Source organism: Chiloscyllium plagiosum, unplaced genomic scaffold (assembly GCF_037043375.1).
Source record: "Chiloscyllium plagiosum isolate Xiang-an unplaced genomic scaffold, Cpla_swu_hap1 HiC_scaffold_30, whole genome shotgun sequence".
NCBI lineage: Eukaryota > Metazoa > Chordata > Chondrichthyes > Orectolobiformes > Hemiscylliidae > Chiloscyllium > Chiloscyllium plagiosum.
Genome location: NW_028270168.1, coordinates 36,332,896 through 36,383,379, shown reverse-complemented (window position 1 = coordinate 36,383,379; position 50,484 = coordinate 36,332,896). Strand labels below are relative to the sequence as shown.

The 50,484-nt window shown below is 42.9% G+C and overlaps 1 protein-coding gene across 1 annotated transcript; it reads left to right on the top strand.

The window, feature by feature from the left end:
* The first annotated feature begins 11,439 nt into the window (after positions 1-11,439).
* On the top strand, positions 11,440-21,191 carry LOC122563721 (gap junction beta-3 protein-like). The gene is made up of 2 exons (XM_043717858.2): positions 11,440-11,689; positions 16,792-21,191. Exon 2 carries the CDS (start codon positions 16,820-16,822, stop codon positions 17,582-17,584), a length of 765 nt encoding a protein of 254 aa, XP_043573793.1. The 5' UTR covers positions 11,440-11,689; positions 16,792-16,819; the 3' UTR covers positions 17,585-21,191.
* The last annotated feature ends 29,293 nt before the right edge of the window (positions 21,192-50,484 follow it).

Sequence of the window (50,484 nt, the reverse complement as noted above, 5' to 3'; positions counted from 1 at the left end):
CTTAAAACATAAAAATAAAACACGCACTGAAGTGGTCCAATTGTGTTCAAGAAGTGAACTTAAAAATATTAATAAATTAATGTTCTCAAGAAGTGAAATACACTTGAGAATTGGAAGGATTTTAAAATTCAGCCAAGGATGAACATTAAATTAATGAAGAAAGAAAAAAAAAATGTATGTTTGAGAGTAAACTAGCAAGAGATTTTAAAGCTGAAAAAAAAAGTTAGATAAAAGGAAAGGTTAGTGAAAGTGTGGGTTCCATAACATCAGAGACAAGAGAGATGATAAAATGGAATTGGAAATGGCAGAGACATGAAACAAATACTTTGCATTTGTCTTGACAGTAGAATGCACGATGAGAAGTATGAGAAGAGCAGGGAACCAAGAGGCTAGTGAGATTGGGGAACTGAAAGAAATTTAAATCAATAAAGAAATAGCACTGGAGGTAGAATTAAAAGCCAAGAAGTCTCAAAGGTATGAAAGACTACACCGTAAGGTTTTAAATGAGGTGGAGACAAAATTTGGATTTACATTGATTTTGACCTTCCCAGATTTCTTAGATTCCAGAACTGACTGAATGAATTGGAAATCAGCAAACGTGACCCTAGTATACAAGAAAGAAAGGAGAGTGAGATATGTGCCTACAGACCAGGCTGCCTGATCAGCATGAGGGAGAATGCTAAAATCAATTTAAAAAAGGGTGCATTTAAAAATCATAAATTAATTAAGCAGAGTCAACATACATACATTAAAAAAGGATGATAATAGTACAATTGTAATACCACTGAGATTTTAATAAAGTGGCTCAAACTAAAATCCTGGGGCAAAGGTTCAAATCCTACCTTGGCAGTTGGTGAAGTTTAAATTTAACTAAATGAAAGGTGCGACAGAAAGATAGTTTTCCTAAAGGTCCATCTGGTTTACTAGAATTTAAAAAGCTCAGTTGACTGAATTTGGGGCTGAGAACACTGTCCTACAAAGGAGACATTGAGTAGACTAGCCCAATATTCATTGGAGTTAAAAATTACAGAGCTGGAAAAGCACAGCCAGTCAGGCAGCATCCAAGGGGCTGGAGAGTCGATGTTTCAAGCAAAAGCTCTTCATCAGGAATGGGGAGGCAAGGGGCCTGAGAGATAAGGGCGGGGGGGTCTGGGGAGAAGGTAGCTGGGAATAGATAGGTAGATGAAGGTGGGGTGATGGTGATAGGTCAGAGTGGAGGGTGGAGCGGATAGGTGGGAAGGTAGATGGACAGCTAGGACAGTTCAAGAGGGCAGTGCTGAGTTAGAGGGTTGGATCGGGGATGGGGGGGGCGGGGGGAAAGAGGAGATGAGGAAACTGGTGAAATTGACTTTAATTCCATGTGGTTGGAGTTTCCCAAGGCAGAAGATGAGGTGTTCTTCCTCCAGTCATCAGGTGACAAGGATTTGGTGGTGGAAGAGGTCCAGGACTTGCAGGTCCTTGGCTGAGTAGGAGTGGAAGTTGAAGTCACCAGATTCGACATCTCCCCAATGCCACCTTATTCCAGATCCAACCCTAGGCACTGCCCCTTTTGAACTGAACTGTCCTACCTGTCCATCTTCCTTCCCACTTATCCACTCCACCCTATCACCATCAGCCCCCACTTTCATCCAGCTATCGTATTCTTAGCTACCTTCCCCCCAGTCCCACACCCTTCCTTTCCCTTTTATCACTTAGGCCCCTTGGGTTCCCTTTCCCCATATTCCTGAAGAAGAGCTTATGCTCAAAATGTCAATTCTCCTGCTCCTCAGGAGCCGCTTGACTGGCTGTGCTTTTCCAGCACCACACTATTTGACTCTGATCTCCAGCATCTGCAGTCCTCACTTTCTCCAAATATTCGCTGGAGTTTAGAATTGATCTGATAATATTTTTGAAGGGCTTGATAAGTGAGATGCTGAGAGATTGCTTCCCATCTAGAAGATTAATATTTGACCTGTTGAATAATGGATTTGGCTCAAAGCACCAAATGATCTACTCCTGTCCTCTGTCTAATGTTTGTATATAACTTTAGCAGGATCAGCATAGAAGGCAGTTTTGTGGTAACAGCAAAAATCAGGTTTCAGTCAACACTTTACCAATGTCTATGATTGCAGAAAGAGTAACACACTATTAGCTGTGGGCTGTGACACAGCAAACCTCTTGCTCCCAGCCAGCCTTCACATATGTTATGATAATGCAATAAAAACAAAAGAAACTAACATGATATAGCACAGTTAACCACCTCAGCAATGTCATCAAATTTCTCATAGTGAAGTAATGTTGCTGGGTTTTTATGTAGAAAATACAGCAGTTTGTACAGAACAAAGTCTCATAGATACTAGTGAGAAAATAACTAGTTAATCTACTTTACTGATGTTGCTGAAAGGTAAAAGGTGGGCAGAACCTCCCTGCTATTCTTTAGTGAGTGCAATAGGATCGCTTACATAACCAAAGAGCACTTACAGTTTTGTGCCTCACCCAATAAACAGCATAATAACTCCTTTCGTACTGCACTGATATGTCAGTACATTTCGGGTTAAGCCTTTTCATTTTCTAGCCTCTAATTCTGGAGTCTTCCACCAATGTGAACAGTGAACACCACTATCAAATATCCTCCACTCTTTCTACTTAATTGAACTTTCTCATCCATGGACTGCACCCCTCTCTGGATATCACTTACATCACACAATGAGCGGTTAGATCCAGAAAGTGTTGCAAGTTGTTAATTTAAGAGTTGAGTGGGAATATGTGGAAGTTCAGTTATGATGGAATAGACAGTGAGAACAATGAGAAAAGGATCATGGAAGTTTGGGAAGTTGGGGCATCTCGATTACCGGGTTCAGTCGTGACTCACTCTGCCAAGGAAGGACAATAATGCCTTCCATACTCAAGCAATGATAAATGTGCAATGGAAAGTGGGTAGTGCTTTTCTTCTGTTTCAGCACACCGACTCTATTTATGAGCAACATGAGGCCCTGCAAGAGGCAATTCTCTTAAATCAGATGCATGCACAGTACATAATGAAGGAATCTCTCACCGTAGTGCCCTGCATGTGAAAGATATGGGGTGATGGTGGTGGTGTAGTGGTATTATCAGTGGACCATTAATCCAGGGACCCACATAATATTCTGAGGACCAAGTTCAAATCCTGCCATGGCAGATGGTGGAATTTGAATTCAATAGAAAAAAAAACTGGAATTAAATGTCTTAACGATGACCATGTCGATTGTCGGAAAAACCCATCTGGTTCACTAATGTCCTTTAGGGAGGGAAGCTGCCATCCTTATCTTGTCTGACTTACATTGGCTCCAGACCCACAGCAATGTGGTTGACTCTTGACTACTTTCTGGGTAATTTGGGATCGGGGCAATAAATGCTGGTCAGCCAGTTACACTCACACCCCATGAATTAATTAAAAAAGCAAACTGAAATACAAATCCTGCTCACAAGCAGTTTTGTTTCTGTAACTGTTCATTACAGATTGATCACAGAGATCTCTGTGAAGCAGGAGCAATCTCAGACAACCCTAGAAGTGGCACTAGGAGGCCACCATTAACAAAGACACTCCAAGATCTCAGAGGCTACAGAAAAACACAGCATTGATTTTCTCTCACCTTGAACTGTAAGTATTCACTAATATGTTGCCTTACTTAGGTGGTGTAGGAGTTCTGGGATGTGGAGACAAATGAACAATAATCCTAATGCACTTACAATCTCCTATTGTAAAAGAAAATGAAGATTCTGATGAAGAATCACCAGACTCAAGAACTCAGTTTCCTTCCCATAGATGGATCCAGACCTGTTGAGTTTCATCAGCAATTCCTGTGCTTGTACAATTTCCTACTATATTTGCACAGCATGGCTTGTGGGGCACTCATTGGAATGAGATCAAAAGTCCATCCGCAGGCATAATTGGCCTTTCTTATTGGAATCCTCCATGTCCCATCAAATGAAGGACTGTGCTAAACTGTCATTTGTGTATTGGCAAATACTGACAGCTCACATTACTAAGGAACTGTTCAATTTCTGGTACTCCCCATACTGGTTCATTGGAACCATGACCAATGGATCCAGCCTCAGTAGGGATCTTTGTCAGTGACCATGAAAAGGCACAGAGAAATGGAGGGGGCACAGATGTGTCAGCAAGTAGAGGACATGCACCAATCTCACAGCGCCAGGGACTCCAGTTCAATTCCAGCCTCAGGCGATTGTCTGTGTAGAGTTTGCTCATTCTCCCAGTGTCTACATGGGTTTCTTCCAGGTGCTCCGGTTTCCTCCCACAGTCCAAAGATGTGTAGGTCAGGTGAATTGGCCATGCTGAATTGTCCATAGTATTTAGGGATATGTAGACTAGGTGCATTAGTCAGGGGAAATGTAGATGCCTAGGGGAAATGTAGAGTAATAGGATAGGGGAATGAGTCTGGGTGGGATAGTCTTCGGTGGGTCGGTGTGGACTTGTTGGGCCTAAGGACTTTTTTCCACACTGTAGGGATTCAGTGATTCTATGATTCTATGAATCTCTGGTCACAGCCAAACAATCCCCACAAGAAGATGTCTTAGCTGAGGATCTCCTCACCACACAGGTGTACAGGAGTTTGCAATTCTCAAAGCCATGCCTACCACATGAGTGAGGCACATTGACACCACACACTGCAGATGTCCTGGGTCATTGTCCCAGAATATGCCTAATGTTGGAGCAGGACCTGTAACCTGAAGGGGTGGGAGGTCATCCTTTCCCAGTAGCCATCAAGGTGACAGCTACATTAGCCTCTTGTGGAACTGGCTACTTCCAAGGATCCACAAGAGTTTGTGCAGGATCTTTCAATCCTCAACCCATGTATACATTCAGGCTGTTATTGATGTAATTTCTGCCAGATCACTTTGCTTCATCTCATTTGCCCAGGAAGAGGTCAGTGCCAGCCCTGACAGTAGGTTGGACTGATATAGCTGTACACACATGGTGTTGAGAGTGCCATAAAACACAGGTAGCTATTAAAAGCAAAAAGGATTCCAGTCCATCAATATACAAGACAAGACATGTGTTAATATGATACTAAATCTCAGAGGTACACTGGGAGATGCCATGATGAGAGAACCCATTTGAGAACTCTCAAATTCATGATTGGTTTCAAGGATTGGATGCCTTACAAGGACATGGAGTGCTTCAGTACCTGACTCAATGAACTCCAAGGGGAAACTGGAATGCATGTGGTCAACTTGAAGCCTTAACCTTCATCTGAGTGATATGCCTTAAAAAGAATGGACAACGTGCAGCCTATACCAAGATTGACATTGATGCAAGTGCAAATATCATCTCTTTGCACATTTTGCATGAGCTACACTCACAAAATATAGTGCAGTCCACACAATAATCTAATTATTGGCAACGCAGCTGGCAATGCAGGTCGATAGAGTGGTCAAGAAGGTATACGCATGCTTTCCTTCATTGGAAGGCATATTGAGTACAAGGGTTGGCAAGTCAACTTACAGTTGCATAAGAGTTTGGTTCAGCCACATTTGGAATACTGCTACTTTACTAAAAGGATGTGGATGCTTTGGAGAGGGTGCAGAGGAGGTTCACCAGGGTGTTGCCTTGTATGGAGGCCACTAATTATGGAGAGAGGTTGAGTAGATTAGGATTATTTTTATTAGAAAGATGGAGGTTGAGGGGGGGACCTGATTGAGGTTTACAAAACCACGAGAGCTGCAGACAGGGTGGATGGCAAGAAGCTTTTTCCTAGAGTGGGGGATGCAATTTACTAGGGGTCATGAACTCAAGGTGAGACAGGAAAAGTTTTGGGGAGATATGCATGGAAAGTTCTTTACGCAGAGGGTGGTGGGTGCCTGGAATGCATTGCCAGTGGAGGTGGTAGAGGCAGGCATGATAGCATCATTTAAGACATATCTAGACAGATACACGAATGGGCAGCGAGCAGAGGGATACAGATCCTTCGAAAATAGGTGACAGGTTTAGATAGAGGATCTGGATTGGCGCAGGCTTGGCGGGTGGAAGGGCCTGTTCCTATGCTATAACTTCCTTTGTCTTTATTTACAATGGGTCTGACATGCTATGAATCCATATTATCCACCTTAAATTCAGCAAGGCTCCTCAGTCAGTCAATGGAGCCTTTTACCTTATTGATACAGCAGGACAGTGAAGATTCCAGACCACAGCATCAAGTCTATCCATGGCCTGACCAACGTCTACCAGGACAAGTTTGATTCTATTAGCAACCTTAAAAGCAAACTAATATTATCTGTAAAAATGATTCCTAGCCCAAGATTGACCTTCCTCAATTTCAGCATTGGCATTCAGAATGAGGTCAAACTGGAACTGGATTCCATGGTACAAAACAACATCATAGACAAAGCTGAGCATCTCACTGAGTTGTATTTCCATTATCTCTTGTTTTTTTTTTAAATGACACTATATGTATTTGTTTAGATCCAGGGTGATTGAACATTTTGGTGCAATGTTGTCCCTGCAAAATCTCTACCCTGGAGGAACATAATCCTCAAGCTCTCAAGTATTTTTCAAAGCTCAACACCAAGAATGCATATTGATTATACATCTTGCCCAGAGTCACAGGAACTGATAACTTTTAAAATAACCTTAAGTAAATATTGTTTTCACATTTCCATTTGGAATATTTATTAACCAGAATGTACTCCAAGGACCTACAGATTATGACATGGAGAATCTGACAGGTTGGGTCTCTGTTACAAATTACACAATATCTCTCAGGAAAAATAAACATTCGCATGATACAAGCCTTCACCAGCTCATGGCAGCAAAGTAAGGAAGCATGGTCTTGTTATCAACAGTATCAAAAGGCAAGTCAAATTAGCTAGTTCTTCGGATCAATCCACTTTTAAACTGGTATTCAACCTGATTCTATCAAAACAGAAAACATGCAGAAGATGTCTGCACTGTAAGACATAGATGCTTTACATAGGTGCCATCAACTTTTTAACTCCATATATTCTGAATTTTGTAACTAAAATCCTCCTTTTGGTCTTACCAGCAATGATACACCATATATGCAGCAGGAAAATCACCCACACATTTGTTAGTTATTCTATTATCCAGTAAATGTCTACTTCAGTATTATAATCCCTCTGGGCTTTCATTTTAGAAACGGATGCATTCCAAAATGACCCTGGAGCATGTGTTTTACAGGGTGAACAGACTATTTGGTTCCAAAATCCTTAGAATTCTTCAGGCAAACTACTCCAACAGTTTGCACTAGTCTTTAGAACAACGATTCCTCACGCATCTATTTCACAATCATTTCATCAATCATAACAACCACAAAGCATTCAAAATGATCTGTCAAAAATCCCTTGAAAATGCACCTCCAGGACTATAATATCCAGTTATGAAGATCCAAGGAATGACTTTGAACTACTAATAGAAACCAGGCTGACAGATGACTAATTCCTAATGATCTTAGCTGACTTCCAAATCCCACTAAGAATGAAGACATTCCTTTGGACCCGCAAGGGGATGTTATCGAATAAGAGTTAAAAAAAAAAATAGAATCCATAATCAGTATCATTCATTCTGGTCATAACAATTCGGAGCAAATTCAGTAAGCTACATCTGAGGATATCCAGGTGCAATCGCTTCAGATGATCATTATCAGTAGGTAGCCTGAACACATTCAGCAGGTCCCTGAGCAAGCATGTTCTGAGATGAACTTTGACTCTCCAGGAATGTTATTTTCAAAGGCAAATATGTGATTTTTTCCACAAGCTGCTCATCAAGAGATATACATGATCATTTGTACTTCGGTCACGTAGGTGCAGATAAAGCCAAGAGATTGGCATGTGAATTCATCTATTGTCTTGCATCAGTTAAGACATGCATCAACTTGATTAAATCCATCAGCATCAACAATCTAGTGAACCATATGTCCATGTGATATTCCTTCTAAGTCATGAAGCATTGATGTTTTCCATGTCTAAAGACATGACCACATTCTGGGAACCAGGCGAAAGCAAGGACTGCAGATGCTGGAGATTAGAGTCAAGATTAGAGTGGTGCTGGAAAAGCACAGCAGGTCAGGCAGCATCTGAGAAGCAGGGAGATCGACATTTCGGGCAGGAGCCCTTCATCAGGAATTATTCTGGGAACTGACTATTTCACCAACTTCTCTTCTATGAGATAAATGACAGATACCACTCGTGCAACAGTTTTTAACACATTCACTATCATAATCAGTATGTTTGATGTTCTTCAGCACTTTATATCAGACAACTGTCACCAGCTTATGCAAGAAATTGGATGTTCAATGTATTACCTCTTATTTTCCCTGTCCCCAGTCAAACAATCTCACAGAATGCACTGTTCATGTGATAAAATTCATGATCATTACATGGAAAGAAAATTACCAAGATTTTCAGATATCTATGTTAAATCTACATGCCACTCCTCTAGCAGCAACTTTCTTAAATGGAGGACAGATGGATGTAGTTCTTCTGTTACACAATGCATTGTTAGAAAGGAAGGAGAAGAAGTGGTACACAAGTACGATCAGCATGCTACAGACTTGTGTCACAACCTGAGCCAGGCCAAAGCATCAGTGTATGAAATCTTTGCATGAATATATGGATTAGTGGAAAGTTGGTATAAGAAGTGTTTAACTCAGGTCATATGACAATGTCACAAATAATATGCATTGGAAATTTGAGACAACTTGTATTAGGCACCTCAAAACACTGGAGAAATTATACCTTCACTAAATCCACCAAATCTGTTGATAAATAAAGCAGTCCACCAGAGGTATCATCTCCCCAAGCCATTTTGCTCAGCATCACGCACTGAAATCTCAAAGTCAGTTTCATTTGACGTGTTTTCCATATGCCTGACACCACACTCCTGAAGCAACTGTTCTGCTGTGAAGGAAGAATCTCAGGAAACCAGTAGAAAGGTTTTGGTGATATCCTCAAGGCATTCCTGAGAGCATCCTTAAAGAAGTCAAACACATCTGTCACTCCTGGGGAGACCCACCAAACTGGAGCAGGCTCATTCAGAAGGCACTAAACAATGGAAGTCATGATTTGGACTGGGGTATTTAAAGTTAGAGATCACACAATCACCTGATGAAGGAACAGCACTCTGAAAGCTAGTGCTTCCAAACAATGAAAACACTCTGTCAGAAGTGAGCTAAGGGAAAAATCAAGATGTTGACCTGAGTCCACAAAACCTCCATGCTATCTACCTACCCAATCCTTCAAAGACCACCTCTGTCTGTAGGGGCAGGATTACAGATCACACATTGGACTTATCAAGCATCTCAGAACCCAACAAACCAAAGTGAAAAAAAATCAAGTCACCCACAATCCTAAGGGAGCACCTAAGAGACATACAACAGCACCATCAGCAGGAACGCAACAACATCACAACACCACATTTTACTTAAAGAATATTGCATCTGTATAGCATCTTTCACATCATCAGGGTACTTGATAAAGCTTCTATCCGATGTAAGATTTTAAAAAAACATAGCTGCATTTTGAATGTGTCTGCCAACATCTATCCATGAGCATAAATGAAATAAATAACCAGTCTTATTGATGGAGTTGGTTGCACAGATAGGGGGAGTGGTGATTATCAAGAAGAATGCCCCAGCTTGCCACTGAAAGGTATTTTTAATATTCACTTGAGAATTACAGATTATTTTGTAATTGAAAAATAGACCACCTGCCAATGCAGAGCCCCATCGATACTGCGCTGTGGACAGAGATTACTGTACTTGTTCAATTCCCTGAAGTGTTGATCAAGTCCTCAACCCACTGACTCAGAATTGAAACTGCTTTCCATGAAGTAAATTGCTTACTCATTTTTGACTCTCCTTGTTCTTTTTTCCATATGAGTAGTTTGCTGATTTTACTTCCTCAAAGTTTTCAGGAGTAATTTTCAGTGGAGATATTAACTAATCAACCCATTCAGAGATGTAATTATACATCACTGGAGTAGGTGAGACCTGAACCCAAACCCTGGCCTCCTGGTCCGTGATAGGGACACTACCAAAGTTTAGTATGGCGTTCATCCACAGATTCAATCAATAAGCACATCGACCTGGACCCAATATACCAGCCACTGCAGTGGACAGCTGGAACGGACAACCGGAAGCGGCAGATACAAATCACTATAAATGCCGGAGGAAACATCACAGAAGCGCTTCACAGAAGGCTCCCAAGCACTGAGGATGTCACCTAGACAGGGGATGAAACGTCTGCAACACAAATTCCCACCTCGGCGAACAGAACCACAACAGGGACACTGCCAGTTCAGGGTGAAGTTATGTTCTCAACGAGCTGTTCAGAGATGTCATTGCACAATCTCTCAGGCCTCCTAGTTCAGTGGAAGGGATACTAGCGTTGCACAAAAGCCACCATAAAATCAATCCATTCAGAAAGGTTATGACACATAAGCAGAGGGGACTGGAACCTTCTTGCTCAGAGATCGGGACAGTACCACTGCACAACCTGAGCCCTAACAGTGAAGCATTTACATTGTGGCACAGGCACTACTGGGATTTGAACTCAGAATTGCCCCTTTTTAACCAAGCAGATACTTTAACCAACTGAGCCACACCAGTCCCAGCTCAGAGTGAGGAGATATTTTCCAATCAATCTGTCCAGATGGGACTTAAATTCAAGCTCCCAATTCAGAGGTAGGGATGCTACCACTGCTCCATAAGAATTCTCAAGTTCAGTGATCTTTATAAATTAAAATGAATGTCGTTTCTGGACCTTGTTAATTAATTGCACCAGGTAGACTAGATGTTTCCAGAGTTTTGAAGCTCAGTAAGTCAGACTCAACATTGACCACCAAACATCCAATAAATTGTGAAGTGGTTGCTCCCCATTATTTAGCGCCACTGTTTGATATATGAACATTGCGGAAAGTCTTTGTTCCAAAGTTTAACCTTTCCTGATTCCAATTAGTAAAATACACCCTGTTGACCACCAATACAGCAGTTGATAAGTGTGGTACTGGAAAGGCACAGCAGGTCAGGCAGCATCTGTGGAGAGAAGTCAGAGATAATGTTTCAGGTGAAGTGACCCAGCCTCAGAACTCAATTGTCAGTCTTATCACAATGACGTTTATTTAATGAAGAAAATGAAAGTGTCAAACTGGGGTTGAAGATGTTCTGAAGGTAGACTTGCTTCACTTTTGACTGAAGTAAAGAATGCTTTCTTTAACATCCAGAACATACTGAGAGTGAGTGTTTCAAACTATCGCAGGCTGTGAATGGTTAAAAATAAATTGTGAAATGCACTTAAACAGTGCCTTAAAAAATGTACAATTACAACGCAGCAAGGTTTAGAAACTTTCCGCTAACCACTTCTGTTATTTGCAGCAAAATAAGAAGTCTTCAAATCCACTGGCAAATGGCAGTTTTCCAAATAAAACAGGAAAGCTTTTCTAAGCGTTGTGGATTGTTATCCGTGGGGAGACATTACATTACAGGCTAATAACACCTTGCCTGTAAACCTGTAACGTAACAAAAAAATCTCCTATTTACTGCCGTGTCATATAGAAAATTACATCAGGACACACCCTAGAATAATGAGAAGTGCAAAACTGAAACCCAGCCAATAGATTGTCCGCGAGCGACCGGAGACACTTCAGTTCTCAATAGTTTCTGGGGCTTGGAAGTTGTAACTGCCGAATTCGCCGGTGAGTATTCCTCTGAACACACTGTCTACTTTTGAGATCTCTTTGTCCAAATCAGACGTGGAACAAGATAGAAAGAACTAGCCTGTCTTTTGAGACTGGTCTTTGTCTGAGCTAACGTTGTAAACTCTTTTAAAATCGTATCTTCACATGACAAAGTTACAGAAACAGTTCAGGGAAGATCCGGTCTCAATCTTTGATCAGCATTTTAAACAGTCTCCAGTCTGAGAGCCCCCCCCAGTGCCGGGAAATGAGGGTGAACTCTGGGCACTGGTATGTTTACTTATATTTAATCTGAAGTATCTCCAGAACAGAAAGAAAGGTGTATCACTTGGGGGATTTAAGTCTTTCCTTGTCGAAATCTATTCAGTTAAGGGATGCTGCGTTTTAATTAAAACAGGCACAGTCAATCAGCGCACCTGAAATACTGCTGAATTGTTTCCAAAGACTACGCCAATTAAATTTAATCAGATTCACTCCAACAATAAATCTGGCAGTCTGATTTATGTACGTTAATCCGTACTTTATGGGAACTGTCTTGTGATTTGAAGTTGTGCCTGTCAATAATTAAGGAGCATAAAACTCCTGCTTACCCTCTTTCTATGTTTCTAAAGCTTGCTGTTGTTACATTTTGTGCCTATAAGTCATTGAATTGTATTTTAAGGGTTTCCACAAACAGAAAGTCCACCAGTTTAAATCATTACTTTTAAAAATGTTTGATGGTATAATGACGATAGGCCGCTGCGCCATTATTTATTGTTTAATTGTATTTTAGTTTGAAAATATAAAATACTCAGAGGAAGCTCTCCAGCCCGAAACCTGAATCCTTCAGATGTTAGTATGAGAGTACAATTTTACAAGTTGCTTTGAATCAACTAAAATATACCCAGATGCTTGGCACTGCACCTTTAATTGATGAAAGGCACTGAGTTAAGCTTTTCTGAGGGGATTTTGTCTCTCCCTCTCTTTTTACAGTTCCAGATCGCACGCCATCACGGCTGAAAAACAATTTGTCTCCCAGAACCTCTGGCAATCTTAATTTAAAGCTGGCTGGTGCATCTGTTGTCCCTTCCTCTGAATCAACAGTGAATTGAAAGGCTGTAGTTCAGATTTGGCCAAGGAGAGAGAGCTGTGTTGAACATAATTTGCATTTGTTGGATTGAGAGATTTAACACAGCTGTTGGTTTTCGCAATAGTGCTCAATGATCATCCCTCTGTCGGCAATTAAAACTCTTGCTGAACTGTTGCTAATATGTGGATGAATCTCCCTTTCTCTCTCTTCCTATCGACTTTTAGGCCTTCATTAAGGTTAGTTTATTTCAATATTAATTTCCCTACCTAACATTGCTGAACACTGTCAATACCTCCCCAAGTCTTTAACAGCTTTATATCTGGGAAAGGGTGCTGGTTGTTAAACCATAATAAATATAACATTTCAGGAAGTTCACATCGTTAGTCACTTCACACAGCTACCACTTCATATTATAGGGCATTATGTAGCATAATTCCTGTTTCAGTCCCATGAGCTCTCTATGTCATTCTTCCACAATTGCAGCAGTTGCCCATTGACCTGCAGTGAGGGTGAAATTGGTTAGAATCTGTAAAAGGTCAGCTAAGCTGGAAATGATGTGGAGGTGCTGGTGTGGACTAGAGTGGACAAAATCCGAAGTCGCATTACACCAGGTTAGAGTGCAACAGGTTTATTTAAAATCACAAACTTTAGGAGGTCACTTCACCTGACAAAGGAACAGTGCCCCAAAAGATTGTGATGTTAAATAAATCTGCAAACTGATGTTGTGAGACTTCTGACTAAGCTAGAAAGCAATGGCTTCAAGGTTAACTTCAGGAACTTCACCAGCACATTGCTGAGAGAACGTTTTACTAACAAATCTGCTATTTCTTTGGGTAAGTCCAGAAAAATATCCATCTTCTCAAGTGAATGTAAATGACTCCATTTCAAAGAGAGCTGTCCCACAGTGTTCTGGCCAATATTTGTTCCTCACCCATAATGGATAACAGATTGTCTTCCCATTACTGGCCACCCTTTTGTCTGTGGAAGTTTTCTGTCTGCAAGTTGGATGTTGCATTTCCTACCTTATAAATATGACAGTATTTCAAAGTACGTAAGTGGCAGTAAGTACTCAAAACCTACTGAGTTTTTGAAGTTAAAAATCACACAACACCAGGTTATAGTCCAAAAGGTTTATTTGGAAGTACTAGCTTTTGGAGCACTGCTCTTTCTTCAGGTAGCTGTGAAACAGGATCATAAGACGCAGAATTTATTGCAAAAGATCACAGTGTCATGCCTGCCACTGATACGATATATCAAAGCTTTTTACTATCAATTGAGCATTTTTGAAACAGCATACAGCAATCTGACATAAAGACCAATGTAATAGTGACCAGATTATGTGTTTCAGTGTTGATGGAATGATAATTATTGGTCAGAAAAAGTTCTTCCAAACAGTTCCTACAATCTTTTGTCTCCATCTATAAGAATCAGTAAAGCTGCAATGGTAAATGTCATTAAGAAGCAAGGTTTCCCCCCACCCCGGTCAAATCCAGAATTTTCACCATTAGTCTAACCTACTTTTGGATAGAAGGCAAAATGCATTGGCATCAACATGGCAGCCCAATTTAAATGGCAAGGACTGCATTAGAATCTGAATCAGAGAAAATTAGCCCTGTAAGTGAGGAAGCTGGTGAGTAAGGCCGTAACTCATGTCTTGTCATTTAGTGCTGCACCCCAGAGCTTCAGTGTATTGTAGTGCACCATCACCACTCATCCTCGGTACTATAGTTGTTTGGTAAGTGTTAAAGACACACAGCCAATAGCTATATGCTCTCAGCATTCCAATCGCCACCCAATAGGATTATTGACCTTTACAAGACCTGGCCAACCCTGTTTACATATATCACCAAAACACAAAATAATTTGTTTTAGGAACGTCTAAACGAGATCAGTCCATTCAGCTCATCAGTCCTGTACTGCCATTCAATTAGATCATGGCTTGTCTGTATCTTATCAACATCTTCCCACGTCAGTTTTGTAACTCCTTGTCAGATGGCCAAAAAACAGCTTGCAGTTTCTGTTTTGAAATTTTGAATTGATCAAAACTTTTACATTCCCAAATCAGGAAAAAGCCCCACATTCCATTACCTGTGCGAACATGCTCTGACTGTGTCCCTGATGCCCAACCCTCACACCAGAAGGAATACATTTTCTCTACGTGACCCTTGTAACTTTTTAATCTTCATATAGATTATACCAATTGCATCACCACTTAATCTTCTATATTCAGGAAATATAAATTTAACAAGTTGGCCTTGTAATTTAATGCTTTTTATCCAACATATCCTTCTGCAGTGCTTAGAATGGATTGATTTGATTAGATTAGTTTAGATTAGATTACTTACAGTGTAGAAACAGGCCCTTCGGCCCAACAAGTCCACACTGACCCTCCGAAGAGCAACCCACCCAGACCCATTCCCCTACATCTAACACTATGGGCAATTTAGCATGGCCAATTCACCTAACCTGCACGTCTTTGGATTGTGGGAGGAAACTGGAGCACCCGGAGGAAACCCACGCAGACACAGGGAGAATGTGCAAACTCCACACAGATTGTACTGCTCCAAATGGATAAACCAATACTTTGTATAACTCGCATAAATTTTTTCACTTTTTCAATCCAGTTTCAATGTTCCATTGCCTTTTCTTTTATCGTTGTCCACTAATCCTTAATGGTTTTAGCACTTGGACTTATGTTCCTCTTTTCCATACTTACATTTTTTTCATCATTTAGAAAATAGCCCAGTCTACTTTTGTGAATCTAAAATGGATGCCCACACGCTTTCCCACATTGAATTCCATCTGCCATCATTTTGCCTATTTTCTTAATCTAGTCAGGTTATTTTGCAACTTTGTGCTCCCACCATCATTACTTATTGTGCCTTCTAAGTTGGCGTCACCAGCAAACTTGGACATATTTCTTCTGCCCTTTTGTAATATTTTGGGCTATGACAGAATTTTTCCCTTTCTAAACATGATGTCAGAAAGAGGAAGAAACTTCTACATTCCCAAGCTGGGTCAACAAAAAGTTAGCAAGAAGTTTTGGAGATCTTGTTCAAAGCCAAGCAGTTGTTAAGCTTGCTACTAACATTTCACAGTCTTCTTTTCATCACCCGTTTTCGCTAATCTTCCTGACTATCCTGTTTCCGGGTGGCATTTTCCTTTACCGCACTGACCTTGTTCAAGTAGCACCTCTTTTCCGGGAAATATATAATTTTAAAATCAAGTCCCAAACTTTTAAAAATCCATTATCAGTTTTCACTTATTATGTGGGAGTGACGTACCAAAATATAATGTTATTAAAACTCGTGTAAATCTGCAATATTTTTGATAATGCTAAGGATTCTTACCGAATTATTTCACTATGTATTTAATTATTATAAAGTTTTAAATCATATCATTGTTTAATTGGCTTTCCACACTAAACACAATTCCACCTTCATAAATCTATGCTTAAGGTCTTGATTTTTAAATCCAGGATCAACCGTAGTCTTTCGGCTCTATATATTTCTTAGACCCTCAAAATTTTTTTCAAAAACACAACTAAAGCTAGTGTTTATAGATTTCCTTTTAGCTATTGCTTACTCTATGGATGCCATTGTTCTCAACAGTTTTTCAATAGATGTTGGATAGTACAGCTTTTGCTGCATCATTGCATTTTCCATGGCCCTCTAGAAAAGATTCCTCATGCTTTGGGTTGATCTTGGAACACAGTTTCAGGGTGAAGCAACTGTCTGAAGGAAATGTGAACCCAACTCGCCCAGCAAAGTTTGAACCTAACTCATCCAGGAACAGTTGCCTGTTAATGTATTGCTAACTGTTACATGTCATTGATACCAGTGAAATATGAATATAGGCAGACAATCCAATTGTGTTTTTACCTGACATAACTTCAACTAAAATTGTCTCTTCAAGGGTTTGGCTTTCCCTGTACCATCCATTCTGTTCATCAATATTAATATCACTCATCAGTTAAACAGATGAAACATGAAAAGCAGTTGTTCAGTTTTTTTTGCTGTTCTTTTTGTTTTAGATTGACAAGTAAATACACTCCAGGTGCAATGGACTGGGGGACTCTGCAAGGTGTGCTCAGTGGAGTGAACAAATATTCAACCGGATTTGGACGGATCTGGCTCTCTGTAGTATTCATCTTTCGAGTACTGGTCTATGTGGTGGCAGCAGAAAGTGTGTGGGGAGATGAGCAGAGTGACTTTGATTGCAATACCCAGCAACCTGGCTGTCCAAACACTTGCTATGACCATTTCTTCCCCATTTCCCACATTCGGTTATGGGCTTTGCAACTAATCTCTATCACCACACCTTCCCTGATGGTAGTCCTTCATGTGGCCTATCGAAAAGAGAGGGAGCGGAAGCACAGATTGAAGTATGGCGAGAATTGTTCCCAATTGTACAGAAATGCAGGGAAGAAACACGGAGGGCTCTGGTGGACGTATTTGATCAGTCTAGTATTTAAAACTGGTTTCGAAATCGCTTTCTTATATATACTCCATCGAATTTATGATCGTTTTGATTTACCTCGTCTTGTCAAGTGTTCCATGTTCCCTTGTCCAAATATAGTTGATTGTTATATTGCCAAACCAACGGAGAAAAGGATCTTCACATACTTCATGGTTGGAGGATCAGCTCTTTGTACCGTCCTTAACATTTCTGAAATACTATACCTACTCTTCAAACGATGTTTTCGATGTTGCAAAAGGAAAAATGAAAGGGAAGAAGACACCGTGGCAAAGCCAAGAGGAAGACTTCTTCATAAAGATACTGTCGAGAATGGAATTTGTCTGGAGGAATACATCCACAAGGCCTAACAAGCACTGTTGTCAATCAGTATCAACATCTTTTTCAATGACATGTTTTGGAAAAGCTTAATATGAACAAAATGTTCTTATTTTTACCAGAAGAGATACAATGCTTATAAACAAATAAGACTCTGTGAGCAAGTATTGCAAAAGCCATCTATATCAGACTGGCTAAGAACATTCATACCAAATTCAATTTGATTCTTACCTTTCTATGTCTGTTTGAATTTTATTTTTACTGTAACCTTGTATTATGAGCAAGTTCAACACGTAGCTTCAACACCGTATTTGAGGCTAGTCTTTGAATTAACTCTAAGGTTATCAATCCACATCCTTACGATGACAAGTTACCAATGGAAAGTGGAAGCATTGTTCGAGTTTGTATTTTCATTGGACGAGCAGATGCATAGCTTATGGAACATTACCATTGAATAAGCAACAGCATGAATAGAGCTTACTCATGAAGGGACAGTTCAGGATTTGGAGAAAATTAATTCATCAATAGAGTAAAAAGGACATGAGCAGAGCATAGGCAAGCAAGTGAAGAGCAGAAAGCACATAACCACGACAGGTTTGACATACTCAGACACGAAGAACAATTGCAGCAGGAAATCTTGAACTATCAGAAGGAAAGCGAGAAGTATTGTGGAGGATTATGTGATATTTGAAATAATAGACAAATTACATCATGAACTGTACAATATGCCAGTACAGAGAATCACAGAAAATCTCCTGATTAAAATACGCTGTATAAATCAATGAACCTTATTGTAAGAGCAGCAAATTTCACAAATTTCCAAAAAAGATCTCCAAAATTATAAGTATTGGGAACAGAACTTGATTCATACAGTCACCATTGAACATGCCTCAGATTTTCAGCTCAGCAATCTCAACTGAGTTGTTCAGTGCTGAAACATTGCTGTATTGTTGGAAGTGCCACTTTTCTGATGAGGTGTTAAGTCAAGGTCTTGACGCCCCCTCAGGTGGATGTAAAGGATTTTAGTGCACCATTTTAAAGAAGAGCTGGGTAGATAATTCTGGTCAATAATAATTCCTGGTGAGCAACTATGTTAAAAGAGTGTTGTTTGTGGGATCTTCCAGTGCACAATTCACCTCATGTTTTCTACATTACAACAAGTGAATACAGGCACAAGACAAATCAAAACATTTCTTTCTTCTTGAGATTTGAGCTGGGTGACACTGGATACTCAAGTTTTAGAAATAAGGATGCTGCAGTTGTCAACAGTTTGGAAATATTTGTGGTAATATATCAAGAAGCAGAGAAAGAGGAATGTTGCCATGGTGCACCCAGACCATAGGGCTGCTCTCTTATTAGAGAGAGATGACGGGAATGTGGTTATATGAGTGAAAGAAGTGTCTGGTATGTAGATCATGTGGTGCTGACAAGCACATGGAGCACAGAAAATAGAGAATGGAAAAATACATCACTGCCAGATTAGCATTCAATTCTTATTTATTGGAGAGCTGCATATGCATTATCAACCAGTTTTACACTGTCAGTGATGACACTCAGTGCAATCGGGTCTGTCTTCCCCCTCAACTATCATTATTAAGGTTAAGAGAATGGCACAATACATACATATGGATACCAGATTAAATAATTAACAGCGCCAATTGCAACAAAAACAATTTTAATTGTACTGTGTACGAAACAAAACCTTTGGCACAAATTGCCACACTGCCTGCAGACAGAATCAAATAATAATCAAGGCTATATATAGTGTTATTTCTTTTACTTTATATATTTGTTTACAGAATGTGTTCATATCACTGGTAAAGCCAGAATGTATTCCCCAGCATTCAACTGTGTGGCTTGCTTAGCTATTTCATTAGGAGAAAGTGAGGACTGCAGTTACAGGAGATCAGAGTCGAAGAATGTGGTGCTGGAAAAGCACAGCTAGTCACACAGCATCCAAGGAGCAGGGTAATCGAAGTTTCAAGCACAAACACATCATCAGGAATTCCTGATGAAGATCTTATGCTCAAAATGTCAATTCTCCTGCTCCTCGAATGCTACCTGACCGGCTGTGCTTTTCCAGCACCACAATCTTTGACTTAGCTAGTTCATTACTCTGCATTGCAATAAGTCTGGAGTACCATTCAGACATCTTTCTTCAAGATAAAGAAGCCTTGCCTGAAGTTTGGACATTAAATTAAAGGGGTTTTTGCTTGGTCACTATTATTCAAAAGAGTTTTTTAATTCCAATTTTTTTTAAAAACTGAAATATAAATAAACCAGATGCCACAGTGTGATTTGAAATCATGTCATTCAATCATTAGTCATGGCTTCTTTTATTACTACCTCAAGAACCATTCCCTCACCACTGGATTTAGTTGAAAATTTTCCCATAATAAACCATATCAATAGGGTACATCATTATTCTTGATACAGATAGTTACAGATTTAAATGACTTGTATTGTTATAATTTCCTCGAATTTCTGCAGTGGTCCTCAAGACATTCATTGAAAAGGGGGAGTGACTTGTTGACATGGTATGATCTATTGAAATCAAAACAAGATTGAGCATTCAGAATTAATCTAACTGATCTTTGTTATCGTTTACAATATTGCAGAGAACTGCTGGAGGACTCAGAATCTGTAAACAACTCAATCACTGCTCAGGCTTGTGAGATGGTGGCACTTCAAATGATTTCTGTTATAAACTCAGTTGTAAATGGAAGCCCCAGTTAAACAGTATAACACGTGATTTGACAACTAGGCATGTGCCGATTTCCCCAACTGATACCATTTTATATTAATATTTATTGAATTTTCTGCACTAATCATGGATTGCAGATATTAAATATGGCTAAGATTGTGCACAAGAGAGAATCTCTTATTATTTATTTACAATAAGATTTCAGTACAAGCTCTGTCAAATTGGACTTGGCCTGATATTCTGGCTGTACACACTGCAATCCATACCTAAGTTATCAAGATGGAGCCAATACTCATGAGCATATCTCTGCAAAATAACCCATTGTTCTCTTATCAATGGAGTCCCAAAACCTTAAATATGTAAGAGACATTGTCTATGTCACTCTTTACCCATTATTATAACCACTGTTATGAATTTAATTATCCTTCAGCACTGAGATTTTGTGTAACTTAGATATCCAGTGCCAAAATCCAGAATCATTTATTACTGTAAATCCAAATCATCATTCTTTAGTTCCATCCTTTCAGAACCACGGCCACACAGTGAAGCTCACTGACATTAGGGACATCACACCATTTACACTCCATACCATTAGCATACTATGTAATAATAATGTAATGAAGAATAATTTTATGAAAGAAATTGCCACCCCTAATTGGTAGTTGCCCATAAGAGAAAGCTGAATGTTTGAACTTGAAAGGGCAATGGTGTCATTATCTATTACTAGATCGTATCTAGCAATGAAAAACTCAAACTGTGACTGGAAGTGCCCATTCAAACTTTGTGTCAAAAGAAGGAAATAGCTCTGGAGTCTGAATTTCAGACATAAAGATTCTCAAAAAGTATATATTTTTTTCTATCTTTGTTACATATTTAGTACATCTGATATATTGTTACTGCTGTCTACGTTTTCTAAATAAATAGCTTTAAATATATGGAGTCACAAACTGAATTTGTTTTGTTTTGTTCAGCAAGAAACCTAACACCATGTTTAAGATTTTTCAACCAACTGCTGAGATTTCAGCATGTGTAGAATTGTTTTCTCAATCTCTGCGCGAGTTTTTTTTTGTGTAGAACGAACCCTAATTAAATCCAGGGAAGAGGTTAAAAACAAGGGCTGCAAATACTGGAAACCAGATTCTAGATTAAAGTGGTGCTGGAAGAGCACAGCAGTTCAGGCAGCATCCAAGGAGCAGTAAAATCGATGTTTTGGGCAAACGCCCTTCATCAGGAATAAAGGCAGAGAGCTTGAAGGGTGGAGAGATAAATGAGAGGAGAGTGGGGGTGGGGAGAAAGTAGCATAGAGTACAACAGGTGAATGGGGGTAGGGATGGAGGTGATAGGTCAGAGAGGTGGGTGGAGTGGATGGTGGAAAGGAAGATAGGCAGGTAGGACAAGTCATGGGGACAGTGCTGAGCTGGAAGTTTGGAGCTGGGGTGAGGTGGGGGAAGGGGAAATGAGGAAACTGGTGAAATCCACATTGATGCCCTGGGGTTGAAGTGTTCCGAGGCGGAAGATGAGGCGTTCTTCCTCCAGGCGTCTGGTGGTGAGGGAGCGGCAGTGAAGGAGGCCCAGGACCTCCATGTCCTCGGCAGAGTGGGAGGGGGAGTTGAAATGTTGGGCCACAGGGCAGTGTGGTTGATTGGTGCGGGTGTCCCAGAGATGTTCCCTAAAGTGCTCTGCTAGGAGGCATCCAGTCTCCCCAGTGTAGAGGAGACCGCATCAGGAGCAATAGATACAATAAATGATATCAGTGGATATGCAGGTGAAACTTTGGATGTGGAAGGCTCTTTTGGGGCCTTGGATAGAGGTGACGGAGGAGGTGTGGGCGCAGGTTTTGCAATTCCTGCGGTGGCAGGGGAAGGTGCCAGGATAGGATGGTGGGTTGTTGGGGGGCGTGGACTTGACCAGGTAGTCACGGAGGGAATGGTCTTCACGGAAGGCAGAAAGGGGCGGGGAGGGAAATATATCCCTGGTGGTGGGGTCTGTTTGGAGGTAGTGGAAATGTCGTCGGATGATTTGGTTTATGCAAAGGTTAAAAATGTGTTGCTGGAAAAGCACAGCAGGTCAGGCAGCATCAAAGGAGAAGGAGAATCGACGTTTCGGGCATAAGCCCTTCTTCAGGAATGAGGAGGGAGTGCCAAGCAGGTTAAGATAAAAGGTAGGGAGGAGAGACTTGGGAGAGGGACATTGGGAATGCGATTGGTGGAAGGAGGTTAAGGTGAGGGTGATAGGCCGGAGAGGGGGTGGGGGCGGAGAGGTCGGGAAGAAGATTGCAGGTCAAGAAGGCGGTGCTGAGTCCGAGGGTTGGGACTGAGAAAAGGTGGGGGGAGGGGAAATGAGGAAGCTGGAGAAATCTGTATTCATCCCTTGTGATTGGAGGGTTCCTAGGCGGAAGATGAGTCGCTCTTCCTCCAGGTGTCGTGTTGCCATGGTCTGGCGATGGAGGAGGCCAAGGACCTGCATGTCCTTGGCGGAGTGGGAGGGGGAATTAAAGTGTTCAGCCATGGGGCGGTTGGGTTGGTTGGTGCGGGTGTCCCAGAGGTGTTCTCTGAAGCGTTCCGCAAGTAGGCGGCCTGTCTCCCCAATGTATAGGAGGCCACATCAGGTGCAGCGGATGCAGTAAATGATGTGTGTGGAGGTGCAGGTGAATTTCTGATGGCTATTGAAGGATTCCTTGGGGCCTTGGAGGGAAGTGAGGGGGGAGGTGTGGGCGCAAGTTTTGCATTTCTTGCGGTTGCAGGGGAAGGTGCCGGGAGTGGACGTTGGGTTGGTGGGGGGTGTGGATGTGACAAGGGAGTCGCGGAGGAAATGGTCTTTCCGGAACGCTGATAGGGGTGGGGAGGGAAATATATCCTTGGTGGTGGGGTCCGTTTGGAGGTGTCGGAAATGATGAAGGATGATCCGATGTATCTGGAGGTTGGTGGGGTGGTAGGTGAGGACAAGTGGGGTTCTGTCCTGGTGGCGATTGGAGGGGCGGGGTTCAAGGGCGGAGGAGCGGGAAGTGGAGGAGATGCGGTGGAGAGCATCGTCAATCATGTCTGAGGGGAAATTGCGGTCTTTGAAGAATGAGGCCATTTGGGTTGTTCGGTATTGGAATTGGTCCTCCTGGGACCAGATGCGGCGAAGGCGAAGGAATTGGGAATATGGGATGGCGTTTTACAGGGGGCAGGGTGGGAAGAGGTGTAATCTAGGTAGCTGTGGGAGTCAGTCGGTTTATAGTATACGTCCGTGTTGAGTCAGTCAAAGGTTGACAGGGTGGAAGGTGAGCACCACGGGGGTTCTGTCCTTGTTACGGTTGGAGGGGTGGGGTCTGAGGGCGGAGGTGCGAGATATGGATGAGATGCGTTGGAGGGCATCTTTGACTACGTGGGAAGAGAAATTGCGGTCTCTAAAGAAGGAGGCCATCTGGTGTGTTCTGTGGTGGAACTGATCCGCCTGGGAGCAGATACGGCAGAGGCAGAAGAATTGGGAATACGGGAAGACATTTTTGCAGGAGGTAGGGTGGGAACAGGTGTAATCCAGGTAGCTGTAGGAGTCGGTGGGTTTGTAAAAAATGTCGGTGTCAAATCGGTCGTCATTAATGGAGATGGAGAGGTCCAGGAAGGAGAGGGAGGTGTCAGAGATGGTCCAGGTAAATTTAAGGTCAGGGTGGAATGTGTTGGTGAATTGCTCAACCTCCTCGCGGAAGCACGAGGTGGCGCCAATGCAGTCATCAATGTAGCGGAGGAAGAGATGGGGAGTGGTGCCGGTGTAACTACAGAAAATGGACTATTCTACATAGCTGTCAAAGAGACAGGCATAACTGGTGCCCATACAGGTGCGAATGGCTACCCATTTAGTATGGAGGAAGTGGGAGAAATTGTTGAGGGTGAGGACCAGTTCAGCCAAATGAATGAGAGTGTCAGTGGAAGGGTACTTTTGGAGACATCGGGAGAGGAAGAAATGGAGCACTTGGAGGCCCTGGTCATGGCGGATGGAGGTGTAGAGGGATTGTTGTGGTTCTGTTCGCCGAGCTGGGAATTTGTGTTGCAGACGTTTCGTCTCCTGTCTAGGTGATATCCTCAGCACTTGGGAGCCTCCTGTGAAGCGCTTCTGTGATGTTTCCTCTGGTATTTATAGTGGTTTGTCTCTGCTGCTTCCAGTTGTCAGCTCCAGCTGTCCGCTGCAGTGGCTGGTATATTGGGTTCAGGTAAATGTGCTTATTGATTCAATCTGTGGATGAGTGCCATGCCTCTAGGAATTCACTGGCTGTTCTCTCTTTGGCTTGTCCTATAATAGTAGTGTTGTCCCAGTCGAATTCATGTTGCTTGTCATCTGCGTGTGTGGCTACTAAGGATAGCTGGTCGTGTCGTTTCGTGGCAAGTTGGTGTTCATGGATGCGGATCGTTCGCTGTCTTCCTGTTTGTCCTATGTAGCGTTTTGTGCAGTCCTTGCATGGGGATTTGTACACTACACTGGTTTTGCTCATGCTGGGTATCGGGTCCTTCGTTCTGGTGGGTTGTTGTCTGAGAGTGGCTGTTGGTTTGTGTGCTGTTATGAGTCCTAGTGGTCGCAGTAGTCTGGCTGTCAGTTTGGAAATGCTCTTGATGTATGGTAGTGTGGCTAGTCCTTTGGGTTGCGGCATGTCCTCGTTCCGTTGTCTTTCCCTTAGGCATCTGTTGATGAAATTGCAGGGGTATCCGTTTTTGGCGAATACATTATATAGGTGTTCTTCTTCCTCTTTTTGCAGTTCTGGTGTACTGCAGTGTATTGTGGCCCTTTTGAACAGTGTCTTGATGCAACTTCTTTTGTGTGTGTTGGGGTGGTTGCTTTCATAGTTTAGGACTTGGTCTGTGTGTATGGCTTTCCTGTATACCTTTGTGGTGAATTCTTCGTTCGGTGTTCTCTGTACCATCATGTCTAGGAATGGGAGTTGGTTGTCCTTTTCTTCCTCTCTAGTGAATCGGATTTTTGTGAGTGAGGCGTTGATGATCCAGTGTGTGTTCTCTATTTCTGTGTTTTTAATGATTACAAAGGTATCATCTACATATCTGACACAGAAGCGCTTCACAGGAGGCTCCCAAGCACTGAAGATGTCACCTAGACAGGGGACGAAATGTCTGCAACACAAATTCCCAGTTTGGCGAACAGAACCACAACAACGAGCACCCAAGCTACAAATCTTCTCCCAAACTTTGTAGAGGGATTGGATATCCATGGTGAAGATGAGGCATTGGGGGCCGGGGAATCGGCAGTCTTGAAGGAAGTGGAGGGCATGGGTGGTGTCTCGAATGTATGCGGGGAGTTCCTGGACTTGGGGGGATAGGACAGTGTCGAGGTAGGTAGAAATGAGCTCAGTGGGGCAGGAGCATGCTGAGACAATGGGTCGGCCAGGCTGGTCAGGCTTGTGGATCTTGGGAAGGAGGTAGAACCGGGCAGTGCGGGGTTCCCGGACTATGAGGTTGGAAGCTGTGGGTGGGAGATCTCCTGAGGTGATGAGATTCTGTATGGTCTGGGAGATGATGGTTTGGTGATAGGGGGCGGTAGGAGGAGGTGTCTTCGAGTTGGTGCCTGGCGGTGTAGAGGTCAGTGCGCCAGACTACCACTGCACCCCCTTCATTTGCTGGCTTGATGGTGAGGTCGGGATTGGAGCAGAGGGAGTGGAGGGCTGCACGTTGTGAGGATGAGAGGTTCGAGTGGGGGAGGGGGTTAGGTTGAGGCGGTTAATGTCCAGGCGGCAGTTGGAAATGAAGAAGTCGAGGGCAGGTAATAGGCCAGCGCGGGGTGTCCAGGTGGATGCAGTGTGTTGGAGGCAGGCAAAGGGGTCCTCGGAAGGTGGGCGGGAGTCCTGATTGTAAAAGTAAGCTCGGAGGCGGAGGCGGAGGCGGCGGAAGAAGTGTTCAACGTCATGGCGTGTATTAAATTCATTGATGTGTGGACGGAGGGGGATGAAGGTGAGTCCTTTACTGAGGACTGATTGTTCGTCCTCAGTGAGGGGGAGGTCTGGAGGGATGGTGAAAACTCAGCAGGGCTGGGAGCTGGGACCCGGTGTGGGTGTGGAGCTGGGGGGGGGCGGAGCCTGTTACTGGAGTGAGCGTGGTGGTGGGGGGAATGGGGGTGGAGTCATGAGCAGGGTTGGTGTTCCCCTCAGGGTTCTGGGGGGTGGGAATGGTGACAGTAGGATCTGTGGGGTGCGTGTCAGCAGAATGCAAGTGAGTGGCTTTGGTGGGGGCGAAAGTAGTGGCAAACCTGGCAGTGGGAGGGGCGGACGTCACTGAGCTTGTGACATCAGCAATGATGTGAGGGGCGGAAGTGATGTCGTGTGGTGCATGAGGAATTGTGAGGGGTGGAAGTGGCGTCATCGATCACCGTGGGGATGGTAGCTGCACCAGCCGCATGGCTAATGGTGTCAGAGCAGTTCCAGAGGCTGGGGGAATCTTCTGGAATATTTGAGGAGTGCTGGTTATGGAGGTGAGTAGATAAAAGTTTGTTGTACTTACAGTTTTTGGTGTTTGAGACAGTGTTGAAATACTGTTTGTTGAGAGTATGAATTCTCCTGAGAATATAGTAAAGGAGCGGTCCTTTGCAGTTCTGAGAAAGTGTGGCCCTCAGCTGAGGCAGGGCAGGGAAGTTGGGCTTAGGTTGATAGCAGTCAAGATTTTAGATCTTGTGGTTTACCACTGACCAGAAGTTAAACTGGGATAGCCATTAAAAATACAATGGTACCAAGAGCAGATTGGAGATGGGCAAGTCTGCAATGAGCAACTTTCCACTGAGTCACCAAGGCCTCATTTGGGCAAAGCTCAGATAGAATAGTTTCCACTTACCTGGATTGGTGCAGCTCCAACAATACCATAGAAGCTTGACACCATCCAGGACAAAGTAGTTAATTGATTACCATTCCATCCACCTTACACATTTAATCCCACCCCACTGATACCTATGCATTGGCAATTGCATTTTCACCTGCAAAGTGCACTGCAGCAACTCATCAAATTTCCTTAGCACTTTCCAAAGCCACAATCTCTACCATCTCAAAGAACAAAGGCAACAGATACATGGTAACGCCACAACCTGCAGGTTTCACTTCAAGTTACACACCCTCTTGACCTGGAACTATCTCACCATTCCTTCACTGTTGCTGGGTCAAACCTCTTAGGACTTCCTTCCTAACAGTCCTTTGGATATTCATGCACCAGATGGATTGCAACAGTTCAAGAAAGTTGCTCACCACCACTTCATCAAGGCCAATTAAGGTGTGACTTTTAGAACTATGGATTATGTAAACTTATCTGGAGTTGATGGTACTCTCCATTGCTAAGTCCCATAATAAGCCAGGCCTACTGATCAGTGCCATGGTGCAATGTTCCACTATCAGGTGTTTTAATATGCAAATTTCACCCCAATGAGTTATCTCCATTTTATAATAGGCAACAGGTGTTTTTATTTAGATAGTGCCTTGAACACAATACAGAAGAGCCTCATTAGAGCAATATAAACCACCATGTCGGGATGGCACAGTGGGTCAGTAGTTAGCAATGCTACCTCACAGCACCAGGGACTGGGGTTCAATTCTACTTTAACACGCTCCTGATCTTTGGGCACCCGGTACGGAGGAAGGAGGGCAGGTCTGAAGATCTCCTCGTGGGTCTGCTCCTGGGCCTGGCCAAACTGGCCATCAACAGGTCCAGGCAGCGGGCCGTGGAGGGGGTCGTTAGGGCCTACTGCCTGCCCCTCTTCCGCGGTTATGTTAGAGCCCGGGTGTCCTTGGAGAAGGAGCACCGGTGTCGACCAACACCCTGGAGTTGTTCAGGGAGAGGTGGGCGCCGCAGGGAGTGGAATGCATCATTTCTCCCTCCAACTCTATTTTGATTTAGTCCCTACCCTGCCCTTCACTGTTTTGATCACACCGCACTGCCCTTTGATGTGAAGGGCAGTGTTTGTCACTGGCCACCCGGGTGTTTTCCTATATTCCTGGTGGTGGAAATTGAATAAAGATTGGTGCACTTTGTGTCTTGCACTGTGTCTCACACCTGCACACACACACCATGGTTGCTGGGGATAAAATAAGCACTACCGCACTTAGGTGGTAGTGTGGGGGTTAAAAAAAGAAAGGGGAAAAAAAAAAAATCATGTCGCACACACCATGGGTGCTAAAGGAAAAAAAAAATAAAGAAAAAAAAGAGAAAAAAGAAGAAAAAAAAAGAAAGAAAAAAAAAATAAACCACCATGTCGGGATGGCACAGTGGGTCAGTAGTTAGCAATGCTACCTCACAGCACCAGGGACTGGGGTTCAATTCTACTTTAACATGCTCCTGATCTTTGGGCACCCGGTACGGAGGAAGGAGGGCAGGTCTGAAGACCTCCTCGTGGGTCTGCTCCTGGGCCTGGCCAAACTGGCCATCAACAGGTCCAGGCAGCGGGCCGTGGAGGGGGTCGTTAGGGCCGACTGCCTGCCCCTCTTCCGCGGTTACGTTAGGGCCCGGGTGTCCTTGGAGAAGGAGCACGCGGTGTCGACCAACACCCTGGAGTTGTTCAGGGAGAGGTGGGCGCCGCAGGGAGTGGAGTGCATCATTTCTCCCTCCAACTCTATTTTGATTTAGTCCCTACCCTCCCCTTCACTGTTTTGATCACATAGCACTGCCCTTTGATGCGAAGGGCAGTGTTTGTCACTGGCCACCCGGGTGTTTTCCTATCTTCCTGGTGGTGGAAATTGAATAAAGATTCGTGCACTTTGTGTCTTTCACTGTGTCTCACACCTGCACACACACACCATGGGTGCTGGGGAAAAAAATAAGCACTACCGCACTTAGGTGGTAGTGTGAGGGTTAAATTATAAGAAGAAAAAAAAGGTGAATGTTCCTGATGGTGGAATTTGAAAAAAAATTTTAAAAAAATTAAAAAAAAGACGAAAAAAAAAGAAAAAAAAATAAACCACCATGTCGGGATGGCACAGTGGGTCAGTAGTTAGCAATGCTACCTCACAGCACCAGGGACTGGTGTTCAATTCTACTTTAACACGCTCCTGATCTTTGGGCACCCGGTACGGAGGAAGGAGGGCAGGTCTGAAGACCTCCTCGTGGGTCTGCTCCTGGGCCTGGCCAAACTGGCCATCAACAGGTCCAGGCAGCGGGCCTTGGAGGGGGTCGTTAGGGCCTACTGCCTGCCCCTCTTCCACGGTTACGTTAGGGCCCGGGTGTCCTTGGAGAAGGAGCACGCGGTGTCGACCAACACCCTGGAGTTGTTCAGGGAGAGGTGGGCACCGCAGGGAGTGGAGTGCATCATTTCTCCCTCCAACTCTATTTTGATTTAGTCCCTACCCTCCCCTTCACTGTTTTGATCACACAGCACTGCCCTTTGATGTGAAGGGCAGTGTTTGTCACTGGCCACCCAGGTGTTTTCCTGTCTTCCTGGTGGTGGAAATTGATTAAAGAATTTGTGCACTTTGTGTCTTTCACTGTGTCTCACACGTATACACACACCATGGGTGCTGGGGATAAAATAAGCACTACCGCACTTAGGTGGTAGTGTGGGGGTTTAAAAAAAAAGAAAGAAAAAAAATAAACCACCATGTCAAATTGTGACACATTAGGAGATGACAGGCAGATGATCAAATGTTGCTTTTAAGGAGCATTTTAAAGAAGGAAAGCAACATAGATTGTGAGGTTTGGACAGCAAATTCTCAAGGCTCAGGCCCTGGCACCTGAAGGTATACCCACCTAGAGGTGCAACACTTCAAACTGAGAATGTTCACATGGCCAAAATGGATGGTGCACAAATATCTCAGAGGGCTGTGGGACCAGATTAGGTGGCAGAGAGTTTTGAATTAAAGTGCTGCTTAACCTGGAAGCAAGGTAAGGCAATGAATGATTGGTGAACATAACCTGGACTAGGGTATAGGAATGAAGTGACAGAGGCAGATGATCGATTGTCTCAATGGCAAAGAGCTTCATGATCTCGTCGAACTGATAGAGGTGAGGGTGGAGACATTGAGAAAGGTTTCAGAAGATGATTTACAGTAGAGAAAGAAGAAATCTGGGATTACCAATGCATTTAAAGATGAGCCTGGAAAGTGAGCAATTTTGGAAAACAAAGATGTTACGTACTCTAGTGAATAAGATCTGGCAGTGAATGGTTAAACCAGTTGTAATCCATATTCATTCTGCATCCCTTGGAATTAATGAAATGGAGAAAGAGCTGTACCATGGGACCAGTTAGGCTGGGAAAGATTAATGCATGGAAAACCTACTGTGGTGAATGGCAGAACAAAGGCAAAACAGTTTGAGTTTAGAAGTTGCAAGTGTGGGCTTACACTGGGTGCTCCAGTTTCCTCCCACAGTCAAAAGATGTTCAAGTTAGGTAGATTGCTCATGCTAAAATACCAATAGTGTTCAGTAATGTGTAGGTTAAGTGCCTTTGCCATGGGAAATGCAGGGTTACAGGGATAGAGTGGGGGGATAGGTCATGGTGGGATGCTCTTTGGAAGATTGGTGTGAACTTGTTGGGCCAAATGGCCTGTTTTCCACACTGTTGCGATTCTATTAAAAAAACTACTGAATAGATTTGGGATTTGCTCATTGTGATGCAACTCTATCCATTTCAGCCACTGAAAATTACATTGTGTCATTTGGGTCATTTTTTGATTGTGTGAGTGAACTGCAAGTCCTCCCCTGACATAGTAGGTATTGGTTAAATGCACCAAAATGAGATAGGATTTGCTATTTATGTATATGGTATATATTATTTTAAGTGTGGCATAATTATTGCCAAACATCTTCTGAAACTAGCTTTTACAAGTAAAAGGCTGGATTTGGTGTTCCTGCCAATGGGTCCCACTTCTGGTTAAAGAACTGCTAGGAGACTAACATTGGTCTGATTGGGGAGACCTGACTAAGTTAAATATGTGGTCAGTGTCAAGCCTTCCCCAAAATTTTGAAGTGCAGCGTCCCATGAGAGAAATTGGCATGTCAGTGTCAGTGTCACTGGGAGTAGTGGCTGCTGCTCATACCGCACCTACCAGAGACACAGCATCAACGAGGAAACCAGGTTTCACCTATGGGATGGAGGTTGCAAGGATTAACTCCACTGAAGAGAGGGTGAGGTAACTCAAGTGCATCAGCAGTGGATGGCTGTCTGGTGGCAACCACTTCCCCACAATTTCTGATTCCTTGTCTGCCAATTTGGGCAATAAGTGTCATTGAAAAGAAGCACCTCATTGGAGGCCACTGGCAGACCTGCCAGGGCTTACTGCTCAGTTTTTCTGACATCTTTGGAGGAATCTATGAGCCACCTTTACGTCCTATTTAGGTCAGGGATAATGACGATTTAAGTGGCTCATCAGTGAGCCTAATGAGCCAGTGCCAGGTTCCCCCATCAGCCGATTGCCAATGCTGAGTTAATGGGGGTCAGTTTTCCCAACTGAGGGAAATGGGTGCAGAGCTTCCCCAGCAATTATGGGGGCGTCACATTCTACCTAGCCAAGAATCTCATTCTTTAGGTGCCCTCATGTGGCACATTGGTAGCGTCCCTACCCCTAGTCTGGGAGGCCCAGGTTCACGTCACATCTGCTCCAGAGGTGTGTAATAACATCTTTGAGCAGGATAATCAATAAAACAATTTGATAACAAAAGTCCTTCAGCATCTATATATGTTGGGGATACAAAAAGATTGCATGTTTCAAAATTCTTTGATCTCTGATCTTTCTTTTAATTTCGTCTTTAAATCCCTCTATTTTCTTTTCTATATCCAATATGATGTTCAATTTACTTTTCTAACATACACTGCTAGATCAGACTCTTCAATTTGAGATTAACGAGTTGCACTGTTCAAATGCATGACAGATGCGATGTTGAGGCATAATTAACTGACAGGAATATTTGTCACAAGGCCATTGAAAGTCTATAACCAAATGGTAATGAACAGCAAGTGCCACTTACCCTTTGGCCACAATAAAAGCTGGAATGATATCTATCATTATTAAACTAGCATGCCACTCAAATTATAACGAGTAATGTTATCAGGTATTGTTATAACTCAAATTCTTGAAATAAATTTATAGGGAGTCTCCAAAGACAATTAAGATAAAATACTTATCAAATAATTATTATCCATTTGCTTTCTTCAATATTTTTGAGAATTTTTTTTCAAAGATTTTAACCTAATAATACAGGGGAGAATAGGAGTTTCAGAGTCACTGCTCCCAATAGCTCAACAAAGCCGAGCTATCTTTGTACAATTGATGAAGCGCAACCAATGAAATTCTTCCTGCATCATCAGCATGGGTTAAATTAGCTCTGATTCATACTGCCCTTTTGTGTCATTAACATCAGTTGAAATGGAAAATAACAAATTGAGAGGCTTTTTGAATATAGCCACGCTGGAAAGCTGGAATAATAACGGTAGAGTTGTTTCAGTGAGTGTGTAATTTCCACTGGTTATTGCTCCTTTGCAGTAATTCCTTCCATGCTGTTGTCACTATTTAGTATTTATGCCAAAAGATTTTGATGACTACCACTTTGTCTTAATCACGCACATTAAAGTGGCCGATAATGCAAAGCCTAATGAAAGCAAAGTCAAGTTGAAATAAATTGAAAGGATAGACATAAAATAGATGTCACCAGCAAAAAGTGAACAGAAGCTTTCAGGAATTGCCCGTTGATCCTAAAGTTGTTCCTCAGGAATTTCAATGTCGGGAAATGTCAAGGTCAATTATATAACATGACATTTGAATACTCAGAAAGTCCAAAGATCAAGAGACATAGATTCTTTGTTCCACTGACATCATACTGTTACATACAGAAAAAGAAATTAAAAATAAAAATGACTTAAACTATGTGCATGGACTGGCCATATGGGTTACTTTGAGCTGAGGAATTCCTTTGCATATCTCCCTCCTTTCCATCAGGCCTCTCTTCACCAAAGACATTCTTCTTTTTCCAGCAAGAATACTTTAAACCATCCTAGCTGCCCAGTCACACTTTCGCCCCCTGCTGATGGAGATCCGAGAGGACTGCTCAGCTCCCTTGCTCGGTGTCCTCTGTCACTTTCAATGCCTTACACACTTGTCTGCTTGAAATTTGACTGTGTGCTAAGCAGTTGCATGATTAGAAGGTCCAATTGTGTCATGATGGCTAGAATATTCAAGTTCATATTAATGGGAGTGCTCTCTTCTTGCATGATCTGGGCAAATGATAAGGGTTGGGATTATATCCAGTATTGTCTTGAGAAGACCTTTTCAGCTTCTTATGTGTACTGGTGCTTTCTGAGGGATCCAGGCTCTGTGGTGTACCTCCTGCACTGGGGTGCAAGACAGTTGGGTACCCAGGAGTTGTTTGATAGGTGGCACTAGTGCTTCAGTTTAGATTAGTTACAGTGTGGAAAGAGGACCTTCAGCCCAACAAGTCCACACCGACCCGCCGAAGCGCGAACCACCCAGACCCATTCCCCTACATTTACCCCTTCATCTAACACTACGGGCAATTTAGCATGGCCAATTCACCTAACGTGCACATCTTTGGACTGTGGGTGGAAACCGGAGCACCCGGAAGAAACCCACGCAGACACGGGGAGAATGTGCAAACTCCACACAGTCAGTCGCCTGAGGCGGGAATTGAACCCGTCTCTGGCGCTGTGAGGCAGCAGTGCTAGCCACTGTGCCACCGTGCCACCCTCAGTTGCTAGTCCTCCCTGCAACATTTCCAGGGCAGGAGCAGATCTCCCCAGTCTGGATGAACTCCCTGGATTCTCAACACTCTAGTCCCTCCAAGATTCCACAACACCAACTAAATCCACTTCACTCGAGCTATCAGACACCAAGGTTCTGAAACATTTTGAATGAGCTACTTGCCTCCATGTCAGCCACTAGACTCCTGGCCTCAATCAAATCCCTGCTGGGAACCATTTTCTGAGGCTGTCCCCAGCTATTAGTTCAATAATGCAAATGTGGCCACTTGTGTGCCCAGCCCTACTGGATAACTCTATGCGGTTTAGGGTCCCACACATCCTTTAGCTTACTCTGAGTTCTGATATTCCAGTATTGAAGGGATCCCCTTATACTGATTAGAAGCTCAGTCTTGTCAGCCATGTGATCAGTCAATATTTTTCTTCTCAGCATTTCTCTCTCAGTCCTCATGGATGTCATATTGAACACCTGGCTTAGCTACATGTGACGTTTAGTAATCCATTCATTGACCTGGCATCCCCATCAGAAGTTATGGCAATACTGTGAGAATAGTCCACTGGAAGGACTGACTCTCACTCAAAGATGGCATAGCAATTAGAATAATCCATGATGAGTGATTTACTATTATAAGGATAAACAAGCCCTGGAAAGTACTGAGGCCACTTTTGTCTACTTTCAGAGGCAAGGTGTGCAGATGGTCACGCAGAGTAAGGTTGAATCATTCCCCTATCCATTTCCCTCTGGATGTTAGGGAGTGGTGCAGCTCTTGATAATAGCATTGACCTTTGCTCCTGTGGGGTTTTGCCCCCAGTATTGCACACTCAATCATTTTCAATCCAACATGGACAAATCAATTATGGACTAAGCACCTGGACACAGTTGAGGCCTTTTGGTTATAGATGAAAATAGCTTGCATGAACTTAGTGAAGATTTCTGTGAGTATAAGAACATGCTCAGACCCATTAATACAGGAATCAAGGACCATAAAATTCATTGCAAGAACCTTTGGAGATCTGAAGATGGTCAGGGATGTCATACTGAGGTGAAGTCGCTTCCCTCATTTGGTCAAAGTAAAACTCCCACCATTGTGATAGTAGTTATTAATATTAACAGCCATCCTGAGCCAGTAACACAAAGTTCTAGTCAAGGTAATCACATTTCCAGTCATTTATTGTCCTGCTTGATTATAGACTGTTACCAACATTTGACCCTTGAGGCTGTCAGGAAGGATGAATTGCTTCACTTCTGTCTCATCATTACGATCCAAGTGTCACTTCTGTCTCATCATTATGAATCTCTTCCAGCACCTCAGTCATTTCAGTGCCTGTTTGGATTCCCTCATCAACTGGGGTTGTGTTAGTAGATTTTGGGTTTTTCAGTGATGGTACAAGCTAATGATCCCCATTTCAATGAGCTGATCAGTTTGCGGTCCTTTTTCCGAGGTTGATGACAAAGGTGAAACCACACCATGCACTATCTGTCTGGACCTGGTCTTGATTTTACTGAAAAGTGCATCGATGACACTCTAATGAACCTTGGTTTGAATGGCATGGGATTTAGTGTTGGAATGCTGCTTTTGACTAGGGGTATGGGCACGAATATGTTATCAGCCACAGTCCCTTCATGTCAGACATGTTCATACTCATGTTCATCCTTCACCCTAGGGTGTCAGCATTTCTATCACAGTTGCCTGCCTTATACCAAGTCTGGAACTGAAACTGCATGAGGTCAGTGACCCATTGAATCTTTGTTGCCCCCATTTTGGTGAACATGTGAAAGCATTTGAGTGGGTTATGTCAGTAAACACTTCAAGCTCTGCATCAATCAGAGTGTCTCTGAGCCTCTGGGGGATAGCTCACCTCAATGCTAGTCATCTGGGTTTCAAACTGGACTAATTCTCTATATTCCTCTCATTCAACTTGAGAGTCCAACTGGCATTAGTGATAACCATGTTATTCTGTCCTCGAACCTGTGACAGCATCCCTCCTCAACCAAGGAAAGTGTTGTTAGTTTTCTGTGTGAAACAGAGTTGGAAATCTCCAGAGCCAAGGACAGGGTGTAAGACCAGCTCCTGCTTGAGTGTGCAAAAGGAGTCTTCATATTCTGGAATCTCAAACCTAGGTGGAGAGTAAACATCCTCATGAGGCTTTGTGCTGAGTGTCCAATAATTAATAAAAAAAATCCTCATTTATCTGACTTTCATCTTATGAAAATAATGGGACTTGCAAATTGGAAGGTCTATCTGGATCTGTGAATTAAGTTTCATCTAAATCCTTTGAGAGATATCAGAGACAATTAATAAAATGAGATAGCTTGTGTAGTAAGTAATTAAATTAATCACCATTTTATTTTACAAAATCTGTAGGTTAACAAGGCCTTTGAGAACTCCATTGTGAGAAGCTGTCAAAGATGAACATGTGTTACTGCTATTATTCCATTGTCCCATCAAAACTTAATAATAGTGTTTGCCAATATAAAGCTCTAATCATGCTTTTGTGTTGGAGCAGTGACTTATGGAGACAAGAAGGATTTGATAGATGCATTGGACTGAGTCATTGGTATAAATAATATACAAAACAGCTCAGTGTTCACTGTTTGAGAGCAATCTGGCCACTAAATCTGGTTGTGTAGCGTTCATTGCTTACACACACATATCTGGTTAGAACACACCAGGTAAACTGTGAACAGTTTCAGTCCCCTTATTTAAGAATACATATATTGGCATTAGTGTTACAGTCCAGAGGAGTTTCGCAAGGTTGATCCCCAGTATGGAGGGACTGATTTATGAGATAAAGCTGAGTATGTTAGACCTGCATTCATGGAGTGAGAGACAGCCTTATTGAAACGTTCAAGATTCTTAAGACAATTTGATCGGCTAAATGCAGTGAGATTGTTTCCCCTTGCAGGGCAGTCTAATAATCTTAGAATAAGGTGTTACCTATTTAAGGCAGAGATAAAGTAGGAATTTATTCACTCAGCTACTGGTGAATCTGTGGAAAACCTTACCACAAAGGCCTTTGACACTGGGTTACTAAAGGCTATGATATACAGGTTTTTTTAAAAATAGTCAATGAGTCAACGATTATGCAAAAAAGGAAGGAAAATGGTGTTGAGGATGATCAGATCAGCCATGACCTCATTGAGTAGCAGAGCAGATTCATTCAGCTGAATAGCCTACTTCAGCTCCAGCTCATCATCATGTAAGATCCATCTGGTAGATTTACAGGGAATGTGCAGAGCCTGGTTAGTCTATAGTGGCAGGGGAAATACCCCTGGTAGTCTAATAAGAAAGATTGTTGTCTCCAAACAAAACATAGTTTATTGCATACAGAACAAGTTACTTTGGGAGAATGGACATTGTTACAGAGACGAAGAGGAAGACCTCAAAATTAGATCTTACTTCTTCAAATCTGTTCTCCTGCCCAGGTCTGTGTGACATTATTACATTGGGTGCTATTTAACGCACTCCTCAGTATTAACTCTTTCAGACTCTTACAGCTTATACAATATTATAGACTTATCATTTGTAATTTTTACAGGTGCCACATTGCAACTGCCAAAAAGGTCCCTCTCTGAGCAATGGGCAGGTGAGCATGCTCCACATGTTGTACATGTTTCCTGACAGCAGTCGTGATGGTTTTACTTTTACTGCTGTGCCATAAGCCACCGCAGGAGGTGACAGGAGGGCTACACAGTGACAAGATCTATCTGCCGTCCAGCTGCCTCTTAACTCTGGATATAAAAACAAAAGATGGTAGATGTCAGTAATTTTTGAAAAAAAAATGCAGATGGAGCTGGAAGCACTGAGCAGATCTGATGGCAGAGAATCGAAACAAACTTTTCAGATCTCTGGGTATCATGCATGTAATATTAATTACCCTGCTGTTGAGAAGATAAACCCAGTAGACCTGTGGAGTGTTTAAGCAACGCTTCTGCTGCCGGGACTGCACTGGAGCTGCCCTGTGTTAATCACTGGAGCTCATCTCATGATTCATTGTGGTCTGCTACATCCCAAGAATATTTTCCTTGCCACCAGTAATACAGGAAGCAGCTGAAAAGCAACAGCAGCAGGAAGGGTGGAGGGAACCATCACACGCTCCCTTTCCATTCATGCTGTCAGTTATCTGCTGTTCAGACCATAAGAACAAAGAATGCAATCCTAAATCTCCATTCACTAACAGTTCCACACTTTAACTCCCTCTGTAACTGCCCATCCCTGTATTCTCCTGGGCACAGTGCTATAAAAGAAGCTACTACAAAGCAATCATTACAATTCATTTTTACCAATGCTAAATAATTAAATGCTCTGTTGCCTTTAGGAATGCGAGGGTTGAATGCTATTATTCTAGACTATTAATTCAGACACCCAAGAAATGTTCCCAGAGTAATAATCCCACAATGGCAGATGGTAGAATTTCAAATTCTGGAATTCAATAAAATTCTGGAATTAAGAGTATGATAATGATCATTAAACCATTGTCAGAAAAACCCATCTGGTGCATTATAGTCCTGTCGGGAAGGAAATTCATCCTTATTTGATCTGACCTACATGTGACTCCAGATGCACAGCTTAAGCTGACTCTGAACTGTCCTCTCAGCAATTCGAGGTAAGCAATTAATACTGGCCTATGAATGAATATAAATAAATAACTTCAACAAATAAATCATTCTTGTGCCCTCCCTCTACACTAGTCTTCCATCTCCTCCTCCCTGTTCCAACACAGTGCTACCCCAGCGACTGCAGTCTTGCTGGAAGAAGGCTGCTGAATTTCCTTGGGAGAGACTGCAGATGGCCTCGGAGGATGTTCTTGAATAGCCCTAGGTCTATATGAACTGCCCTATAACAATATAGGCCCTCTGTGAAGACTGGCTGACAGGCTATTGGCAAGGCCATTAGTTGAGTTGAACAACATGCTGCCATTCTGGGAGAGAGCAGCAGGTTGTTGCTTCCGGAAGGAATGCCTCAGGTGTCGAAGCAATGCCTTAGCAATCTGAGCAATGTGTTGGGTGTTAGATTACTGAACCAGTGTAATAGTCCCTTTAAACACTGGCATCTGCAGCTATGATGCCAGCACTGCTGCCTCACAGCGCCTGAGACCCGGGTTCAATTCCCGCCTCAGGCGACTGACTGTGTGGAGTTTGCACGTTCTCCCCGTGTCTGCGTGGGTTTCCTCTGGGTGCTCTGGTTTCCTCCCACAGTCCAAAGATGTGCAGGTAAGGTGAATTGGCCATGCTAAATTGCCCGTAGTGTTAGGTAAGGGGTAAATGTAGGGGTATGGGTGGGTTGCGCTTCGGCGGGTCGGTGTGGACTTGTTGGGCCGAAGGGCCTGTTTCCACACTGTAATGTAATGTAATCTAATCTAATCTAATCTATGATGGCAACAATATGAACAGGCATGGCGTCACACTGACTTATCTGTCTTTCCAATGCAGCACTCAGTATTGGGAGGGGGGGCAGTGGAGGGGAGACGTTGGAGCTAGTGCTACAGTGGAAGCTGCATCATTGGCCACGTGACTGGTTTCAAGAGGGTCTCAATGGCATTGGCCTTTACTTCCATATCAGCCACAATGAGCACTATACTATGCAAATCCTTGTGTTGGCTTATCACTAACTGGACACCCTCCTGCTCCAAGATTTCAACCAGGTCTGCAGTATCTCAATGCATGAAGCCCTCCGTGTTATCCTGTACATCACAATCTTCATTTAAGTCCTCCTCAGCAGAACTATCATGTGATGTCACCCTCAGGTCTGTTGGCAGCAGTGCTACCTTTGCCTGCGACCCTGGCTGCAGGGCATTTGTGCTCAGTCCCTTGCTATGCACTGATCCTGCCTCTAAATATTTCTAATTCTCCTGTTCAGGGATGTTATAACATATCCCATAATGCAGAGTTATCCAACCTCTTCACATGTACAGGAGGGGAGTATCTTTCAAGTCTTCTCTCACCAAGAGAGCTGTGAACAAATTTCAGAAAATTTGCAATAACACTAAAAGTGAAATTCGCAAAATAGGTAATTCCAAACAGGAGAAAGTGAGGACTGCAGATGCTGGAGATCAGAGCTGAAAATGTGTTGCTGGAAAAGCGCAGCAGGTCAGGCAGCATCCAAGGAACAGGAGAATCGAAGTTTCGGAAATAAGCCCTTCTCCTCGAAGATTTTAACCTACTGTGAATCTTCTTGCAAGGATGCCTTCCTTGAAGAAGCTCTCTTCCTTCCTCTACAAGGATTTCAGTGAGTCCCTCTCTCACTGCACACCCAGATCCCTGAAGAAGGGCTTATGCCCGAAACGTTGATTCTCCTGTTCCTTGGATGCTGCCTGACCTGCTGTGCTTTTCCAGCTAGGTAATTCCAAAGTAAAGTATCAATCATTTAAATTAGTAATTAATAAAAATGACCATTAAAAGGCACCAAACAACAGAATAAATGCTTGCACCTTTTAGTTTGGCTGCTTATTTAAGAAATGGAGCGAGAAACAGACTCGGGGCCCGAGTCCTGAACACCAGGGAAGGCATTGGGACCGGGGCTGTTTAGTGCTTCTTCAATCGCAGGCCAGTTCTCTCCCATATTTGCTGCTGCTAGTTTCGCTATTCAGCCTATTAGAAGCAAATATGAGAGAGAACTGACCTCTAATTGGAGGAATAGCTGAGTTCAAAATCTTCCATTTGATATTATGACCCCAGAATGAAATCTGGCTTGATAGATCATTTATTGATTCCATTTAGCAAGGTGGCCTTTCAATAACACAGGCACACAATGCTCTAGTCTGGTTTTGACAGTGAAACCATATTATATACATAAAACATGATTTGAAAGAATTTGTAACATATTATAAAAAACTACCCAAATCATCAACTTACACTGCTCAAATACCAGTGAGAATTCCTTTCTCCAACACATTTATAGGTTTTAAACACTTCAGAGTTTAAGGCCCTCATCCTTGATCAATCATACAACTGACCTTAGACTTCCTTATCTTTGAATAACCTCTTCAAGGTTCTACCCAAACACTTCCGGTCTGGAACCTTTAAACTGAAGTCCAAACACTTAGGTAACCTGTCTCTGAATTGTTCTGAATTATCTCCTTTCATCAGGAGATATTTCCCTTTAGAGTGACACAGTGACTCAGTTTTTAGCACTGCTGCCTCACAGTGCCAAGGACCTGGGTTCGATTTCACCCTTGGTTGACTGTGTGAAGTTTGCGCATTCTCTTTGTGTTTGCATGGGTTTCCTATGGATGCTCCAGTTTACCCCAACAGTTAAAACATTAGGTTAGGTGGATTGGCAATGCTAAATTGCCATAGTGTCCAGGGATGTGCAGGCTAGGTAGATTAGACTTGGCAAATGTAGGATTACAGAGATGGGGGTGTCTGGATGGGATGCACTTCAGAGGGTTGGTGTGGACTTGATGGGCTGAATGGTTTGCTTTGAAACTGTAGGGATTCTATGACTTAACTCCAACCGAGACCTCTACAGACTACAAACTTCTCAAGCTATGAGTTTCCCTCCCAAGAGAAAGGAAAAACACAATTCGTCATTCTTCTCACTGCAATCCTTTTCAATGTTTATTCTGTCCAGTGCAAACAAATCCCAATTACCACTCCAGAAATTCTTTCTCCTGTACTGGTTATAAAATATCATGAGTCTTGAAAGACAAACAATTTATTATTAATCTTCCTCATATACACAGAACAAAACCAATATACCACTAGTTCCAAACTCTAAAATAGATTGCATGTATCGCACACCTTGCATTACAGTTACACTTATTCATTAGCAAAACAAAGGAGCTGGCCATTGACTTCAGGAGGTGGAGTGGAAGACACGCCCCTGTGTGTATCAGTGGTGCTGAGGTGGAGATGGTTAGTAGCGTCCAGTTCCTGGGAATGACGATCACCAACAGTGGGCCCTGGTCTACCCACATCACCACAACGATCAAGAAAGTACAACAGCTACTTCCTCAGGAGGCTAAGAAAATTCAACATGTCCAGAAGGACTCTTACCAATTTTTATAGGTGCACCATAAAAAGCATCCTATCTTCCCAAGACTGCACGAAACTACAGTGAGTCATGAACACAGCCCAATCTATCACACAAACCAGCCTTCCTTTCATGAACTCCATCCACACTTCCCACTGCCTCAGGAATACAACCAATATAATCAAAGACCCCCACCCTCATTATCGTCTCTTCCACCCTCTTCCATCAGGCAGAAGATATAAAAGTTTGAATACACATATGAACACATTCAAGAACAGTTTCTTTTCCGCTGTTATCAAACTTAAGAACGGATCTCTCAATGTTCATATTGATTTCTCTCTCTCTCTCTGATGTAACACTGTATTCTGCACCCTGATGCACTTTGTATGGTATGATCTACCTGTATAGCACACACAACACCTTTCACAGTATCTCAGTACACGCAACTACAATAAATCAAATCAAAGCTAGTCAAATATTTATATTACAAACAGCTGCTGGATGGTTCACAGAGGTCAAAATATGACCTGTGGGCCTTTTGAAAAGGGTGGTTGACAGCTAAATAAGGCAGATGAACAACCGATTAAACAAAACATTTTGCATAATCTAACCAGTTCAACCGGTTTTATGGAAAATGTTTGCACAGACAGGAACTAAAACTAACAAGCCAAGGAGTGTCTGTCAAATGCTAAACAAGATTGCAGAAATACTGCAGGCTGGGCGACCTTAGCACATCATCCCTGGGCCCTGGCTTCCAGGGTATGCACAATTTAGTGATACCAGAAGCTCTCCTCATAACTAGCCCACTGCACCTCCTTTTGGAGGTTCCCCAAGGCTTTGTTAACTCAGTTGCTGGACAGCCAGCTTGTAATGCAGAGTGACGCCAACAACATGGGTTCAATTCCCACACTCCTGAGATTAACATGAAGGACTCTCCTTCACAACTTCTCCCTTTGCCTGAGGCATGGTGACCCCCTGGTTAAACACCCATCAATCACCTCTCACTGTAAGCAGAGAATAGCCCTGTAGCAGCCTCCTGGCTACTAAAATGCAACAGAGCAGGCAGGTGCTAATGACATTAGCATAATGTAAAAGGCAACAGTTATCCTGGACAGACAAACCCCCCACAACTTATCCACTAAACAAAGGAGGACCCAGACAGAAAGGCACTGGGTCCTGCTACAATACAAAAGAAACAGCCGTAAGTTATCCAAATGATTGACAATGTGTCAAGTTATTAAGCCCATTTCCCTGATTAGCTAGACCTATAGAAAGTTACAGGAAACAATCCAAAAAGGTAAACAAACTGGGTTCACCAGCAAACTGGTCTCTCTTGGACACTCTAGGACCTTCTGAGGAGATCAGCATGGCCAAAGGCAGAGACCCACAGACCATCCAGACAGAGCGATGAAGAGAGAAAACAGCTTTGCAGTTCTACAGAGAGAAGGAGAGAGCAGCTGTGAAAATCTACAAGAGACTAGGAAGTATGGTAAGCTTAGGGGGCCAAATAGGATTACAGGTAGTACTGTTTTGTAGCAAAAGTTATTGTAACATGTTTCCTAATAAAGCTGAGACTGTTTTGCATTGGCACGGGCTTGTGCTCGTAGTGATTTGACCACTGCACTGTTGTGGGACATCTGGGCAAATTCATTCATAACATTCTGGGTGGGGAGTTGTCTAACTTGTTCAAAGGGTTAAAAATCACACAACACCAGGTTGTAGTCCAACAGGTTTAATTGGAAGCACACTAGTTTTCAGAGCGACACTCCTTCATCAGGTGGTAGTGGAGGGCTCAATCCTAACACACAGAATTTATAGCAAAAATTTACAGTGTGATGTAACTGAAATTATACATGGAAAAATTGATTGTCTGTTAAGCCTTTCATCTGTTAGAATACCATGATAGTTTCACTTCTTTCATGTGTAAATCACAAAACCTATTTTTAAAAAGTCGCATTCTTAGGTTAGCTGTTAACAATGGTGATAGCTAGACAATATGTTGAAGGTAAAAACAATGACTGCAGATGCTGGAAACCAGATTCTGGTAGCCCCCTGTGTTCTCTGTCTGTGCCATGATGTTTAGATTGATCCTAATCTAAAAAGTGAGATAATGGAGTTTTACATGAATTCATGCAGTTTTTGAGTTCAGAGTTTTACATGAATGCATGCAGTTTTTGAGCAAAGTACAATGTAACCCTACAAGTACAAATTCACCCCACAAAATATATGTGTGCATGTGGGTCTTTATCTGTCTGTGTGTGTGTGTCTATCTGTGTTGGGGGTTGTGAGTGTGAGAAAGTGTATGTGTGTCTGTAGTGAGTGCAGAGTGTCTTAAGTCTGTGAGGGGGTGCATGTGTGAGTGTGGGAGTGTGTGTGTCTGTAAGGGTGTGTGTGGGTGTCTGTGTGCGCATCTGTGTATATGTATGTCTGTGTGTATGTGTGTATAGGAGTGCCTGTGTGTGTGTGAGAGTGTGTGTGTAGGAGTATCTGTGTGTGTGTATAGTACAATGGTGGTCACCTGTAATGTGACATGAACCCAAGGTCCTGGTTGAGGCCCTCCCTATGGGTACCGAACTTAGCTATCAGCCTCTGCTCGGCCACTTTTCACTGCTGCCTGTCCCAAAGTCCACCTTCGAGGATGGTCACCCGAAGGTCCGAGGTCGAATGTCCTGGACCACTGAAGTGTTCCCCAACTGGGAGGGAACACTCCTGTCTGTTGATTGTTGTGCGGTGCCCATTCATCCGTTGTCGTAGCCTTTGCTCGGTTTCCCCAACGTACCATGCCTCCGGGCATCCTTGCCTACAACATATAAGATAGACAATGTTGGCTAAGTCACATGAGTACCTGCCATGTACAAGGTGGGAGGTGTCCCCACGCGTAATTGTGGTATCCATGGCAAGGCTCATGAGTGGAATCCCAGAGATGGTGTAGATAACATCGCCATCTAGAGGCTGAGACAGTCATTCGGGTCAACACTGTAGCTGGAGATTTGCTGACATTCCCATAATGGACACTTTCCAAGAGTCCCGAGGTTGATCTGGAAGGAGGGCAGGTTTTTTGAAGACCCCAGGAGAAGGGCATTGCAACTATTTATGTGGCTTGATGAAGGCCAACTGAATTCTGAGCTGTCATGGTAAGGGAGGAAATTAAGATGTTTGATGTTATATAAATTGAAACTGTATATTGTACATTACATTACATGTATGTTTCATATTTTACTTTATGCAACATAACTTACCCAAACACTACATTGATCCAACTCATGTTCAAACTGACATGGTATTGTTGTGAAATATTTTAAGAAGATAGCATAGATCCTAATGTTTTCTCATTTAAAGATAGATATGAACTGGGTGTTCTAGGTGTGATGCAGCTGGTCAAACCACTCGATTTGAGCAAAACAGAATATATTTAAACACTACAGTTAAATCACAAACAAAAGAAAGTGGAATTTCGAATAATTTAACTTATGGAAAATTTAACTGAATACTCAATACAGTAACTTGACTAATTAACTGTTCCAATACAGTAACATCCCATAAACACACCCATTGGCAAAAAGGTAAATTCAAACGCAGATTCTTATAGGCATATTCAAATCCAGGAGGGATCAAAAACCAGAGAGCTTTCAGAGAAAGTCAGTTGGGACCCATTCACTGAAGCGTGCAATCTTTCTGGTATTCATACATCTTATGGCAGTATAACAGACAAAACTAGAACCTGAACTGGGACAACTGGCCACTCCCCTTCTAAATTGTTTTAAAAGAAACACTATTGATTCAGGCTGGATCCCTAGCCACTTCACCACCTTTGCGTTTACAACCTCTCTTCAAAAAAACCCAAGACAAAATAACCTTTTTAAAATGACAGCATCATCACAGTATGGGGAGAACATTCGTATGAGGAGGAGTTGAGCAGAGTGGGCTTATACTCTTTGGGGTTTCAGAGAATGAGAGAAAACCTTATTGAAATTTGTAAGATTCTCAGGTGGTTTGACACCTTAGGTGGAAAGGCTGCTTTCTTTTGTGGGAGAGTCACAGAGTCTAACAGATGTACAGCTCAGAAACAGACGGTTCAGTCCAACTCATCCATGCTGACCAGATATCCTAACCTAATCTAGTCCCACCTGCCAGCACTTGGCCCATATCCCTCTAAACCCTTTCTATTCATATACCCATCCAGATGCCTTTTAAATGTTGTAATTGTACCAGCCTCCACCACTTCCTCTGGCAGCTCATTCCACAAATGTCCCACCCTCTGCATTGAAGAAGTTGCCCCTTAGGTCCCTTATATATCTTTCCCCTCTCACCCTAATCCTATGCTGTCTAGTTCTGGACTCCCCACCCCAGGGAAAAGACTTTGTCCATTTATCCTATCCATGCCCGTCATGATTTTATAAACATCTATAATGTCACCCCTCAGCCTCCGATGCTCCAGTGAACACAGCCCCAGCCTGTTCAACCTCTGTTTGTAGCTCAAATCCTCCAAACCTGGCAACATCTTAGTAAATCTTTTCAAGTTTTACAACTTCCTTCCAATAGGAAGGAGACCAGAATTGCACGCAATATTCTAAAAATGGCCTAACCAATGTCCTGTATAGAGCTGCAACACGACTTCCCAACTCTAATTAATAAAGAAAAGCTTACCAAACACCTTCTTCACTATTCTATCTACCTGCGACTCCACTTTCAAGGAGCTATGAACTTGCACTCCAAGGTCTCTTTGTTCAGCAACACTCCCTAGGACCTTACCATTAAGTGCATAAGTTCTGCTCTGATTTGCTTTCCCAAAATGCAGCACCTCACATTTATCTAAATTGAACTCCACCTGCCACTTCTCAGCCCGTTGGCCCATCTGATCAAGATCCCATTGTACTCTGAGGTAACCTTCTTCACTATCCACTACACCTCCAATTTTGGTGTCGTCTGCAAACTTATTAATTATACCTCCTTTGTTCACATCCAAATCATTTACATAAATGATGAAAAGTAGACCCAGCACCAATCCTTGTGGTACTCCACTGGTCACAGGTCTCCAGTCTGAAAAACAACCCTCCACCACCACCCTCTGTCTTCTACCTTTGAGCCAGTTCTGTATCCAAATGGCTAGTTCTCCCTGGATGCCATGAAATCTAACCTTGCTAACCAGTCTCCCATGAGGAACGCCTTACTGAAGTCCATACGAATCACATCCACCACTCTGTGCTCATCTGTCCTCTGTGTTACCTTTTCAAAAAACTCAATCAAATTATATGAGACATGATTTCCCACACACACAGCCATGTTGACTATCCCTAATCAGTCTTTGCCTTTCCAAATACACATACATCCTGTCCCTCGGGATTCCCTCGAACAATTTGCCCACCACTGATGTCAGGCTCACCGGTCTATAATTCCCTGGCTTTTCCTTACCACCTTTCTTAAATAGTCATACCTCGTTAGCTAACCTCCAGTCATCCGGCACTTCATCTGTGACTATCGATGATACAAATATCTCAGCAAGAGACCCAGCAATCACTTCCCTAGCTTCCCTAGAATTCTAGGGTACACCTGATCCGGTCCTGGTGATTTATCCACTTTTATGCATTTCAAGACATCCAGCACCCCCTCCTCTGTAATATGGAGTCTTTCCAAGGTGTCATCACCTATTTCCCCACATTCTATATCTTCCATGTACTCCTCCACAGTAAACGCTAATGCAAAATACTCGTATAGCATCTACACCAACTGCTACAGCTCCACCCATAGATTGCCTTGCTGATCTTTGAGGGGCCCTATTCTCTCCCTAGTTACCTTTTTGTCCTTAATGTATTTATAGGACCAAAGGACAAAGTCTCAGGGTAGGGAGCTGCCCATTTAATTCAGAGTTGAAGAGGAATAATTTTTCTCAGAGGATTGTGTATCTGTGGAATTCTTTACCACAAAGGACTGTAGAGGCAGGATCACTAAGTATATTCAAAACTGAGGAAGATGGGTTTTTAATTAGCAAGGGGATCAAGGGGTTATAGGATAAGGCAGAGGAGTGAAGATGAGGATTATCCAATCAGCTCTGACCTAATTGAGTGGCAGAATGGACTGAACAGGCTGAATGGCTCCTGTATCTCATGGTCTAATGGGTTTCTCCTCTCTTGGGCACTCTTATATGTAAGGATGCCCACGTTGCCTTGAAGAGTCGCACTCTTATAGGTTCAAGGAGTTGAGATAATCTCCCTTCCTCAAGGGAGAGATTTTGAATGACTATGGGGAAAAGATGGCATGATGCAAACCAAATCATTCTTGTTTAGATACATAGAAAATAGGAGTTGGCATAGGCCATTCAAGTGTTTGAACTGGCTTCGCCTTTCAGTATGATCAGGCCCTGAACTTCAAACTCAGTGCCTTGTTTCTGCTTCTCCCTATTGCCTTTGATGACTTTAGCTCTAGAAATTACATCTGAATCCTTATTGAAAACATTCAATGTTTTGTTCTTAACCACAGAATTCCATAGTGTGAAGAATTCTATTCATTGGGTGAAGAAATTTCTCCTCATCTAAATGGCCTACCCCATATCCTTAGCCTGTGACTCCTGTTTCTGGACTTCTCTGTCATCAGGAAAATCATTCCTGCGTTGACCCTGTCTAGCCCTATTAGAATCTTATAAGTTTTATAGATCCCTATTCATTCTTCTAAACTTCAATGAGTACAACCCTAACCATTCCATTCTCTCTTCATAGATGAGTATAGCCATCCCAGGAATCAGTATGATAAACCTTCATTGCACTGTCTCCATAACCTTCCAGATTATCCTTCCTCAGATAAGGGGACCAAAACTGAACACAACACTCTAGGGTGTGGTCTCATCAATTGCAGGAAGACATCCTTGTCCCCACACTCAATCCTTTTCGCTGTGAAGTCTAATATTTACCTTCCTCACCTTCTGCTGCATCTTCATGTTTACTTTTGCAAAGAGACAGGATGGACGAAACGGCCTCTTTCTGAGTTGTAGCCATTCTACGAAGATAGCAAATTACATGGTAAGATATGTCTGGGGGTAATCTCACGTTTCAGAAGCCATGAGTTGGTTGCCAGTGAGCCCACCATCTGCTTAAGAGTACCAGATGTTCTCCTGATACAGCAGGCCAGACCAGAGGCCACATCATGCTGAAGCCTCAGCAACATCATCCAGGCCCAGGGACAAGTTGCTGCCCGCAATCCTGGACATTATCCGAACCATACAGCCAAAGCTACAGACCTCAAAGCCCGGCTGTAAAAAACAGTGCTGATTTTATCAAGCCAGTTTTTCAGAGTCACTTGCACTGACAGTCATGGGCTGCTGCTTCCAATTTTCAGCCAGCATTGTGGTTTTAATTTTATTTTTGAAAAGCCTGTCAAGAAACCACAAAAGTGCCTGGAGGTCAGCAGCTGCAGTTATTCCTTGCAGCAACACTGGCCTGTTCTTGGTTGAGGATCTGAACGGAAGTGGTCAGTGAAACCCCGAATTCTTCAGTGAGCCAATTGGATGTGGTAGGGAGGGTGACTTTACAGTCTCTGATGAATGAGATGGGCAGAACTGGACGGCCTTTGTCATCCATAATTATTTTGCAAACTGAGAGTGGAATCGTTGCTGGAGTTCTGTTCATTTGAGAGAAATGTGTGAAGTGTCCAGCAAGGCATTTCATGATGTCAGGAGCAACAAATCGCATTTTCCAACAAAGTCTCGGATGTTGAGATGAAATTCTCACTAATGAACAGAAAGTGGCCTGTTAATTACTCACGATCACCCACATTACTATCTGATCTGATGTGCAGATTCGGATTTTACCATTTGCCAGGCAGAAATTGGAGACTACCGTAATCACTGCATGGTAAAAGTCAGAGCATTCACCTGGTGACTCCAGCTCTCTGTTTGCTCCTCCAGACATCCATCTTTGTCACCCAGCAACCAAGTTGCAGTACATGCTCCAGACCAGTGACTGTGTGCCCTCTCATGTCCACAGGCACTGACATCCAACATGTGCCAACTTCTCCACACCACCCTGGTACATCTCCCTGATCCACGTATAGTCCGCTACTGCACTTTAATGTTGCATTTTGGAGTGCACAGGCACCTCACAATGCAATGGTGCTGCAAGGATACTTTGTGCACGGATAAAGGAACACAGCTCATGAACTGGACCAGAGGGTATCTCAAGGCTGTTCACTTACTCTCTTCATGCTCACTCACCTAGCATCTACCCATGCTTATAGCGTCCCTGCCTTGCCTTTCCCCTTTCTGCTTTGTGCCCTGCAGTCAGAGCTGAAAGGGTCTCAGTGCTGCTTTATTGCTCTGCACAGACACAAAGCTAGGCAGATGGTCACCTAGGTCAGTTGTTATCTATATGGTTTGGATATCTTGCGATGTGACACATTGATACCTCAGTCTCCCAGCTGCATCATGTAACCAACAGCCTATGTGGCAAACACATTATGAACAGACGGTCATTTCTCAAAGTCTAAGGAGGATGGTCCTCAATTTAGTCCCGGGAAACACCTGCCATTTTGGATGTTACAGCAGAGTAAGTCACAAGCAGTCCGGGGTCTTGAGCATGGTCAGTCAGCCTCTCAAGGCAGT

What these genes read in the sequence shown, in the direction of transcription:
- LOC122563721 (XM_043717858.2), top strand. Translation starts at nt 16,820, where the DNA reads ATGGACTGGGGGACTCTGCAAGGTGTGCTCAGTGGAGTGAACAAATAT.